The sequence below is a fragment of the Tenrec ecaudatus genome, chromosome 16 (assembly GCF_050624435.1).
Source record: "Tenrec ecaudatus isolate mTenEca1 chromosome 16, mTenEca1.hap1, whole genome shotgun sequence".
Taxonomy (NCBI): domain Eukaryota; kingdom Metazoa; phylum Chordata; class Mammalia; order Afrosoricida; family Tenrecidae; genus Tenrec; species Tenrec ecaudatus.
In genome coordinates, this window is record NC_134545.1 from 5,555,754 (window position 1) to 5,619,296 (window position 63,543).

General features: G+C 53.6%; 1 protein-coding gene and 1 pseudogene across 1 annotated transcript; both read left to right on the plus strand.

The window, feature by feature from the left end:
• Positions 1-10,526: 10,526 nt before the first annotated feature.
• On the plus strand, positions 10,527-44,285 carry ABCB9 (ATP binding cassette subfamily B member 9). The gene is made up of 12 exons (XM_075534374.1): positions 10,527-10,684; positions 16,500-17,161; positions 24,708-24,822; positions 25,253-25,383; positions 26,031-26,236; positions 28,739-28,936; positions 30,120-30,248; positions 33,900-34,088; positions 34,692-34,865; positions 40,140-40,299; positions 42,497-42,633; positions 43,059-44,285. The coding sequence occupies exons 2-12, from the start codon at positions 16,582-16,584 to the stop codon at positions 43,317-43,319; spliced, it is 2,280 nt and encodes a 759-aa protein (XP_075390489.1). The 5' UTR covers positions 10,527-10,684; positions 16,500-16,581; the 3' UTR covers positions 43,320-44,285.
• A 14,053-nt stretch (positions 44,286-58,338) lies between these two features.
• Positions 58,339-59,167, plus strand: LOC142429229 (SOSS complex subunit B1 pseudogene; annotated as a pseudogene).
• The last annotated feature ends 4,376 nt before the right edge of the window (positions 59,168-63,543 follow it).

A 63,543-nucleotide genomic window follows, 5' to 3' on the forward strand; every position in this document is an offset into this window, starting at 1 on the left:
CGTGCCCCACGCCACTCCCTGGAGACAGATGTCCTGGCCTCTGGCCTGCCTCAGCCTGCCCCAGCCTGGGCCGAGTCAACACAGGGAACCAAGTGAGAGGAAGACTGATAGTAATCGCCGCCGCACCCCTCCACCCCCCACCCCCCAGGTAGCCAGAGGCCTGGCTGATCTTTCCAGGTGTTCTTGTCATTGCCAGGTGCCATCACGGCAACTGTGACTCGCGGCGGTCCCATGTGTAACAGAATGAAGCACTGCTCTGTCCTACCCCACCCTCACAGTCCCTGTCACCACGGTGTCTTACCATCTCCTCAGGGGCTTCCTCTGTTCCACTGGCCCTCTGCTTTCCCAAGCACGATGGCCCTTCTCATGGCCGATCACACGTCCACATCGACGGGAGTCTTGCCACCCTCGATTCTGGCTGGACTGCATCCGAGACAGATGTGCTCATTCCCCGGGCGGACCTCGGGATCTGCAATATTCCCCACCGGCATCATAACTCGCACGCCCCGATTCCTCTGGTCTCCCTCCCCCGTCGTCCAAACTGCACTTGCACAAGAGACGACTGATGGCCAAGACCTTGGCTCCGGCCAGGCACACCTCAGTCCTCAAAGTGGACGGAGCTTGCCCCTCAGCCTCCCGCAGCAGATATGCCCAGTGTCCTCCGCTCGCGTGGCCTGTGGCCCGAGTAAGAGGAATCCCGGGAAACTGCTGTCCTTTCTCACCTCCTCGCCAGGCTTCTGAGTCCCCCTGTGTGGGTTCATCCATGCCGAAGGCCCTTGTCTTTTCTTGTTTGTTTCTCTTTAATTAAATGATCCTTTTATTGGGTGCTCTTACCGCTCTTATAACAATCCACACATCAGGGGTCTCAAGCACATCTGTATGTAGGTTGCCATCATGGTTTTCTAGACACTTACTTTCTGTTTGAATCCTTGGTATCAGCTCCTCATTTTCCCCTCCCTCCCCACCTGCCACCATCGTGACCCCTTGATAAATTATAAGTTATTATTAATTTCATATCTTACATCCCTCGTGATTTCTGACCCCCCACCCACCCACCCACACACACACACTGTTCCCTCAACCCTCCTGTTATCGATTCTCCCATTTCCTTTTCTGACGGGTTTGTCTGACCTGGATTCCAGGTGTCCTGAGTTCTTATCTCTTACTTCTGTGCACAGGCTCCGGTCTAGCCCACAGTGGAAGGCAGGACTGGGGTCATGATAGTGGGGGGTGAGGAAGCCTCGAGGAACCAGAGGAGTATTGTGTGTTTCATTGGTGCTACACGCACCCTGGTTGACTCATCCCTTCCTTGAGACCCTTCTGTGAGGTGATGTCCCATGGTCTACAGATGGGTTTGGGGGTCTCTGCTCGCACCTAAGGCTGTTTGTTGTCTTTGGTCTTCGTCAGTACCAACTTCAAGTCCCTCTGCTCTCAATAAGTAAGGCTGTGTCAGCAGCACCTCCCTCCACTCGCGATGCCACCTTCTTCATCTAGTCCAGCTGCTCAGCATACAGATTAAACAGGTCTGCTGAAGTGGGCAGAGGGGTAGCAGCCAGGCAGCCCAGCTTTGTGACAGCTCTCAGTGCACGGTCCCCAGGCAAGCGCCCTCCACACCGCCAAGATGCCCAGAAGGAAGCCAGCTCCAGGAAAGAGGGCCAAGAGGAGATTGGCAGCCAGATGAGACTGCAAAGGTGCAGACAAAGCCAAAGAAGGCAGCAGAAAAGGATGAATCTTCAGACCACAATAAAAAAGCGCAAGCAAAGGGGGCCAGGGAGGCAAAGGGAAGACAGGCCTACGTGGGTAACCGAGGAACCGAAGAGGAAAATGGATAAATGGAAAACGAGGGCAGCCCAGCCTCTAGGCAGTAGGAGAAGAAGCCCCCAAGTCTCAGTGACGTTTACCCACTGGCTTCCCAGTGGGCCCTGCGTCTCCCTTCTTCTACCATCCGGAGTATTACTGGTTTTTTTACTGTGTTGTAAATGCAAGTTTCTTCGTAGCTTTAGAAACATTTTTAAGAAGGAAGTAATCCATTTTTTAAAAGTATAAGTGCCTTTTTTAAAAGGTGTGAGATCGTTTACTAAGTGTTTACTTTTGTGTGTACCCAGAAGATCGTGGGGTGTTGACATGTGGCTGTCTGGGAGGTCCACGTGACGTCCCTTGGGATTGAGGGAGCTCTTATGTCCCTGGTTCAAAACACGCACTGTGCCAGTCTGCAGCCATCAGCACGCGTCTGTATGATTTATCATTTCAAACAGAACATGTATCCGTGTTGTGGTTGGAGTGGAATTGTGACTGAAAACAGCTCCGTCATCCATCCTCCGTGGAACACCCTCCGTCGTGGTCCTCCGGTTTCCGGATCACTTTGCATGAGTGTGCAGTGTGTGTGACACTGAACTGTAATTAAGGGGCTTATGATGCAATAGCTTATCAACATTTGAAGACCATGGTACTTGATAGCCTCTGAAGGAAAATTTGCAGCCAAATTTGAAACTGGCAAGTCCTTGGGATTTAGAATTATGATTACATGCCATTTTAGGATTTGGATGCATGCACTAAGAATAGTGTGCCGAAAATTTTTTTAAAGAATTGTGTACAGATTGTTCATAATGTCTCTGTACTGATCCCCAAACAACCCATAAAATACCAATTACCCAACCTAAAGAAGTATGGTAAAGAAGACAACCCTGATGCACACCTTTCCTGCCTTTGAACCATGCAGGGTCCCCAGTGTAGGTGCAGGTTCTGCAGGAGCGCAATGAAATGTCCTGGAATTCCCATTCTTCTCGACGTTCTCCGTAGTTTGTCATGATCCACACAGCCCAACGCCTCTGTGTAGTTGATGAAACACAGGTAAACATCTTTCTGGCTCCCTGCTTTCAGCCCAGGGCCGTCTGATGTCAACAGTACTACCCTCCAATGCACATCCTCTTCTGCATCGGGCTTGCATTCTCTGTCGATGTCCTGCTGCCACACTTTCAAAATGACCTTCAGTAAAACTTGCCTTGCTTACCATATTGATGACAGTGTTAGATAATGCCCCGTGCTGTTGGGTCATCTTTGGGGTTGGGGTGGGGAGATGGGCACACAGGTGAAGGTTCTCCAGTCAGGGAAGGGAAGCTGTCTTCCAAGTGTCTTGGCAGAGAGGAAGACGCCTTCCTCTCGACGTACCAAACCGAACCAAACTCACCATCATGAAGTCAATGCCAACTCATGGCCACCCTACAGGACAGGGGAGAACTGCCCCCGTGAGTTTCTGAGACTGCAATTCTGGAGTAGAAAGCCCGTCTTTGTGCCGTAGGCCACTCGCTGGTGGTTTCAAATGGCCGGCTGACCTTGCAGTTAGCAGCCCAAGGAGTAACCGCAATACCACGAGCGCTCCTTGTCTACCCCCCAGTGGGTTGCAATATTCCCACTGACATTTCTTCAGTCCCAGGGCAGCTTAGACTCTTTCCTTCAGAGCCATCGGTTCTGGAGCACATGTCCCCTCTTGAAATCGCTGGATGGCAACCACTTTTTGGCCTGGTGACTCCATGCCTTCTTTCTTCATTCTTAACATGCTTCCTGCATCGTTGGTTCAGTACGTACAGCGTCTTCCATCTGACAACTGGAGGCTAGGATTTTCCCTTTAGTGCTTTTGACACGAAAGATGCGGATGGTTTGCATTCCTCGTGGTTTTCCCACTCCGGGTCTCTGGACATTTTATTATGAACACGTCACTGTGCCTTCTGGAGCTGCCCTTTGGAGTTTTCTTTTACTCCATCATTTCTTCCAGTCACAGACGTCTCTGTGTCCAAGGGCGTGGGAGCCAGCGCACAGCCACATGGGCCCAACGGGAAGAAATGAAGAGACACGCAAACGTGCTGGGGTGCAGGTCCAAGGGAGAGAGAGAGAGAGAATATATTCGTTCACCAACATATAGTCTTCGGGCACGCCAGCCCCCCTAACCACAGACACCTTCCCCTGTAACAAGGTGGGCAGTGTCTTAACCCTGGAGCTCCCTGAGCTCCCTGGGGAAGGAACCTAACACCGGGGCTGGAGGCAGTAAGGGGAGTGACTGTCCCCTGAATGGGGAGGAGAATAGCGTCATGCTGCCCCTGTAGATAAAGCTGCCGGCCTTTATCCAGCCAGGTGCCTGTGGGAGATAACATGCAGGTAGCACTATGATGGGAGGATATTGTGGGGATGGTTTGTAATTAGGAGTATGTGACGGGGACTCCTCTCCAACTTACCGATGTGAAGGCCTCCCTCCACTCAGAACCTTGGTCCCAGGCTTCCTCAATCCTGGGAATAAAGAATTTGTCCACATACACTCCCTTCCCAGCCCTCAGTTTTCCACACAAGCGCAAGTTTCGGAAGCCCTTACTTAGGACAGTGGTTCTCAACCTGTGGGTGGTGACCCCCTTGGAAGTCACACGACACTTTCACAGGGGTCGCCCAATTCATCACAGTAGCAAAATGACTGATGAAGTAGCAACAAAAATAATTTGATGGTTGGGGGGGTCACCACCACATGAGGAACTGTATGACAGGGCCGCAGCGTGAGGAAGGTGGAGAACTGCCGCCTTAGCACATCCATCTTGGTCTTTTCTTTCTTTCCAATCTTTCCAATGAGCGTTTGCTTTTTCCGTAATGTTGTACTCGACGTCATCCCACAGCTCATCTGGTTTTGGGGCATTCATGTTAGAGGCCTCACATGCATTCTTTAACTGAAAATTTGGGTTTGTTATCATATACTGCACCTATCATACAATTCTGTTCGGGCCCGGTCCGGACTAGGCAGCCCCCATCTCCTCTCCGGCTCCTCAGGAAGATAGAACTTCAAGATCCCCATTTCCAGCCTCTCGGGAAGATAAATGACCTATCGAAGTCTGCATCTTCTGCCCCAACATTCCAAGGAGCTTATCTCTCCAGACTAACTTTGTGCAGCCCCTGTCCCAGCGCTCCAGGGAGCAGGTTGGCAAACAACAAAGGCCCTTCCCACGGATGGCATCCTGACTCAGGGTCCTGCAGCTGCAAGCAAAACATCTCCCTTGTTGTCAATGTACACCTCCCTAGCTCGAGCCCTATATAGCTCCCACCGCCTCCCCGGCAAGCTGCGAGTTCCCTGACCCAACTCGTTGGGTCTCGGAACCTCCCAGGAGCTCAAGATGCTCCTGTCCCTTTCTCTGCTCTCCTTCCCCTAATGAAGCCGCCCTTAGCCTCCCCTTCTTTGCCTCACTCCCACCTCCGTCTCAGTGCTGACCTCTCAAAGTCAACAGCCCGGCTACTAAGACGAGTCTTGCCGTCATCGCCACCATCCACTTCAGAGCAGTTTCCTCTTTCGCAGACTCTTGTTGTCAGCTCCCCATCTGCCCCCAACCTCCCCTGCCGTACCCCTAGGTAATTAGTAATCCAGTTACTACCTCTGTGGATTTACCCTTCCTGGATTCCATATCCAGAAAATCATGCCAAACAAAACCAAGAAACGACCCCCCCAAAAAAAAATACAACCAAAAACCAAAACATGGCAAAACAAAACAGAGGGGAAACCTCAAAAAGAGAACAGAAAAGAAGGCGAATGGAAACAACTCTGAAATGAGTCAGAAGGAAATGGTTACATTTTAACCGAGCTACATCTGCCGCAATCAACTTGACAGTGCTCTTGGTCTCATCACCAGGCTGTTCACATCCCTGGGCTTTCCTGGAGGCCTCCTCCACATGGGGACCCTGCAAATGGCTTTGGAGCGCCACTCATCCATAGCCTTCTGCAAACCAAGTGTTCAGAATTTACGCTCTGATACAGCGCCCTCCTTCCGATTTGGATTTTATTCTTTACAGTCCTTGGATCACGTGGTCTTGGTTGATGCCTCACTTGGATGACTGCTTGTTTTCAGACAGGCTTTAAGGCTCCAGGCACCTACTCTTCCTACTCGCCAGACCCTCAAACCTATTTTCTTGAGATGGTCTCTGAATTCAGGTGGGATACACTCCAAGGCCTGTTTTAATGTTCTTCAGAACATGAACAGTTCAACCAGAACTTGGTGGTCCGTTCCCTAGTTGGCTCCTGGCCTTGTGTATTTTGGCAAATGATACTGAGCTGCTCCACCTTCTCTTGTCACCGATGTAGTCAATTTGTATTCCATCTGGTGAGGTCCGTGTGTGCAGTGGTCATTGTGTCAGTGACAAAAGGTGATGGCAGTAAAGAAGGTGTTGGTCTTGCACAATTCTATCCAACTTTGTTTCGATCGCCAAGGCCATAGTTTCCAACTTCTGGTCCTTCCTCTGTGTTTCCAACTTTCACATTCTAATCACCGGTAATCATCAGTACATCTCGGCTGCATGCTTAATTGATTCCAGATTGCAGAAGCTGGTAGAAGTCTTTAATGTCTTTAGCTGTAGCTTTAATGGTTGGTGTGTAAATTTGAATAACAGCATTAACTGGTCTTCCTGTTAGGTAGAGTGATGTTATCCTATCCCTGACAGCAATGTCTTCTAAGCTAGATCTCGAAATATTTGCTATTTTGTTTTTTTTTTACAGTGGATGTAATGCCAATCCTCTTGAATTTGTAATTTTGGGGTTAGTGGACCATCTATATTTAATTCAAAATAGCCCATACCCATCTCACTAGTGCCCAGGACATCAGTTTCTATGGACTTGGTTCATTTTTGGAGTCTTCTGGTTTCTCTACATTCATGCTTCATGTGTGTTGATTACTGGTGGGTGTTTTCAGCTGCTCGTTCTCATTTGTGCCCCAGCAGCAAATGCAGGCCCCGGACGCCTTGCTGCAGCCACATCACGAAAGTCTACGCTGCTTTGAGGAGGCAGCTCTTCCTCAGTCATATTTTGAGTGCCTTTCAACCTGAGGGCCTTCCGACTTTATATCTGACATTGTTCCTCCGCTGTTCATCAGGTTTTCAGTGGCTGCTTTGTCCAAAGTGGTCTGCCTTTCCTCCCTCCTGGTCTGTCGGAGCTGGAAGCCCTGCTGGAACCTGCTGATATCTGAGAGGTGGGAGGAACAGTTTGCAGCATCACAGCCACACACCAACCATCACAGTGAGACACCCTGACAGACAGGTGGTGTCAGGTGGTCTTCTCTCCATTTCACAGCTGGGGAGACTGAGGCTCAGCAGCTGCAAGTGCCTGTTTAGGGTTACATGCCTGGTGAGAAGCAGAACTGGAATTAGAACACCATCTGTCTGACTCGTGAATGTGTGTGTGTGATAATCCAGAAGTGGGCATCACCCGCAGTGGCCATCCAACCATGCAGCTGCATGCAGGAGCCTTAAAAACCTGATTCAGAGTGAACGGGGCCAGTCACAGAAGGCCACCGCACATGTGATTCCATTTCGCAGCAATGTCCAGAATAGCCACACCCACAAAGACAGAAAGGTAGTCACGGGCGGGGAGGAAGGACAACTGGGGAGCCATCCCTACAGGCTACGAAGTTTCTGTCCAGGGTGATGAAAATGGCCTAGTTAGTGGTGGTGGTTGAGCAGTTTTGTGGATGTTTTGTTCACAGTGACGTAGGTTCTCAGCCTGGCAGGGGGCTCAGCCCAGACCAGCAGGCAGGCCCTGTTGCAGGCTGCCCTCCGGTTTCAAATGAGGACTGCCTGCAGCACGGGAAGGCTAAGTAGGTCTTTGACTTGCATGTCAGTCAGTCAGTCAGAACAAGTGCTGCTCAGCCTTCCTTTAGTGAGAGGGGAAGGTGGGGGGGGGGAGTGGGGGGGAGCATCTGCCCTGATGGTATGACGGTGTAGTGACTGCTGCATGGGGCAGTTCAGACCCGCCGTCCACTCCTAGGGAAAGGACGCCCCCTTAAAGATCGACAGTCTCGCATTGCAAAATGGATTGTTGAAGGTGCAGGTCGGTCAAAATTTATCACCCTTTCATTTGACCGCCCTTACGATCCACTCAATTTTGTTCTAGTTTTAAATATTTCCTGCTTACTTTTCGATTGAGGATTTTACGTGCTGTTTTGTTATCGTCACTCCTTTTTTGTTTGTTTCTTTCATGTTTTTTCTGTAAACCTATTGAGATAGTAACTCCTTGGGAGTATGGCAGGGGAAGCTGGGGGGGGGGGTGGGAAATGGGGAGCTAATAACGAGGACGAGAAGGGAAGAAGTTCTAAAACCGATTGAGGTGATGATTGTACAGCTCTTCTTGGTATGCTTGAACTATTGAATGGTGTGATGTAAATTATATGTCAATAAAACTTTTGGGAAAAAATGTTCATGATCAGAAACCCAAAGGGACATTCTACCCTGCGCTAGAGGGTGGCTGTGACTTGTTTGCAATCCAGATGGACTGCATCTGGCAGTGGCCTGGGTTTGGTTAGTGGAGAGAAAGAAACGAAAACCTTGGTGGTGGTGTGTGTTAAGCACTGATTGGACTGCTAGCCACATGGTTGGCAGTTCAAACCCACCCACGGGCTGTCCTATGGAAGATGAGACTGTTTTGTCCCTCAAAGATTATCTGCTCCTCAAACCCAATGGGGGCAGTTCTACTCTGCCCTATGGGGTTGCATGAGTCAATCAACTTCATGGAAATGGTTTTGTTTTGTTTTTAGTGCAAAGAAAGGGCTGAAAGCCCTTTGGAGTATTTAAAAAGGTGCAGCCAGCGTGAAGGTCTTTGTGATGAAGCACCTGTTTTGAGCAGGAGCTGGTTCCCTAGTTTCAAAGTGAGGGTCAGTCTAATTCGCATCCAAGGGCACAGATTTAGGAGCTGCTTCTAAACCAAAAATCCATCATCCTGGAAAATGTGTCGCTGCAAAGCACCATGGCCAGTGCTGGGTGGCCTCGGAAGCTGTGAAAGGACAAGGGGTCAACTGCCCCAATGTGGGAGGGCCTGGTGTGAGAACTTTCCCAGAACCACAGCCACCTGGCCAGAGTCAACCCACCCCTCCTACAGATCACCTGCGGTGGTTTTATTAACAACGAAAACAACTTTCAAATGGGTCAGAAGGGAGATCAAGCGGTAGTTACATTTTAACTTAACTGCATCTCTCACAAAAAAGTGTCTGATAAGGCTATATGCATACCTCTACTACGGCCAGAGGGGACCACCAGAGTGTTAATCCATGTGGGGATCCGCAAATGGATTTTGGGCTTCCACTGTCATCCACAGCCTTCTGGAAACAAGGTGTTTAGGATTAAGCTCTGATACCATTCCCTCCTTTAACTTTGGGTTTTATTATTTACAGTCCTTGGATCACACAGGCTGGTGGGCTTCGTCGATGTGGACTTAGTTGATCTCTCTCTGTCTCTCTGTCTCTGTCTCTGTCTCTCTCACTCACTTGATGCTTGTTTCAAGACAAGCCTTTAAGACCCAGACACTCGTTTTCCTGACAGCCAGGCACCATCTGGTCTCCTCACCACACTTAGGAATAGCACCCATGTCTTGAGCAATGAGGGTGAGCTTCGGGGAGGGCCCTGCCATAGGAACTAATTGTTCTTAGACTGAGGCCAGAATTAAGTGTGAGCACCCCCCAAACATCATGGCCACATAAGGTACAGCCCATCCCCACAGCTTCCTGAAGCTGTAGGTTTCTGTAATACCCTTAGGTCGAAAGCAGACTCAAAGGGCCAAAGCACTGGAGCCTGGGTGTGCTCCCAAGTCTGAGCGCCCCCAGGGGTTTGGATCCGCCATGACAGGTGCCTCTCAGAGTCACTGCTTCAGTGCACATGGTTAACAAGGCCTGCACGTGATCCCACCTGTGTTCCCACTCGCTCCGCTCCAGAGGTCACACGGAACCCTTTATATAACGACCGTGCCTCTTATACATCGGTTGTTTATTTTTAATCCACAGTCTTCCGTGGAATCCAGCCCTGTGACATGGGGGGGGGGGTGGCAGCCTGTAGGAGGGCAGTTCCGTTCTTTGCAGACTTTTCCTACCATCGTTCATTGTTTCAAACCAGCAGCCTTGCTCAAGTCTGTGTGTGACTGCAATACCTACTGGATCCAGAAATGAGCGCCCTTTGAATTTGGCCGCCAAAGTCCCCCTCCTCACGGGAGGCTGCGAACGAATGACAGGTTCACCTCTAAGAAGGCTTCTGGGGCTTCTGGTCAGCGGATGAGCCTGTATTGTAGGGTGTCACCCTGGTTCGTTCTCCCTGTAGCACATACAGTCTGCGTCTTAGGGTCTGTCCCCCTCGCTAGAACGCCGCCCCCACCCCCACCCCCGCCCCCCCAAAAGCAGGGATCCCAGTTTGCTGGGAGCTGCTTGCTTGGAACCATTGCCTGTCTGTTTCTCGCATGGGTTGGAGGCATCGTTGGCTGGCTGGGAATGCAAACGCCAGGGCTGGGTCCTGTACTTCCAGGGAAGGGCCGGGTTGTGGCAGGTGAGGCCCTTTGCGTGGGTCAGAGTCCTCCAGGTAGGACGCGCGGGCCTGTCTGGTCAGTAGGGCGCAGTTCGCAGGCGGCTACATTTGGCTCCGCCCCCACTAGACCCGCCTCTCACAGAAGCCCCGCCCCGGCAGGCACCGCCTTGCGCAGAAGCCCCGCCCCCACCGTCAGCTGCGTTCGGGCCCGCGCGTCCCGCTCCGACCTTGCAGCGGCGCAGCGCCGGCGGGAGGCGGGGAGGAAGGAACCGTGCGAGCGAGCGCGGCGTCCGGTGCGGTCTCCAATGAGCGGCGCGGAGCCTGCGACCCAGACAACCCCAGCCCGCTGCATCCCCCTTCCCGCGGCTCACCTGGGGACAGGTGACAGGTAAGGGCGCGCTGGCTCCCAGACCACGAATCCGAGGCACGGCACGGAGCTGGCACGGGCTGGAAGAACCGGGGCACCCCTGGGCCGGCGTGGGGAGCAGGCGCCTTCCCTGAAGATGGGAGCCGCCCTGAAGCCCTCTCGGTTCGCGCCCCCGCACCCCGGGTCTCAGCCCCCAACACCGCTGCTAGTCTTCCGAGCATTTTTTTAACTCCTCTGGCACCTGCGCCCCAGGGGAGGCTTGAAAGAGTTAAAGCGGGCCCTGCGGAGGCTGGCCCTCGTCTGACGGCTCTCAACCCCACAGCGGACATGCCCAGCGATGCCCACCACCTGGCTGTGGGAGGGGAAGAGAGGGGTCCCGGTCTGCCCCGTGGTCTGCCCTGCAACCCCCTGGCCCTCAGCCCCGCTGGCCCATCAGTGAGCCGGTACCGCACATCCAGTAGCAGTTAGGTCTGAGGGCATTCAGCCTTATTTTTGGATCTCTGTTTACACAGGGTCCCCCCTCCCAGGCCCAGCGTGGGTTACCCTACCTGTAAGCTGCCCTGCCGGCTTATCTTTCAGGGACAGGTGCCAGGCACCGAGAGAAGCATCTCACAGGGACCACTTTCCTGCTCATCAGCCCAGTTACCTGGAGCAGCTTGCCTTCATCTCAGTCCCAGAGTGGGGGCAAGGCCGGGGAAGCACCCCCTCAGGTGGAGCATGGAGTGCTCAATAAGAGTGGAGGTGGGTTTGTGCACAGCCAGGTCCCTGGCTCCAGAAACCCTGAGGCCCAGCCCCACACTGAACTGGCCCGGGGGTCTGCTGAGTAAGCATTCGGTGGGCTTTGTGACAGAGGCTATGGCGCCCATCCCTTGGAGAGAGAAAGCTCACCCCCAGGAAATGGGCCAGAGGGTCAACCGAGGTCACTTGAGACACCCAGGCCCTTGGAGTCCCTGGAGCCCCGGCCGCCAATAATTCATGGTGCTTAGCACCCACTCCCCAGCCTCAGGCTCTTCATTGGTGAAATGGGTGTGAGGACCTCCCAGGGCTCCTGGTGGCAAGATGAACCCAGCAAGTGTCCCAGGTACCCAGTACACTGACACCCCCCCACACCCCAACAGTAGCTGCTGTGGTTGTAGTAAGGATCTTGGGGGTGGTGCCAGACGGTCCTGTCCTGCAGTGACCCTACACAATACCCCCTTCAGCTGGAGGGGGGAAAGCCTTTATCAGGGCCTCCAGTTGAGATGGGGTCACCTGCTCATCCTCTGCTGTCCTTAGCATCCTGGGGACACACCCGGCCCTGGACTGGGCTGCTTTGGCTTCTGGCCACCACCTTGTCCCTGTCCCTTGGGTTACACACGTCACCCACATGGCCACGGTTTGCCCTCCAGCTCCACCTGGTCTAGCCTGCTACGTCCTCTGAGCTGGGGGGGTGGGGAGCCAGGACTTGCCACTAAGTAACCCTGCCCCACCAGGCTTGGGAGTGATCTCTTCCCTAACCTCTACTGGGAAATGTGAAAACTATGGGGGTGTCCTCCTCCTCCAGGAGTGTTACCAGTGTTGGCTTCTGCTCCCTCCCTGGAGTCTGACTGAGTGAGGAGCCCTGGACAAGCCTCTCCACTCTGCCTTTGTGAGCTCATTTCCCCATCTGGAAGCTTATGTGAGGCTGGGGTTTCAATTTTGTGGATTTGATTGAAGCTGAGCAGTTGGGGTGTCCAGGTGGGTGACTAACAAAGCAAGACCCCACCACTTGGGGTGGAGGGGTGTGGGTGAGACCACCCAGGGCCTTGGGTTAGGGGGTATGGGGGCCAGGGGGAGAGCCAGCCAACCCCCCCTTGAGCTGCCTCCTGACTCTAGCTCCCACTTCTGACCCTAGCACCGCTCCCAGGTACCCTCTGGGGTGTGGGCAACAGCCGCGGTAGCTGGCAGGACCTGGGGCAGCGGCATGGCACGGCAGTGGGTTGGCCAGAAGGTTGGATGGCACAGGGCCAGGAGTTTCCCTCCCGGCTCTGACTGAGTTCTCCCACTCAATCCCCAGGCCTCTGCATTGCAGCAGACAGCCGCGGGAGCAGCTCCGTGCCACCCTGGAACAGGAGGCCAGCCAAGGCTGTCCAGGGGACCCCTGCCCCCACATCCCCCCCCCCAAGGGATCAGTACTAACTAGCAACTGTCGGCTCTGGAACAGTCTGAGACTGCACCTCAGGAGAGGGGACACCTGGGGACAGCCAGCATACAAACTGGGGGATGCCCACATCCCACCCTCCCTGCATCTCAGGGACCCCTCCTCGGAGTTGTCAGGGGAAGCTGCTTACTCATGCAGAGGTTGTTTGGGAAGGTCGGGGCTGGTGCTACTTTCCCTCTGTGTGACCTGGGGCAGGTTCCAGGGCCACTCAGGGCCTCGGTCTCATCGACTGTAACATGGGACCTCGGGGTCTTGTGAGGGTTCGTACACCTGAGTCACTTAGAATGCCAGGCCCAAGGCGGCGCCGTCCTTTCTGCTGCTTGTCTGAGCCCTCTGATGGAGCACGCCGCCCGCCTCCCTGATGATGCCTGTTATAGTGGAAGATGTCCTCGCTCAGGGTCTGCCAGCAGGGCATGTGAGAGCCGGGGCACACCTGGGCAGGGTGACAGTGCAGTGTCCGGAAAGCCGTGGGGAGGGTGGAATAAGCCGTCTGGGTGCAGAGCGCTGGCCCGTGGATCCTTCCATCCTGAGTCTGGGCTTTTGTGGGCTGAATGATCTGGGGTGAGGAGGGACTTTGCTCCTCTGTCCCTCTGTTGCATAGTGGGCTATATTTCGGGTTGCTAACTGCAAGGTCAGCAGTTCAAAACCACCAGCTCCTCCATGGGAACAGCATTGAAGTTTGCTGCTCCCCTAAAGATTTGCAGTCCCGGAAAAGACTCCTAAAGACCTTCAACTATTTACAGCCTTTTCTTTTTTGTCATTTTGTTGTTTTCTTTTGTCGCTTTGTCTTTCTCTGTCTTGTTTTTTGTGTGCATATTATTATCTCTGCAGGTCTATCTAGATAAGATAGGCTGGATAAACAGTCTGGAGGAGAAAACATGACTGATGGCTCTGGGGGGACATGGGAGTGGGGGAGGCAGGGGAAAGGAAGTGGTGTTAACAAACCCAGGGACAAGGGAATAATAACTGATCCAAAATTGGTGGAGAGAAGGGTATAAGAGGCTGGTAGGGCTTAATCAAGGGCAATGTAACCAAGAGGAATTACTGAAACCCAAATGAAGGCTGAGCATGATAATGGGATAAGAAGAAAGTAAAAGGAAATAGAGGAAAGAACTAGGAGGCAAAGGGCATTTATAGAGGTCTAAATACAGGGGTGTACATATATGTGCATATATTTATAGGTTTAGTATTAAGGTAGCAGATGGGCATTGGGCCTCCACTCAAGTACTCCCTCAAGTACTTCCTTTGTTCTATTAAACTGGCATTCCATGAGTCTCACCTTCCTGACAAGATAGCTGAAGATAAAGCAGGTGCATAAGCAAATGTGGTGAAGAAAGCTGATGATGCCCAACTATCAAAAGATATAGTGTCTGGAGTCTTAAAGGCTTGAAGGTATAGCAATGATGAAACATGCAACTTTCCTCTAGTTCATAAATGCTTCCTCCCCCACCCACTATCATGATCTGAATTCTACCTTACAAGTCTGGCTAGACCAGAGGATGTACATGGTACAGATAGGAACTGTAAACACAGGGAATCCAGGGCAGATGATCCCTTCAGGATCAGTGGTGAGAGTGGCAATACTGGGAGGATGCAGTGAGGGTGGAGTGGAAAGGGGAAACCCATGACAAGGATCTACATATAGCCTCCTCCCTGGGGGACAGACAACAGAAAAGTGGGTGAAGGGAGATGGTGGACAGTGTAAGATATGACAAAATGACAATTTATAAATGATCAAAGGTTCACGAGGGAGAGGGGAGTGGGGAGGGAGGGGAAACAATGAGGAGCTGATACCATGGGCTCAAGTAGAAGGCAAATGTTTTGAGAATGATGATGGCAACAAATGTACAAATGTGCTTGACACAATGGAGGTATGTATGGATTGTGATAAGAGTTGTATGAGCCCCCAATAAAAGGATTAAAAAAAAAGATGTGCAGTCTCAGAATTCCACAGGGGCAGTTCCGCTCTGTCCTATAGAGCCACTATGAGGCAGAATGACTCCAGGGAGTGAGTTTGGGTACCTCAGTGCTCCCACCTGAAAAATGGGAGGGTTGTATAGGGTTTTGATCGGACCAGAGCTGTGGGGTGGGGTTCTCCGAGGGCCCCCTTCACCACCATGTTACCCCTCCCAAGGCCCCTCCCCACCACTTGGTGGCTCTAGAGCTTTGCCTGTTGGGAGGGGGCACTCGGGCACACCCATCCCAGCTCCCAGACAAGCCTTGTTCCCGACTGCCTGGAGTGCCCCTCCAGGTTCCAGGGTCTCCCAGCCTCAGCCTGAACCCTGAAGAGCAGTGGGTTGGGGTGGGGGTGAGGGGTGGCAGGGCCACAGTGGCTTTGGACAAGCAGACCTCAAGCCCCAGGGCTGGCCTAGGCTGGGGAAGAAAGATTCTGGAAATTTCCAAGCAGGTCCAAACACCTTTAGAGTAGGCGTGTCAAACTGGTGGCCCTCGGGACATGTACAGCACCCCCCCAAATTTAATTTTTTGTGGTCTACAATGCTCTGAAATAAAATGAAAATAGAAAGATGTTATGAAGAAAATAGCGCTTAGGGGAGATCAAGGCAATACCGTGCACACAATTCCCTCGTTACATTTTATTTCAGAGCATCGTGAGACACAAACAGGTACCCTGGGGGCCCCTGCTTTAGAGGATCACTTTACATCATGGGCAACTTTGGGCTGGATGGACTGAAGGCCCTGTTTGAGGAGGAGGGAAGCAGATAGGCATCAACTGAGCATTGAGTATATAGGTGGCACCTCCCCTGCCCTAGATGCTGTGCCCAGACCCTCACATCTGACAGAGAAGACACAGCTTCAGAGTCCGTGACTGGCCACCATTTACCCAGCTCCTCTGCTTATCTCAGAGCCCGAGTGGTCAGGGGTTCAAATCCACCAGCCACTCCAAGGGAGAAAAATGAGGCTGTCTGTACTGCCGTGGAAATCCCAGGGTGCTGTGCTCAGTCCCCCAGGGTGGCTCTGGGTCGGAACCAACTCCATGGCACAGAGTGTGGTTTGTGCCTTGCTGTGACTGCCAGACCCTGCACACCTGCCCCTTCCCTCTGGGGACCTCCTCCCCTTCTTCACACATGTGCGGCTCACCCCTGCCTCAGGGATCTGGCATGGTCTGCTCCCCCTTTGGCAGTGCTTTCCGCCCAGATGACCCATGCACTGCCTGGCTGATCTGCTCACTCAGGTGTTACTTTTCCCGGTGAGCTCCTGCTGGCCCATCCCCCTAGAATCCCATTCACCCACATCTCCTGCATCATACTCCGATGGCACCTATAACCCTTACCTCTGAACAGAGGACCCCCCACTGCCTGCAGGTTGATCCCAGCTCCTCTCCACCCTGCTGGACAGAGCAGAGCTTCTCCTCAGGGTTTCCATGCCTGTCCAGCTTCACCATGGTTGACTGGCTCCACTGTCTCCCGCAGATTGGTGCGTGGGGTTGAACCACCGAGCCTGCAGTTAGCAGCCCAGTGCTTAACCCATGGTGCCACCGGGGCTCCTGACAGACGTTGTGGTTCCCAATGTCTGTGTTAATTCTCCCCCAGGAACACGGTCTTGTTGGCCCACACAGGCCCAGGGTCCCTGTTCAGTCCCCAACCTACATCAGTGGTATCTGACGTCCTCTGACCCTCGTTCCTGCCTCCCCTACAGGTCTGGCCCTGCTCGGAGGATGATGGCCCAGCCACCTCAGTGGAACTAGAATCACCCCCCTCCCCCCACGCCAGTTGGCAGGATGCGGCTGTGGAAGGCGGTGGCAGCGACGCTGGCCTTCATGAGCATGGACGTGAGCGTGACCACGGCCATCTACGCCCTCAGCCACCGGCACCGCAGCCTACTGGAGGACATCCGTGACTTCAACGTCTTCGATTCCGTGCTAGACCTGTGGGCGGCCTGTCTCTACCGTGGCTGCCTGCTGCTGGGAGCCGCCATCGGCGTGGCCAAGAACAGCTCGCTGGGCCCCCAGCGGCTGCGGGCCTCCTGGCCGGTCATCACCCTCGTGTGCCTGGGCGTGGGCATCTTCGCCATGGTCAAGCTGCTGCTCTTCTCCGAGGTGCGCCGGCCCATCCAGGACCCGTGCTTCTGGGCCCTCTTCGTGTGGACCTATGTCTCGCTGGCGGCCTCCTTCCTGCTCTGGTGGCTGCTGTCCACGGTGCGGCCCGACGCCGAGTCCCTGGAGCCGGGGGTGGGCCCTGAGGCCGAGGGCTTCGGCGAGCAGGCGTCGGGAGCCACCATGCAGAAGCTGCTGTCCTACACCAGACCAGACATGGCCTTCCTGGTAGCTGCCTCCTTCTTCCTCATCGTGGCCGCGCTGGGTAAGTCTGCTCCCCTTTTGAGTGTTTCAATCCCCTTGTTCCTGTGGGATATAGAAAGATGTTTCCCCAGCCTTGTCTCCCCCAAAGATAGGTCACACATTAGAGGCTCTTAGCCAGCACGTGGTGGGAGGTCAGATGCATTCAGCCTTCAGACTACTGTGGGGGGAGGCCCACTCCCTGCATTAAGGACAATGGATTACTTCATCCTGAAGGCATTCAGAAGTCAGTCTGGTCCCTGTGGGTGGGTTTACACCCTACAGATAATGGTTTCTATGGAGAGCCAGAGAACAGGTCAAACCTGCTCAGTGACACCCAAAGTAAGGCTGCCATCCTGAATCTAGAATCCGCCCTTCTTGTCACATGTGTGCCCCCAATCCCTCTTCTTCCTATTGCGTGTATGCCCCTAGATCATCCCCCTCTCATTACTGTATAACCTATAGTGCATCCCCTTCCTGTGACATGGGTCCTTACCTGTAACTAGGGGGCTTGCACACCCCCAAAAGAGATATAAGCCCCAGTAATAAACCTCGCTCACTAGCTCCGGCAATTCCCACCTTCCACATTCTCACGTGGATCACTGAGCGGGGCTGAGGGGAGCATGCTACCGTGAAATGTGTCTGACTCTGTTATTTCAATCTCTCTTCTATCTCTCATGCTCGCTATGACTTCTCTATAATCTTTACTTATTATCGCCGTACACTTGCGCCTACTGGACCTGTGAGGATGTGTTAGGGGTGGGCTACCCGGACGCGTTCCCAAGTCAAATGGGTGGAAAAGGTCAACCATGGTACCATTCCCTCCTAATTCTGTACCCATTGGTGCCCGCTCCCTCCCTGCCCAGGGCCTTGGTGGTGGTCCCTGCTGTCGGGTCGATTCCAACCCGCAGAGACTCCAGGTAATAACAGGGTAGAACTGCCCCGGTGGGTTTCCCTGGCTGTCGTCTTTACTGAAGGGGCCCTGGTGGTGCTGGGAGTTAGGTGGGTGCCTTCGCCAGGACCTCCTCGACTAGCTGGAGACAAAGGTTCTAGAAACCTCTGAGCAGGCAGGAAGCCACTTTCATTCTTCTCTGGGTGCCTCGCTCCATGCAGTGATGGGCAAATAAGGGTGCCCGAGTCGCCCTCTCCTCCACAGGCTGTGGAACCCTGCTTTCTCTCTCACCCAGCACCATCTGGGGTGTATCCCCACCGATTGCACCTCACCTGTCACACAGCTGCGTCTGGGTAACCGTATTTGCTTTTGTCGGTCTCCTGTTGGGGACTCTGAAGTGGTTCCCCGTCTTTTTAATCTGACCACAAATAACCTCGTCTGGACACAGTTCAGAAGGAGCACCACATTGAAACACCCAGTTGCCGACCCCGTGGTACCCCCACCCCAGCGGCTCCAAGGAAAAAAGGCCCAGTGATCTGTTTCCCAAAGGATTTCAACCCAGGGAACATTGCGATCAAAGATTCTGCAGCAGCATCCTGATCAAAAGGGGGGACACGCGGAACAAGAATTTCAACCGTTTTTGGAATCCAGACTTCCTGGAGCCGTGGAAGATGGATGACATCCCCCTCCCCCCACCACCACCACCAAACTATTGCCCCTGAACTGGAGACCATTTTTAAACCTTAAAAAACAAATCTCCTGAAACCTTCATGAAGCCAAACCCAAGTTTAGCTCAACAGGTAGAGCACTGTGCTCCTTGAAGATCCATCCTGGGGCAGTGGGGTCAGCCTGGCCGTGGCAACCTGGAAGTTTAGGTGGGAATCGTGAGGGCCAAGTGAGTTTATGTTGATGACAACGAAGACAGGCACGAGCAGCTCGGGCAAGGAGAGCGGAAAGTGCGGCCCAACTTACACCCTTCCATCGGTGCCACTGAAGCTACCTGGGCCAAACCTGGGCGGTGTGGCATTTTGTGTGTCTTCTGCAGCAAGCTCATTATTAAAGAATGGTGGCCATCTAGAGTCCTGCGGGGCAGCTCCATGTTGTCCCCTGGAGTCACACCAGGACCGCACCCAGCAACGGGCACAGATGTCGAGGTGAGACAAAGTTTTTGTAGTAAGTTGTCTAAGTCTAGTCTGAAATAGAAAGTCCCAGAGCCTCTTGCCAATGGTTAGACTCAGTATTGTCTGACCAAACTGTGATTTTCGTCACGTACGCACAGGTGCCAGTGTGTTCGGGCTTGCGTAAGATGTATAAATTTTTTTTTTGAATAAGGTGTATTCTTTTGGTACACCTGGTCTGAACGCTTTGAAAAGCCCACTCCAGAAATATGAGCAGGGAAACTCCATGGGTCCCTGGGTCATTGAGGCCTGGGTCCAAGTCCAGGTCCAGTTCCTCCCCAGCTGACTGACGCTGCATCTTCCCAATCCTGTTTCCCCTTCTGTGAAAGGGGCGCAATCACTAGAGCTCTAAGCGTGAATGAGCCCAACAGTAGAAGTATTGGGCTGTTGACCTCAAGGCTGGCGGTTCAAATCCACCAGCTTCTCTGCAGAAGCAAGATGAGGCTATCTGTTCCTGTGGACATTTACAGCCTCAGACTCCTAAGGAGCAGTTCTCCTCTGTCCAGTAGGGTCGCGATGGGTCAGAATAGACTCGTTGGCCATGGATAGAGTTTACAGAGTGTGTTAGACCGGGTTGACTAGAGAAACAAATCCAGAGACACTCATATCTATATGTAAGAAAGAACTTTATATCAAGAAGTAATTATAAATCAATAAAACATCCCAGTCCAGTCCAGATCAAATCTGTAAGTTCAATATTAGTCCATGAGCCCTATATTATCTCATGAATTCCTCTTCTGACTCACGCAGCACATGCAGCGATGCTGAATGCAGGAAGATCATAGGCCGGTGGGTAGAAAATCCTGTGGGTCCAGTGGCGGTGGACATATCCCCAGGGCTCTGGCTGCCATCAGTGTGGTTTATCCAACAGGAATGTGTAGCAGAGAGTGTCCCACCTCCAGGGAGGAAGAGAAGTCCCAGCATCCTCATGAGAAGACCATGCCCGAGACTCCACCCCTGCATTCTTAATTTACCAAGTTGACCTGAAATTGCATAGCTACCACAAATAGAACCAGGAGTGTAGCCCTTGGCCCACAGCACTGAGTGCTCAGGAACACCAGCTGTTAGGTCTTGTGAGTCCTTCATCCCCAGGACCAGCGGCCAGGGCTGGTTACAAACCCAGAAAGTCCTCAAAGAGCTGGGGTCAACTGAAGGCTGGCTGGTCCCATAGCCCCTCCTCCGGCTTATTGCCCTCCCTCCACCCCCTCGGTCCCGGCCCCTAAATGGTTGTATGACTTGGAACAAGTTGCTCTAAGCCTCAGCCTCCTTTAACCTAAAGTGGGCACATTAACAGCACCCCTTGCAGTGTGTGACTGTGAGGGTGAATGTGTCCACAGGAAAGTGGCTCCTTGGATGGCTCCCGGCGCACAGGAAGTGCCCAGGGAAACTTCCCGACTGCAGGCCTTGGAAAGAGCCCAGAGACACTGTGGTCAGGTGGGTAGTTCAAACCCATCAGTTGCTCTGCAGAAGAAAGACGAGGCTCACTGCACTCAGAAAGCTGTAGCACCCTGGAAACCCCAGGGGGGCAGTTCCGCTCAGCCCTCTGGGGTCCCTGTGAGTCAGAATGGGCACAGCTCTGGGTGTGGTGTGGGCTTGGGAGGAGTGTTGGGATAACTTCTTCCCATCCCATTCCGCTAGATGCTCCTGTTCTGCTTCAAAGCCCCAGGGCCCTGGGGAGCCTTCTCTGATACACCTCTGTGGCCATTTGCCCTGGATCGTCATCCAGATGCTATGAAAAGCACCCAGATGGCCTCCAGCTTACCCCACCAAGCCAGGAACCAGGCCTGACTCAGGCCAAGTCCAGTACCCAACCCAGAGCTGGACTTGCCAGTGGAATGTGAGGGCTTGGGTCGTCTCCCGTGTCCCATAAGCCATTCCTTCCTGGTCTACAAGCTTCCTCCCAGTGGTAGCCAGCTGTCTCTGGTGACCCAGTCTCCCCCAGTCACCAGGGGGAGAAACGGTCTCCATTTGTCTCGCGCCTTTGAGTTGCCCTCAGATCCGCTCTGACTCTTGGCGACAGCGTGGACAGCCGAGCAGGGCGTTGCTCTGTCCTGCACCATGGCCACCATCGTCAGTGCCTGTGCCCGCTCTACCCAACGGCCCTCACCGTTGGATTTGCATGTCCCAGCCCTGCTGCATTCTGTTGGCTCGCCCCACTTCAGAATGAACACAGAGAAGGATGTCCTCTAGCCCCTGGCCAGGTAGTTTGGCGTGGACTAGGGAGTGCTTCCAGCTCTGCAGAGGTCCTCTTAGAACATTCCACCGGAATTCCGTCAATTCCTGGAGCCTTGCTCTTCACCAGTCGCCTTCAGTGCAGCTTGGACATCTTCCTTCAGTACCACAGGCTCTGGATGCTATGTTGCTCTTGAGATCACTGGGCGTCCACAGTTCTTGCTGACGGGGTTGCGTTCTTTCCCCCCATGACCGGGTGTGTTTTTCCCCCATGATCTGACAGACAGCGGTCTGCATGGCGTGCTCAGTGCCCAGCCAAGGGCTCAAAAACTGCTTCTTCTCACCCTCAGTCCTTGCTGGAAACCGACTGGTGTCCTTTCTTCCCTTTGTGTAAACTGAGGCAGTGTCAGGAAAAGCCAGCCCCTAACACATCACTACGGGTCCGGTAGGCACAATTGTACAGTGATAAGTAAAGATCATAGTAAAGTTATAGAGAGCATGAGAGATAGAAGTGAAATATTGAAATAAATGGAGTCAGACACGATTCATAGTAGCATGCTCACCTCAGCCCCGCTTGGTGGTCTACGTGGAGGGGGAGCGAGATATTTAATGCAAGCCCAGGCTTTTATCTTCTCTGGGGACATGCAAGCTCCCTAATTACAGGTGAGGACATACGTCACAGGAAGGGGCTGTCCTATGGGTAATACAGTAATGAGAGGGCGTGGTCTAGGGATATACACGCAATAGGAAGGGGAGGGATTGGGGGTATACATGTGACAAGATGGGCAGATCCTAGATTCATGAAGGCAGCCTAGCCTTGGTCATCCTTGGACGGGTTTGACCCCTCTGGGGTCTCCAACAAGGAAAAAGACAACTACTATCCTTATCAGAAGGGAGTGGGCCCTATTTGTTGTGGGATAAACAGTGGTGACTCCTTGCTCTAGATGGTTGATAGCTCTCAGGGAGAATAACCCCTGACTACTTCTGATGACCTCCAAGTATAGTCATTCATAAGCAGCTGTTTGGCATATATTTGGGGAAGACAGATTGGGAGAAATCCTTCTGTATCCCACAAGGCAGGACTTCAGCCAGACGGAACTGAACAGCGGGGCTAGAGAGCCCCTTTGGGCCAAGTACTCCCATGGCCTCAGATGCTCCACTGTGCTACCTGGTGGCCTTCATGTTAAGCACCAGCAGAGGACACTAGTGCCCCACGAAAGATCTTGCTACCAGGCAGCAGAGCCAGGGTTCCCGAGCACTGCCATTCACTCAGTTATGACTCACAAGGGCCCCAGCTGTGTGCGGGATTGCACATTGGGGTGCTGACTGCCAACTTGTCAGGGGAAGCCAGCCCCTAACACATCATTATGGGTCCGGTAGGCGCGATTGTACAGTGATAATAAGTAAAGATCATAGTAAAGTTACAGAGAGCATGAGAGATAGAAGAGAAATATTGAAATAAATGGAGTCAGACAATCCATGGTAGCATGCTCACCTCAGCCACGCTTGGAGGTCCACGTGGAGAGAGAGAGGGAATCTTTAATGCAAGCCCAGGCCTTTTATCTTCTCTGGGGACATGCAAGCCCCCTAATTACAGGTGAAGACATACACGTCACAGGAAGGTGATCTAAGAGTATCCACACAATAGGAAGAGGAGGGATTGGGGGTATACATGTGGCAAGATGGGTGGATCCTAAATACAGGATGGCAGCCTAACTTTGGATGTCACAGAGCCAGCTTGGCCTGTTCCCTGACTCAGCTGATAGAGACCATTATCAGTGAGGTGTGAACTCCACCTACAGGAACCAAGCTAATGGGCGCAGGCCCCCACCCCTGTGGTGTGGGGAGACAGCAGTCTGGCAGGGACTGCCTTCAGGGAAGATGCCTGTGAGCATCTGACCTCCCCCCACACCATGCCAGTTACCCACTCTGTGAGTGAAAGGTGAGATTTTCTGCTCCCATAAAGATCTAAAGCCTAAGAAACTTAGGGGCAACCCCCTTCAGTCCTGTAAGGTGGCTCCCCACCATGCGTTGAGATTCTCTCACTGATCTGTAGTGAGCACCTGCTGGACCCCCGAGACCTAGTGGTTACCCATTGGTTTGAGATTTGCATGGTCGGCAAAGCCACCAGTCACTCCTCTGGAGGAAGACTGCACTTTCTACTCCTGTAAACAGTTACAGTCTCGGAAACCCACAGAGGATGCTGTGAGTCACACCAGCTCCACGGGGAGCAGACCACAGGGGCATCGTGAGTCACACTGGCTCCATAGGGAGCAGACCACAGGGGCCCGTGAGTGAGTCACACCGGCTCCACAGGGAGCAGACCACAGGGGCCTGTGAGTCAGTCTACTGTATACCTCACCCCAGGGACTAAACTCCAATTGTTGGAAGTTTCTTTGCTAAAACCACAGACCAGGAGACTGCTCGGTTCAACATCGTCCTCACAACCACTCCTACAGTGCATCCACTGTGGCAGCGACTGCCCGTTGATCTCTCTCACAAGGGCCTGCCCCGCCTCGTTCTCCTCATCTGTAACTTAGGGGTGGCCGGGGACCCAGCAAAGTGCCTCCTCATCCATCGGCGTCGAGAAATTGAGGGTGGGGGGGTGGCTCGGGGAAGGAACCCAACTCACCGCCCCTGAGTCCCTTCTGATTCACAGTGACCCTGTGGGACAGAGCAGAACTGCCCCCCTAGACACTCCAAGGTCATCATCTTTATAGAGAGGCACTGTCACCTGTTCCAGCCACAGAACTAGCTGTTAGGTGCACCCTCCTGACCACCCGCAGCCGAGTGCTTAGCCCGCGTACCACCAGGGCTCCTTCATAGCCTGCCCACCCAAACCCGAGATGGCCACGCCCACTATCAGGGGAGTCTTGTCTGCCTCACAGAGACCCTGTAGGACAGAGCTGAGCTGCCCCTCCGGCTTTCGGAGGCCGTGATTGTGTCATGGGAGTGGGGATATCCGTATCTCTCCTGTGGAGCAGCTGGTGGATTTGAACGATGACCTTGGATCAGCAGCTCCTTCTTTCCTTCCGACTGGATGGGTGGGAAATGCCCAGGGTGGGGACCCCACCTCACACGGATGTTGGCTGTGCCACTCCACTGCCAAGCCTCCTGGAGATGCCTCCCAGAGGGGCAACCTTCGGACGGAAGTAGTGCTGCAACACACACACACACACACACACAGCTGGGTGGGAAACCATCCCTGGGACACTTGTTAGGGCCCAAACAAAAGCCCCACCCCGAAAACAGCGCAGGGCTGGAGTGTGGCTCCCTGTGCCCTGGGAGATGGGCTGATGCCCCCAGCCCCAGCGTGCGTGTCCCCCCAGGCGAGACCTTCCTCCCATACTACACGGGCCGGGCCATCGACAGCATCGTCATCCAGAAGAGCATGGACCAGTTCAGCACGGCTGTCGTCGTCATGTGTCTGCTGGCCATCGGCAGGTAGCCACTCTCAGCCCCCGTCTGGCCTCAGCCCCATGCCCCAGGTCCCAGTGGGGTGGGGGACTAGCCTGAGACCTGGGAAATGGCCCCTGTGGCCTGTCCCTTCACCCATTACTGTGGCAACCAGCTCCCAAGCGTCCTGAGGACCCAGTGCATGTTGCGGGCCCCCAGAGGGCCTGTCCTCCCTCCCCTGCCCCTGGTGTCTAGACGTTGGGGTTGCTGGCTAGGTCACTCATCCCTTCACCCTCCCTGGGTGGGTTGGGGGAACTCTGCCTAGGGCTGGAGGGACACTCTGAGGCGGCAGCTGGTCTGGAGGGGGGCCATAGGCCAGAAGGCCCCCGCTGGCGGCACAGGGGGTGGGGGAACACCGGGTTGTGTTGGCCGGTTGCCGGAAAGACGTGCTGCTATAACATCTCTTATCTGCAATTAGCTCGTTTGCCGCAGGTATTCGGGGCGGCATTTTCAGCCTCATATTTGCCAGACTGAACGTTCGCCTCCGGAACTGCCTCTTCCGCTCGCTGGTGTCCCAGGAGACCAGCTTCTTTGATGAGAATCGCACAGGTGGGTCCCTGGGCGGACCTGGGGACGGGGGACAAGTCCACAGCAATCCTTCAGACTGGGCCGACCCCCCTGAGCCCTGAGAGCTGGCCTGTGGGCTGAGGTTCCAGCTGAGCTGGAGCCATTGCAGGACCCCAGCCAGGCCGCCCAGAGATCCCTGTGAGGTCCAAGGCACCCCCGCCCACCCCCGACCCTCAGGGAACCACAAGGGCCAAGACTTCCATCTTGTGGCTTCAGAGGTCCAGCTGCCCCCGGTAAGGCCAGACCAGGCTGCAGACAGATCGTATCCTGGCTCTGGGAACGGTGGGCCAGCTGGGCCTGGAGCGCACTAAGGTGCTTCCCTGAGCCCCTCCTTTCTCCTCTGTAAAACTGGAGAGGCAGAAGCAGTGCTTCCAGTGTGGTCTGTGAGCGCTCAGCGCAGGGGCTGGCCCTGGGCGTATGGTGACATTGAGAGACCAGGGGCTTCTAGGGACCAGGACCAGACCCAGCCGCCTTCTCCTCCTTGCGTCAAACAGGGCGGGATGCAGTTTTGGAGAGACACTGGCCCCACGTGATAATCACCCCCCAACCCCATCACTTTTGACATCTGTTCTTTTCCCCTCTGGAAGGAGGGGGAAGGCTGAGTCCCCCGGTGGGTGTCTCTGTTCCAGGGGACCTCATCTCCCGCCTCACCTCGGACACCACCATGGTCAGCGACCTGGTCTCCCAGAACATCAACATCTTCCTGCGCAACACAGTCAAGGTCACAGGTGTGGTGGCCTTCATGTTCAGCCTCTCCTGGCAGCTCTCACTGGTCACCTTCATGGGTTTCCCCATCATCATGATGGTATCCGACATCTACGGCAAGTACTACAAGGTAGGCCTGAGGGGCTCCCCCTTCTCCCCAAGGGAAGTAGGGGCTCTGAGGGAAGAGGGGCGGGGCTCAGGAGGACTTGCCGGGGGCTCTCACTCACGTGCTGACTGCTGCCTGAGTAGCTGCTCAGTCCCAAAGGAGTCCCGGGTGCACTGTGGGTCATGTTGGGCTGCTGACCTTCAGGTCGGCAGTTCAAACCCACCAGCCGCTCTGTGGGAGACAAATGAGGCTCTCTGCTCTTGTAAAAAGTTCCCGATCTGGAAGCCCCCAGCGGGGCTGTTGTGAGTCTGATTTGGCTCAGCAGAAGTGCGTTTGGTGCGGGGTTCTGTCCCAGACACTGGGTCTGTCCGTGAGACAGACAAGGACCCTGTCCTCATCCTGGCTGGGGTCAAGGACACCAAATAGCAGCAGCCAGGACATGACAGCTGGGCCTGGTGGCTGCAGTCCACACCTTCCCACCAACACTGAATTCATGCGAGCCCTTGAACAACCAAACCAAACCAAACCAAACCCGGCCTTTGAGTCTCACTCCTGGCGACCCAGTTGGACAGAACAGAACAGAACTGCTCCCTGAGGGTTCTAAGACTGTGGATCTCTTGGGAACAGGCAGGCTCCTCTTTCTCCCTCAGAGCATCTCTTAGGTCTGAACCCCCAGCCTCATGTGAGCAACCCCAGGCCTGCCTTACTGCAGCATGAGGGCCCTTTGGTGAGGCCATTAGGACTGATATTTAGATGTTGTGTCATGTGGGAAGAAAACAGTGGTTGGACTTTAATCCGCCCCCATGCCTGAGAGCTAGGCCTCCTTTTCACCCCTTTGCCTCCCAGGTAGGCGGGTGCCCTAAGCCTGAGGGAACCAGGCGGGTCTAGACAGGCAGGTTGGTGGCCCTTTGGCAGAGACCCAGCCCTCCGGGGCGGGCAGGTGGAGGCCTGGTAAGCAGGAGGCCATGGCAGGAGATTTGTTCTTGGTGGGGGCAGCAGTATGTCAGTGTTCCGGCTCCTCCTGGTTCCTGGGACTGTCACCTGCCCTTGTCCCAGGAGGAATCAACTCCCGTATCCACTGCCATTCCGGAGCGCCTTCTCCGCAGCCCTCCAGCGCTGTGGTTTTCCTCATGGAGTGAGAAACAAGTCAATACATACCTGGGAGTCAGAGCCAATTTCCGGTCTTCTCCCCTGCCCTACCCTTCCTGCCAAGCCCCAGGCTGAGGACAGAGAGCCAGGTCTCACCCACCTCAGATCTTACTTCCCGTCTCCAGCAGGTGGGGTCCTGAGGAAGTCCTGTGGGTGTCCTCCCGCCTGCGCCCCGAGGGACGGAGCCGCACGCACTGTCCACGTGAAACGTGACTCAGGGCACAGCCACGGCACTGCCGGATGCCTGATGCGGGCCTCTCAGGGCCTGCATGAGACACGGGGTCCCAGGGCATGCCTGGGTGAGCCCCATCTGTCTGCAGGTGGCCCTCCTGGATGACACAGCCCGAGTGTACTGACCATCCTGGCTCTGCCCAGGGCCCCGGCAGCCTGGTGGGGTATATACACCCTGGGGCTCATTTCCCATCCTAGTTCCTCGCCCATTGCACACCCTGACTTTAGTCACCATGTCTGGAATCTCCTCCAGGCCAGCCCTCGGGGACTCTCCTATAGTGTAGGTAGTCTGGTGGTAGGAGCGGTTCTCAACCTGTGGGGCACGACCCCATTGGGGGTCAAATGACCCTTTCATAGGGGTCACCTAACATCATTGGAAAACACATATTTACGATGGTCTTAGGAACTGAAACACCGCTCCTTTATCCGTCTTCAGGCAGGTCTGCCCACACCCAGCTACACCCACATACAAGTACCCGGCGTGAAGACTGTTACCTGTGCTGCACCATACTTCAAGACAACATGTCATTGAGTTGTCATTAGAAATAAATATTTCACAATATAGAATTACATATTGTTTTTGTGATGAATCACTGTGCTTTCATGATGTTCAATTTGTAACAATGAAAATACTTCCTGCCTATCAGATATTTACACGACGATCCATAACAGTATCAAAATGGCAGTGATGAAGTAGCAGTGAACATAATTTTATGGTTGGGGGTTCACCACCACATGCGGAATGGTATGAAAGGGTTGCGGCATTAGGGAGGTAGAGAACCCTTGCCCTAGAATGTGGGACTCCTCACACTGGGTGCATCCTGGACCCCGCACAGGGCCTGCCTGCTGTGAACGAGCACAGGCTCGTATGGAGACTCCTCTTTGGAGAGGATGGCTCTGAGCACCAGCGGTGGCCGTCACCCCCGCCAGGGCCCCCCACCTCGGGAAGCAGTGTCTGAGTCTACAAAATCTGCTAGAGGAAATGGGGTGACAAAGGCAGCGGGGTCTCATCGTTCAGTCCCTGGGACCCTGCTTGTGCTGCTGGTGCTGATGACGTGGCCAGGAGCCCGGAGAGGCCTGGGAACTCGTGACACTGGCAAGGCTGCCTGTCCTGAAGTCCCCCCCACCCCCACCCCTCGCCCCTAGAGGCTGTCCAAAGAGGTCCAGAGCGCCCTGGCGCGGGCCAGCAGCACGGCCGAGGAGACCATCAGTGCCATGAAGACCGTGCGCAGCTTCGCCAACGAGGAGGAGGAGGCGGAGGTGTACTCGCGGAAGCTGCAGCAGGTGTACAAGCTCAACCGGAAGGAAGCAGCTGCCTACACCTACTACGTCTGGGGCAGCGGGGTATGTGCCCCAGCCTGGGCAGGACATCATGAAGGGGGACCCCTAAGTCGGGGACATGGGCCCGGGTTCCAGTGTGGGGACCTTGAATGGGGGGCAGGGGCTGGGACCTTGCGTGGTTTTGCTGAGCTGTCTGTCCTGACCCACAGTGGGCCCAGCTCCCTGTTCATTCGCATGTACTCTTCCCTGATGAGAACGAATGCCCACGTGGGAGGAGCTTTCTCCCAGCCAAGCAGGCAAGGTGGGGGGTCAGCTTTACCCCATGTCACAGCCACACACACCACCTACCCCCTCCCCCGGTACCACACATGTACCATACACCACACCATGCGTGTCCCAAACACACCACACACATACACACACACACACACAGGCTGACTCCTGGCAGTGAGTCTCGGCCCCTCATTGACAGCAGAAGGTCCCCCAAGTGTCGCAGTCTTGAGGGGGGATGCTGGACAAGCTGGGGCAGGGGTAGGAGTAGGAATAGGTATGGAGTTTAGGGGAGAGAGTTCTGCATGGGACCCAGGGCCCTGTGATCTCTGGGTGCCCCCCGGGGCAGGCTACCTGTGCCCCCTGCCCAGCCAAGGAGGAGAATGGCTGGACGCCTCACAGCCTGTCCCGGAAGCCAGTGCCCAGGGAGGCTACTAGAGTCTGGTTCTGATCCCAGCATTAGAGTCTGGTTCTGATCCCTGCATCGGCAGGGATTGTGGGGGTGGGAGTGTGCTAGGAGCAGAGGGGCCCACGGGGGCCCCAGGCAAGCCACCATGGGTCCCGGGACTCTGTGCCTCTCCCAGGTGCACTGCCACTTGAGGGGGTGGGGGACACGTAAGCCCAAGACAGCCCCTCCCTCATCATCCCACTCTGCTGTGTGGGCTTAGAGGGACCTCACGACCTCTCTGAGCCTTGCATTCTGCCCAGCCCTGGGAAAGGGATTACCAGCTCCTGCTTGGCTGAGGGAGGGAGCTGGGGGTGGCGGGGCGTGGGCCAGAGACTAACAAGGGACACCTTGTTCTCCAGCCAGGTCCTCAGCCTGTTCCAGCTGGTCGCCCCCCGCCCCCCCTCAGGAAGATGCTCCTGGGGTGGGGGAGGGGCAGCGAGTGGCTGACAGTTGCCCGGAGGGCATCCCCGCTGCGTTTCGACAGGGGGTTTGAGTTCGTGACCCTACTGCCCTTTCCTTCTGCCCCAGTTGACGCTGCTGGTGGTACAGGTCAGCATTCTCTACTACGGGGGCCACCTGGTCATCTCGGGGCAGATGACCAGCGGAAACCTCATCTCCTTCATCATCTACGAATTCGTCCTGGGGGACTGCATGGAGGTGAGGGGGCCGGGGGGGCGGGGAGGCCGGGAGGTGGGGTGTTTCTCTCTCAAGCCGGGAGGGAAAGGAGCAGCCCTCACCCTGAGACAGACCCATTGCCTTCTAGTGGGTGCCCGCTCCTCGTGACCCCTGGGGCATGGCAGGACTGATCCCACAGGGTTTACATCCAAGGCTGTACTTGCTTTTTAATTTTTTCATTAAAAGATCCTTTTACTGGGGACTCTTACAACTCATTACAATCCATACATCGATTGCATCGGGCATGTTTGTACATATGTTGCCTTCATTCATTCTCTTTTAGACATTTACTTCCTATTGAGCCCTTGGGATCAGTTCCTCTCCTGCCTCCCTCTTGTCATAACCCCTCATCATAATAAGTGATAGATTATATATTATTATTTTCATATCTCACACTGACTGCTGTCTCCCTTCCCCCATGTTTTCTGTTGTTCCTCCCACGGCAGAGGGCTATATGGTTAAGTGTCAATCATTGCAATTGGTTCCCCCTTTCTCCATTCCTCTCCCCCACTAATTTTTTTTTAACTGAAGTTGACTGTCCCATCTTTCTCCCCAGGAGTGGCTGGTAGCTCTAAACCTCCAACCTGCCACCAGGCACTCTACCCCTGGCCCACAGGGGTCACAAGCACACATCCCCACCCCACCCCCAGCTGCAAGGTGGATTCCTCCTCGTGCAGGGGCGATCTGATACTGAGGCTTCCCAGGCGGGGGGGGGGGGGCCTTACTGAAGCAGACGGAGGGCTCCCTCAGGAGGCACCCCTGAGCTCTGGAGGGGGCTGCGTGCCGGTCACATTCCCGTGTCTCAGAAAAGAAGCCCAGAGGCTCAGGGTGGCCCGACTGGCCGATGATATCCCGTAGGGGGCACGGGCCCCCGGCAGACGTGCCCAACTATCGACTTCCAGTGACCGTGAGGCAGGGTTTTTCGGGGTGGAAAGCTTTCTGGGAGCAGGTTGCCAGCAGTGTCCCCCCCCCCGAGATGCTGCTGGGGGGTGGGTTCAAACCAACACCCTTGCCGGTCAGGTTGAGGACTGTGCAGCTGTGCCACCACACTCCTGTGCGGAACAAGTAGCCCATGGGCAGGAACAACGGGGCGGGGGCGGGGGCGGGCTGTAGTTTTCAACGCTGCTGCCCTTCTCTCCCTCAAAACCAAGCTGGTGGCCACCGAGTGGCTTCCTGTCCCCCGACCCTGCAGGACACAGGAGACCTGCCCCTGTGGGCTTCCAGGGCGCCGCAGTCTGGACGGGAGCAGATACCACGTCTCTCTCCTAGTGTTTGCCTTGGGGACCCCTCTCCTGAAAGCAGAGGCTGAGGTGGAAGTTGGGGTTGGGTGCATATGGTTGGTTGAGAGGTGACCCCAGTCCACGTGGGTAGGGGAGTGAGGATGAGATAAGACGGGGTCAACAGGGGTGTGCTGCGGAGCCTGCCCCCTCTGTGAGTAACTCAAACTCAGGCCCACCCCACCTGCCTGCCATGCTCCCCGCCCCCCCCCCCAAGGAAAGCCCCTCAGACAGGAACACTGCCCCAAGGGTTTCTTTCCTCTAAAAAATGTCTTCTTGCAACTTGGGTAAAGGCTTACAGGGCGGGTTTCAGCAACTTCATACACTCGGATTGGGCTCATCCCGGCAGCCCCTCAGGGCACCTCCGTTTCCACTCCGCTTTCTCCCACCACGGTTTCCTGTCTTTGCTCCCGACCTCTGAACTGTGACGCTGGGTGGCTACTGTCCTTTTGATCTCCCACGGTTGATTTTCTGGGGAGGTTGTGGGTTTTTTTTTCAAGAGTGGGTTCAGTTCCAGACCTGCAGGTATCGTTTGTCTTGTAACCCCCAGAGGGTTTCCGAGGTTGCCACCCCCACAGAGGGCATCTCAGGTTGCTTATTAGGTTGCTGACCACCAGGCCGGCACTTGGACCCCACCAGCCGGCCCTCCCCAGAAAGAGGAGGCTTTCTGCTCCCATAAAGACTTCCAGCCCCGGGAACCCACAGGGCCAGCTGGTCTGTGCCATGTGAGGTCACTGTGAGCCGGAATCCACTTGATGGCCTTCCCGTGTGAGAGATGGGCACAGTGGGCAAGCCTGCTCTCAGCCACTAACTGGAAAGGATGGCAGTTCAAATCCACCGGCCGCTTGCAGGGAGGAAGGGGAGGCTGCCCACTTCCGTAAGTTTGCAGCCTCACAAAGCCCCGGGCAGTTCCAGTCTGTCCGGTGAGGCCGCCGTGAAGAGTCACAGTCAACAGCAGTCAATGTGTCTCAAAGCGTGTACTGACTCTGTCCCCAGGTCACCAGTACAGGCCTCGGTGCCACCAGGGCCTGGGTGCAAATCCTGCCTTGGCTGCTGTCCAGCTGTACGGGGCAGGTCACTTGAGCTTTCCGTACCTCCGTGTCCTCGTCAGTCACGAGACAGTGATGATGACGAGACCCCTCTCTCCTAGCACACAAACCAGGTGCCATCATGTCGCCAGCGGCTGTCAGGCGGTGCTGGTGTCTTGGAGCTGTTCTGGAACCTGTGAGGCCCCTGTGAGTCGGGAGCCACTGAATGGCCGTGCCATGAGAGATGGGCTACAAGGTGCAAGCATTCTGCCGGTGTCTTGGAAGCTGCCCTTCCTCCCGGGGCAGCTCTGGGTAGCCTCAAACCTCCAGCCCTCTGCTTGGCAGCCGGGCGCCAGCCAGGGTCCCCTCACAGCATGTATCAAGCCAGCCAGTGTCCTATTTCAACAGGCTGTATTTTTAACACAAGGAGGTCACATTTCTTTATGGATGACATCAGTTTAGACTTGACCTTAAGATTGGGCTTAAAAAGTGCCGGGGCAGCTGAAAGGCCGGAGCTCCAGCACTGCTCTCTGCTCCCAGTGCCTCCGTGGAGCCTGGTGCCTCCCTTGCTGGGTGGACACAGAGTTAGCACCCTGGACCCTGGACACCCGGGTTCGCAGGCTGCCCTGACAAAGGTCAGTACTTGTGACTGCGTGCACGTAGCACAATCAAACCACACTCGCGTAGAACTGCCCCTGCGCGTTTCCATGGCTGCATATCTTTACCGGAAGAGAAAGCCTCTCCTTTCTCCCGAGGAGTGGCTGATGGGTTTGAATCGCCGACCTCACAGCTAGCAGCACAAGACACAACCCACTGGGGCTCCAGGGCTTGTGTACAAAGCATCCACCCATTCAGCGCGTCTACCTGTACGGGTCAGGGGCATGGAATACATTCTCACTCCCCCTTTCAAAGTTGTTCCTCCCTCATTAACATGAGCTCACTGCCCCCCCCCCCAATCCCCACAGCCTCTCATCAATTTCATTACACCGGACAGATTGTACAAAGACAGCATGTTCAAGGCTGACCTAGTTGAACTAAACTTCTTCAGGAATGTTGAGTTTTAAGAAGCCCTTTGGGGCCCCCTTTTGATTTGAGGGGTAGAGAGGATCTTGGGGTGACCAGTCTGCAGGCTCATCTAGAAAGTCTGGCTTCTCTTTTGGAAGGGGCATGTCAGCAGACCCCCCGTAGCCAGGCCTCCCCCAGAACCGCTGCTCCTACCTTGCTCTCTCTACTCCCCGCAAGGCTGCCACCATCTCTCCAGCCCCATGGGTGGGCCCTAGCACAGGGGTGCCCTTGGGACAGGGCATTTGTCTCCCTCCCACCCGCAGTCGGTGGGCTCTGTCTACAGTGGCCTGATGCAAGGCGTGGGCGCCGCCGAGAAGGTGTTCGAGTTCATTGACCGGCAGCCGACCATGGTGCATGATGGGAAGCTGGCCCCTGACCACCTGGAGGGCCGGGTGGACTTTGAGAACGTGACCTTCACCTACCGCACTCGACCCCACACCCAGGTCCTGCAGGTAAGAGGGCAACCTGGGGCTGGCCTTAGCTATCTTGGGATCTGTAAGTTCTGACTCCCCCCCCCACTCCTCGAGTTGGGGAAAACGGGAAAACCAAACCGACTGCCAGCAAAGTCCATTCCGACTCCCGGCTGCCCTGAGGATGGCATAGGGGCACCCCATCAGGTTCCTGGGACGGAATCTGGAAGGAAGCCTCATCTTTCTCCTGGGGAGTGACTGAGAGGTTAGATCCCCCGACCCTGCAGTTAGCCGGCGTTTAACCCACTGCACCCTGTTGGATTGTTAACAGAGTGGCTTCAGATCTTAAGCAATAGAAATAAAATGGACCGAGGGGGTGGGAGTGTTAGCAGTTCCAGAGGGCTTCTTGGAGGAGGTGACTTTTAAGCTGGGTGCCGAAAGAGAAGAGGGGCCCAGGAGGGGCTCTGCAAAAAGAATGCCCCATTCAGGGGCAACAAGCACGAAGGGACTGCTGTATTCCAGGGTGCTCACAAAAGGGACCATGTGGGGGAGCAGGGGACGGGCTGGGCAGAGGTCATAACCTCCTGTCCAGGGGACCCGAGCCCTTGACCCTCACCCCTTACATGCGCCTGTGTGTTCTTGCAGAATGTCTCCTTCAGCCTGACCCCAGGCAAGGTGACGGCCCTGGTGGGACCCTCGGGAAGCGGGAAGAGCTCCTGTGTCAACATCTTAGAGAATTTCTACCCGCTGGACGGGGGCCGCGTGCTGCTGGACGGGAAGCCCATCAGTGCTTATGACCACAAGTACCTGCACAGGGTGGTAGGTAGCCGGCCGGCCGCCCTGCTCCACAGACAAGCACTCCAGAGTCAGGGACACCCCCGAGAACGGGCACCGACGTCACACTGCCTAGGTCACACCCCCAGCCCACCCACCTGTGGCTAGTCTCTTTCCACGGAGGCACCGTCTCACCTCTTTTTGTACAGACTGTGTGTGTGGTAAAATACTCATAACACACTCACCGTATGGTGTGGCCATCCCCACTATCTCGTTCCAGAACTTTCTCCTCACCTAGAAGAAAACCTCAGTAGCCATCCCTCTTCCCCTCGACCCCTGATAACCTTGGATCTAGCCTCACTCCCTGCATTTGCCGCCAGAGGGCTGTCCACACAGGTTGCTGACCCCACCCTAACAAGTTCTCATTCAGCAGGTCTGGGGGTAGCGGGGCGGAGGGAGTGGCAAGACTAACCAGCCCACGGGGGTGCTCGGTTTTTAAGGAACCCCTACCCCGTCCTCCCCAGGCCCTCTAACACCACACACACACACACACACCACACCACCCCCACCACCCCCCTTTCTGGTATTCTCTGCTGAGCATGTTCTAGAAAAGAAAAACCAAACCCACCACTGAAGCACCTGCCGTCAATTCTGGCCCCTAAGAAAAGGAATGGAGTTTCCCCGACTTTTTCCCGGAGCAGAGAAGTCTAGAAAGTAGTGGATGGTGTAGAAGTGTTTGCAATATCATACTACCTTTTATAAAGATTTAGATTTGCGCTTTACCGAATGATCTTAACCCTGTACATATTTTTAAGACTCTGAATGGTTCACTAGTTGTTGGAACGTAGAGGTTCATAGAGGCTTTAAAGGGGACTGTTTTTAATGAATGCCTTTCACATATGTTAGTGTTTTTTTGTTTTCCGTCCTCATACTGAACTCTGTAGAGTTCAATATCTCTTCTTCTTTCCTTTGGGCCCTCCCTTGCTTTTCCCCCTCCCTCCTCTCCTCCCTCCCTCCCTCCCTCCCTCCTTCCTTCCTTCCCCTTGACCCAAGTAAGCCCTCTAGTGAGCGGCTTCCCCGCCCACCCCTGGTAGCCGTCAGAGAAGGTTTCTTTTCGTGTGAAAACCTTTTCTCGCAGTCCCATAATGCAGCGGTCCTCTCGTGAGTGACTTCTTTCACTCAGCATCACGTGCTCCGGGGTCACCCACAGCACGAGGTCTTTCAGACTCCTCACTGTTCCTGAAAGTTGCGCTGGATTTCACTGGGTGTTTGGGCAAAGGGCTCTCATCTTCTCGCTCTCGTGAGCAGCACTGTGATGGCCAGGGGTGAGTGGTTGTGGCTTTGGTCTCTCTGGCTGGCAGAATCATCCTCCATTGGGCGGCTCTACCACCGTTTGCTTAGCCAGCCGTTTGTCCGCTGGTGGACGAGGGGGTTGTTTGGCTTTTAGGGCTTTGTGATCACTGGCACTGTGAGTCCAGGTTGACTAGAGAAACACATCCAGGGAGAGTCATATGTCTGTAAGAGAGAGCTTCATATAAAGAGTAGTTGTATATTAGGAAAACATCCAGCCCCATCCAGATCAAGTCCATAAGTCTGATATGAACCCACATGTTTGGATACCAGTCTGTAAATTCCTCTTCTGACCCACGCAATACATGCAATGACGCCAAGCGCAGGAGGATCACAGGCTAGTGGGTGGAAAGTCTTGTGGATCCAGTGGTGGTGGTGGTGGAAGCACCTTAGCACTGGTGTGGGTCTCCACGTGGCTTCTCCAGCTCCCAGGTTCTGACTGCCATCCATAGAGCCCCATGTAGCTTGTCCACAGGAATATCTCACAGGGAGAGGAAGCAGAGAGAGAGAGTGTGTCCTGCCTCCCATGAGGAAGACAGGCGTTCCCTGAATCCTCAGGAGAAGGCCACTCCCACACAGAGGCCTCATTGGCTATGACCTGATTGACAGGCTAGACTCCACCCCTTTGCTGAGGCTGACAGGAGATGGTGTCTCTGCCACAGGCACGCAAGTGTTTGTCTGAGCTCCCACTTTACCTCGCTTTTACCTTCATGCTCGTTTCCTTTAGCTTGGCCACCGCTGTGTGCACCTCCAAACTGTACCTCCATGTGTGACCTGCTTTGGGGTTGTGTGGGGCGGGAAGAGAAAGGGTCTTTTGTCTTCCACTCAGCTTTCTTCGTGAGAGTGGCCAGGCTCACGCTGTGCATATCATTCACGCATCTTCACTGCCAGATGGCCTCCTGCCACGCAGACGCCTCCCCATCAGCCTGCTTTTGATGGAGCCGACTTGGTTCCTGCTTCAGCCATTACTGACATAGCTGCTGTGGAAATTCTTCCTTTTTTAAAGAGGATAGCATAGTGGTTTATATTATGTGGTGTTTAAAAGATTTTTTCCAACTAGAAAACAAACAAAAATTTTCCCAACTATTACTGATTAAAAATATGTACACACCTACTTTTAAGCCCACTTAAAAGCACTCTTATTTGTATGATTCTAAAAGTTATCGCACAAGATCTTTACATTAAGGATGGGGTGTGTGTGGGACCTTTCCATTCAAATCAAAGCCTGATATGTTACATACATGTTTTCCTTTGTGCTTTATTTTAAATACATTCATTTCTTAAACAATGCTCTTTCTTGTTTTCCCAATCTGGTGGCAAAATACCAGCACAAACTTCCCATTGAACAAAGTGTACCACAGACGTACACGCACTTTCCCATCTGAAGTGGCGCTTCAGCTGCCGTTGCTTTAGACGTCTCAACCTACCTTCAGTGACCAAGAATTGGTGGTTCCCCCTTATGAGCAGAGACACAAGCTCCTGGAGCATCATCGACATCACTCCTTCTGCTGCGGCGGTTCCTGTCTGCGTCTCTTGGCGTGTGCGCACAGGGACAGCCCCCCCCCCACGCACCCCGACCCCCTAGGTTCCTCCTTCGAGAAGGGCAGCTCAGGAACAGGGGCTGTGTGACCGCCGCCACAGCCTTTGTCCAGGGTGCTGGCTCCACACCAGTCACGGGCCAGCACCCCCACTGTCCCACCTTGTCAACACTTACTCTTGTCCCGTCTGGAATCCTCATAAATTGGCCAGTGTGGAGCGTAGCCCAGTAGGGCTTTAAGTGACATTTCTCTCATGGCTGAAGATATTAATCCCCGCAGATGCCAATACATTCTCAAAGTCGCCACAGTTACTTGTCAGGTTGTCTGAAGACTTGGGCGCCAGCGTCTCATGGACCAATGTAGTCCACTGGCCTGTTGTTGGGCTTCAAGCTTACGTCTTGATACCTTGTTTGGCGGGTACCCTTGGGCCTTACAAGCTTCCCTTCATCCAAGATACAAGTATCGATGTCTTCTGTCTGGACCAACAGAGATCAAAGGAAACCCCCCAAATCAGACAAAGGACCATTTGTCTCCAGGAGCCTCCTGAGATCAGAAGAAGTAGATGGTGCCCAGCTACCTCTTGCGACTGTTCTGATGGGGGACACACTAGCTGGACCCTGACAGAAACAGTGGAAAGTGTGGAAAGCCATGAAAAGACTTGACATTCTTTTTTTAAAAAATCTAGTCTCATTGAATCCATGAGCCTGGAGGAATCCTCAAAACTCTTGATACTCTTTAGACCCCGAGATACTTTCAACCTGAAAGTAAAACGATCCCTCGAAGTCGCCTTTAAACAAAATAGCTGGTGCACTCCAGAGTCAAGAATGCCACCCTTGAAGTACTGCCTCCTTCCGTGGTCACTTCCATGGGACCAGTCTCACACCTGGGTGAGGAGGGCAAGAGGCAGGGAGATAAAAGGAGGGCAGGTGCACGAGAGCAGAGTGTGTAGATCAGTAAATATGACGGACACAATGCAAAGATTGGAACCAGCACCGCAAGCACCGCGTTACCGAGGGGGAGTTAGCGTTGTTTTGTCTGGTGGCTATCCGTCTTTCTGTCATGAGGAGCCCTGGAAGTGCTGCAAGCTCAGCACTGCACTGCCAACCTCAGCACCAGCAGTTCAAACCCACGAGGAGCTCCAGGGGAGAAAGACGAGGCCGCCAGCCCTGGGAAGATTTAGCATCTTAGCAACCTCAGGGGGAGTCTGACTTTGCACCCGGCCCCGGCAAGTCAGAGTCCACAGATGGCAGCGGGCATTCCCCCCTCAGGGGAGCAGGTGTTTGCTGTGTGTGTTTTCACCACAAATACAGTGAAAGAAAAGATGGAGAGCCCTGTTTCAGGTACATCAGGCCATTGACAGATAACCTTTATGGATGATGTCCTTTATTTCTCCTTCATGTAAATCAATACTTCTTATCTCCAAAGAGTAAAACATCACAATCTGACTGTGCTCCCATTCTGAGGGGTGGATTTTATTATCCGGCAGTCCACCTTCCCTCTGCCTTGCCCTGCACATGTCACCCCACGGAGCTAGCGGCGTGAGCAGCTGATTCAATATCCCTCCCCACTCCTGGTCCACCTAGAAATATACTGGTGACGTGAAGGCAGCCACATGGAGACGTGTTTTAAACCCAAACAGAACCCTGCCACCGTGTGTGTATGCACACCCCTCCATACCTCGATCTCATGAACTTCAGTGCAGTTATTTCACCCACCCCCAAGTTATGGGCAGCTAGCTTATTTCTGAAAACAAAATACTTGGTGGTGTTCAATTATTTATTTATGCTATGTACAGAGCCCATTGACATCCTCCATGCATTTTTCCTTTCTTGCGGTCAAGCCCCGTTTCTAGAAGGGGGTTCCGGGCCTGCAGGACCTGTGAGCCTTCACAGGAGTGCAGGCAGGCGCTGCGTGGGGGCGGGGGTGGGTGGAGGCCGGCTGTGGCCACAGGGCCGGGAGCCAACTTCCTGGTCTGCAGAGGCAGAGGCTCCGGCTCACAGCCAGGCCTTTGTTGTTGGAGGGAGGCCAGCCAGGAACTTAGCAGCTGGGCAGGCTGGCCTCCCAGGCCCTGATCAGACCCACCCCGGGGAGGCAGCCTGACTGGCGCTAACGGAGGGTCCTGGTGACAGCCAGCTGGCCGCTGATCCCCACCCCACCTGTGTCCACCCTCCTCCCCACAGATCTCAAAGTGCCCCACCCCCTCATACCCACCTCCTTCCCACAGATTTCCTGGGTGCCCTCCCCCTCCTCACTGATGCCCTGAGTCATCCCCTCATGCCCACCTGCCTCTCCATCCTCCCCATGGACCTCCTCAATGCCTCCCCTCATGCCTCCCTTCCCCCTCACAGGTCCGAGCTCAGAGTGCCCCCCCTGCCCCCTCCTCCCCTATGGATGACCCTCCCACCCCTCACGCCCCCCCTCCTCCCCACAGATCTCCCTGGTGAGCCAGGAGCCTGTGCTCTTTGCCCGCTCCATCACCGACAACATCGCCTACGGGCTGCCCGCAGTGCCCTTCGAGATGGTGGTGGAGGCAGCGCAGAAGGCCAACGCCCACGGCTTCATCCTGGAGCTGCACGACGGCTACGGCACAGGTGCGCCGGGACCCCCCACCCCCCCACCGCGGAGCATATCGTTTCCGTTTCTTTAATGCCGGATCCGTTAAGAAAAAGGTGGACTCAGAGCAGAAGAGACCAGGAAAGTGTCAGGCCGACTACAAAGACATCCTGAAGTTTGACTCCGGGCAGCCTGGGCTCTTCCTCTAACTAACTAACTCACTCACTCACTCACACACACACCACCCCCACCCCACAGTCAGTAAGCCGGCAAACACACAGTTTGGGGTCCCCGGCCCTGGTAAGGTGACATTGGCCCTCGACTGTAGTCCGTGAGGTGTGCGATGCGTGATGGAAAAGTTGGAAGTCTCTTGAGAAGAATCGGAATGGGACATGAGACAGGCAGTGTGCTCTTGCTGTTAGGAAAATGGTGCCCCCAGGCCAGAGCGCCCTTCCTGAGCTCGCAGTAACCTGACCCGCTAGGCTGAGGCGTGCCTGGGAGGACCTGGGAATATTTACAAAAAAAAAAAAAAAAAGATCATTACTGTGTGCTCTGATACATTCTCTGACCTTGTTAGCTCAAAAGTCCCAAACCCCCCAACAAACCCACTGCCATCAGATCCATTCTGGCTCCGAGCGACGCCCGCAGGAGAGAGGAGCGCTGCCCTGTTGGGTCCCCGAGGCTGTACATCTAGGAAGCAGTCGGCCACGTCCTTCTGCTGAGTGCAACCCACTGGCCTCATACTGGCCTCGTGGTCAGCAGTGAAGTGCTTTGAGCCCTACGCCACCACAGAGAAAAAGCCAGCCCAACTCACAGCCAGAGTCGACCCTGTAGGACAGAAGCAGACAACCATATCTTTCTCTCTCGGAGTGGCGAGTGGCTTCAAACCACTGATCACCTGTTTAGCAGCTGAGTGCTTCACGCACTGTGCCACCAGAGTTCCAGAGTAGAAAGTCAGGCTCTTGAAACAAGCGCTGCTCAGTGGCCCCCAAAGAAAAAAAATGTCATCCTTTCCCTGGCTCTCACTGAAACCTCTTCCATCTGTGGTTTACGTATCCTCCTGCAGTCCCTTCACGCAGCTATGTGCACATGTTCACCCCCTGCCGCCCCTCCCCTTGACCGGAGCCCCGGTGGTGGAGTGCTTACACTCCGGGCTGCTAACCCCAGGGTCAGTCGTTCGAACCCACCAGCCTCTTCAAAGGAGCAAACTCCCTTAAAGAGCTTCAGTCTTGGAAACCCCCAGGGGCAGCTCTGTCCCTGTACCAGAGGGCTGCCGTCCGTCAGAACTGACTCCACATGGGGAGCTTGGTTTCTGAGTTTTGCCCTTTTACGGGAGGAGCAAGGAGCCCCTCGTTTACACGGTGCAATACTGGTCTTTATAAAAGCCAACCTAACTCAGGAAGCTGGTGGTCTTGGTCTATTCAGACATGGGTTGCATCCCTGATCCTTGGCATCTGGGTTCTGTGAGCATGTATCTCATTGATGGCCCCACCCCACCCCCCGGCTCCCTAGCTCTGGGTTCTGGTAACAGACTAGGAGCCCCCGGGGAGGGCCGTGGTTCACCGACTGGCTTGGCTGTTCACCAAATGGATGGACACTGGAGTCCACCCTGAGGGGCCTTGGAAGAGAGGCCTGGCCATCAATTCCAAACACTCGGCCTTTGGAAAGCACAGGGTGGACCCACCTGAGGTCAGCAGGGGTCAGAGTTCCCTTGGAGGCAAAGGTGTTGAGTTTGAATGGGTACCAGCCACCAGGTGAGGGTTTAGCCAAACAGCCAGGCACCAGGAGCAGGTGGCCAGGAGAAGCAGCCATCACAGTGCTCAGTCCAGGTGGATGTGCACGCAGGCTCTGCAAGCCTTGGGCATTTCCGCCTCCACCTGTGACAGCAGCAAAGGTGCAAGCCGCACCCTATCCCCCCACCCACCCCCACCTCCTGCCTCCCCAGCTTCGGCTGTGGCCACAGGAATGGGTGGGAAATGGTGTCTTGGTAAGTCTTCATCTGCCTGCCTCTTTCTGGTGGGTCCGGGGCCGCTCCGAGTCGGAATCCACTTGACAGCGGTGTGTTTGGTGTGGGTTGGGGTCCCTGGTAAGGGAGAGAGGCTGTCATTTTGTACCTTTGAGACTGGAAACCTAGTACCTTCCCCTGGTGCGGAGTGGCCGGGCGGTGGAGTCAGTGGTCTCCTAACTCCTGCCCTTCGGCTCCTGCCGACCTTGCCCCTCTGCCTCACCTGGCAGAGACTGGGGAGAAGGGCGCCCAGCTGTCTGGTGGCCAGAAGCAGCGGGTGGCCCTGGCCCGGGCTCTGGTGCGGAACCCGCCCATCCTCATCCTGGATGAAGCCACCAGCGCATTGGACTCGGAGAGCGAGTACCTGGTGAGTGTGTTTGTGTGAGGGGGGAGCCGAAGCCTGGGGACCAGAGCCCCACCCACCATATCTAGATGGGTACTGGAAGGGGCTTAGAGAGATCCAGAGGCCTCAGCCCACCCATCTGCTGGGGGTCTTCCTGGGCATGCTGGTGGGGTGGATAGAGGCACCGGTATTGCTGGGAATGAAAGGGCATAGCAGAGAGACATGGGCCTCTCAAGCCCTAAGGGGACACCCCTCTCTCCCCACCGAGGGTGGCTAAGTGAGGCTGGCTGGGTGACGCCTGTTGGTCCAGCTGTGTGTGTGGATTGATCAGTTCGTTGCGAGGTCTTGCCCGAGCCCCCGACTCCACAGAGGCCCACTGAGTCTGAGAGGTGCTAGAGTGTGTGTGGCGTGGGGTGGTCAGCGTGTGAGGCCTGGACATGTCCCCGCAGATCCAGCAGGCCATCCATGGCAACCTGCAGAAGCACACGGTGCTGGTCATCGCACACCGGCTGAGCACGGTGGAGCAGGCGCACCTCATCGTGGTGCTGGACAAGGGCCGCGTGGTACAGCAGGGCACCCACCACCAACTGCTGGCCCAGGGCGGCCTCTACGCCAAGCTGGTGCAGCGGCAGATGCTCGGGCTCGAGGCCGCCTCGGACTACATGCCAAGTCACAAGGAGCCGCCCGCCAACGGCAGCCACAAGGCCTGACCAGCCCACGGGGTGCCCGCCTGGCAGACGTGTCCTTGGCAGCCCCAGCTGCCCTCCAAACCCAGGCCTGGCCAGAGGGCCACCTGCCATATCCTGTGTATCACTGCTTCTTGCATTGTGCCCCGGTCCCCTTCCTGGTCCCAGGCCCACCAGCCCTGCTGCCATGTGTTGCCCCCTCCAGTCGGGGCACTGCAGACAGACACCGCTGCCCCCTCGGAGGACCAGCTACCTTTTTCAGCCCAGACCCGACCAGGTTTTTCTGCTTTTGCTCCACGGCCTCAGCTGGCTCGTGGGTCTCAGAAACATTTTGTTATTGGCCAGTCAACGGTGGGCAAGCTTGCTGAGATATTCAAGAAGCTTCTAGGTCAGGAGGAAATGGTACCCCGCTAATAGCCTGGGGGAATATCAGGGGAAAACCAGGCCTCTGTCATTTTCCCTTCCAGGGGGTGAGGGGAGGGACATTTGGCTTCACTGGACCCCAGCTAGGTGAGACAGACTGGCGGGCTAGGGCGCATGGGCAGGCGCCTCTCTACCAAATCGGAAGGCAGTGTCACTGTGAACCACTACAACCTTAATCTCGGGGACCCCAGCCCATACCCAGCACTGTACCCCTTGGCCCTGCCTCCCTTCCCCCGCTCCCCCGGCTGGCGGCTGCCCTCCCTGCCCGCCTGCCCACCTGCTCTGCTGTATGAGGCCCTGCGGATGATCAGGAGCCACGTCTTCTTCTGTCTGCCAATGGATGACAGAAACGCCCCCCGGGGTTGGCTTTGGGGGGGATCAAGAGCTGTCGGGAGAACCCGGTCAATAAAGTGTACTACCTCTGATTTCTGACCCCTGACCTCTGCCTGGGCTGCTACCATGCTTCCTGTCTCTTGGTTAGCCCCCCGAACGCTCCTGGTGGAGCTGAGAGAGACCCCGAGTGGCCCAGGGCCCCTCCCCAGCCTGGGAGCCCCCTGTGTGGGTCTCATGTGCCCAGGGGTCCAGTGGAGGCATTCACAAGCCTGTCACATCTGTTCGTTTGTCTGCTTCAAGCCCCAGAGCCCCTGAGCCTCCTGGGAAAACTGAGGCTGGGCAGTGGGCAGCTGGAGTTTGCCAAACTTCCTCCTCACTCCCTGCAGCCTCCTCGGCCCTGAGAAATGCCAGCCAGCAGACGCAGTCTCAGGAATGCTTGTCTGTCCTGGGTTGGGTGCCTTTTCCGCTGGGCCAGGGGCGGGCAGAGGGGGGAGCCCAGCAGCTATGGAAACGGTTGTTTTTTGGGGGGGATTCCACAGGCATCATCTTGATACATTTTCTCTGAAGGATTCAGATTCAGTGTGAAGAAACTGGAAGATGACATTGGTCAGAAAAAGGCCGGGTCAAGAAGCCACCTCGAGGAATAATTGCCTGTCGTCGCAGCAACACATCTGCGCTTTCTTCCAGGCTAGGCCCGGCTGGCCTAAGAGGATTTCCCGGGGAAACCTCGCCCCATCCATCACAGAGCCCTGATCTTGCCCTTCCCAGCTTCCTTCTGTTCCCCTCGGAAGCCCTGTGAGGTGCTTCCACCCTGTCACGTGGGGTTGGCATCAGTGTGACCGTGCCTCACAACAATGCACTGGAAACAGAAAACAAAGGAGGCCGGATGTTGACAATGGTCATTTCTGGGTGGCAGGCGCATGCGGTGGAGGTATTGTTCTGGGAGAGGAAGCACTGGACGCAGAGAAAGCAAAGCTCACCCTCCCGTGACATGTCCTCGGAGACTTCCTGGGAGAGGACAGAAGCAGCTGCCGTGGCTCCTGTTGACGGAGAACAAGCCCCACTCAACGGGGAACAGGCCAAGTCACCCAGTCAAGAACCCCGCCCCGACCGGAACGGCACTGCAGCCACCTCCACTGCTTCCTCCTCAAAACCTCCACTGGCATTCTGGAAAATTCCACAGGGAACCCGTCACCGAAACAGCCACTACTACTGAGGTAACTTATTTCTGGTCTGGTAGAAGAGCTATTATGATTTTGAAAAGTCGTACAAAAAATTGTTTAACTTTTTCATTTTGGGCTCCATGTTTAAAAAATTAAGTTGAAATCCAAATAACAAAATGAAGTCTGTTAATCATTAAAAAGAAATTAGGTATGTTTTTGGGTTTTAAAAAAAATCATTTTATTGGGGACTCGTACAACAATTCTTACTACTATCTGTACATCCATCCATTGTGTTAAGCACATATGTACATTTGTTGCCATCATCATTCTCAAAACATTTGCCTTCCACTTGAGTCCTTAATATCAGCTGCTTGCTTTCCCCCTTCCCTCCCCACTCCCCCTACCTCATGAACCCTTCATCATTCATAAATTATTATTATTTTGTCATATGTCACGCTGTCCAACATCTCCCTCTGCCCTCTTCTCTGCTGTCCATCCCCCAGGGAGGAGGCTATACATAGATTCTTGTAATCAGTTCCCCAAAGTAAGTATGATTCAGGGATATCTCACACATTCACGGTTTGGGCAACCATCACTTCTAATTCCAGAACATTTTCATCACCTCCTGTGGTAATGACGTTGGTATCACTTTGGCTGGGCCCTGGTTCTCCGTGGTTTGGTAGTTAAGGCCTAGTGATCCCCTGAGACATTACCTAACACGGTGTCATCAACTCAGCAGCCAATAAATCGTAAGAAGACAAGGGTGGAATGCAAGCCCCTTACTCAGGTCAGAGCATTGATGGAGTTCCTTGGGAGTGTGGGAGATTTCCTATCCAAGTAGACACTGTGGGGCGCTTGTTTGCTTCTTAGCGACTCTGGATGGTGCACCTGACTCGGATCTGTTTCTCTGACCTGAGCCCATGGCCCACCATATTGCCTGCTACCCCTAGGAGCCATCAGTAGCCACCCACTAATGTGTTACCCTTGTATGCCTAGACTCTACAGCCACAGGGCTGGGTGCCTGCTGAACGTGGATTCATCTGCCTCTGCCCTCACCACCCACTGATCTTCCTGCTTCCTGGCTGGCCTTCCTGGTTCATCAGTTCCTGAAGCTGCACCAGTTAGGAGCCACCTCCAGCTTCACATCTGACCCACAGACTTCAACGGGACTGGACTCCCCCAAGTTTCCATTGACGTGAGCCATTTCCTTTTTTTAAAAAAAATCATTTTATTGGGGACTCATACAACTCTTATCACAATCCACACATACAGCCATTGAGTCAAGCACATCTGTACATCTGTTGCCATCATCATTCTCAAAACATTTGCTTTCTGCTTGAGCCCATGGTATCAGCTCCTCATTTTCCCCCTCCCTCCCTGCTCCCCCTCCCTCATGAACCCTTGATCATTTATAAGTTATTATTATTTTGTCATATCTTATACTGTGTGACATCTCCCTTCACCCACTTTTCTGTTGTCTGTCCCCCAGGGAGGAGGTCACACGTAGATCCTTGTAATCGGTTCACCCTTTCTCCCTCACCTTCCCTCTACCCTCCTGGTATCGCCACTCTCACCACTGGTCCTGAAGGGATCATCTGCCCTGGATTCCCTGTGTTTCCAGTTCCCATCTGTACCAGTGTACATCCTCTGGTCTAGCTAGATTTGTAAGGTAGAATTGGGATCATGATAGTGGGTGGGGAGGAAGCATTTGAAAGTTGTACATTTCATCATTGCTACAGTGTACCCTGACTGCCTTGTCTCCTCCCTGCGACATGAGCCATTTTCTTGATAGAAATTTCTCTCTCTCATCGATTTGCCTATACATATGTACATGCACATATGTCGCTGATTTGGCTTCTCTAGAGAAACCAGCCCAAGCCCTGCTCCCCATCAAACTTGGGGCTCACTGAGCAGTCACTTTGTTCCGCCTTCCTCCCGCAGCCCCAACCTGGGCAGTCACTCAACTGCTTTCTGTCCCCATGGATCAGCCTTCGGACCGTCTCCCAGACTCGTGTTGCTGCAAGATGTGGTTTTTCTCTTTTGTGGGAATGTCTTGTAAGTCTTTGCTGGTTTTGTTTTGTTTTTCCCCTTTGGATGTTAGATGCTGGCTGTGTGAGCACCCCAGCAGCACCCCTGGGCCCGTGTCTAAGCGCAGTCCCACAACAGTGGTCTTTCTGTGATTGCCTTGTCTTTTGCAGCACGGTGTACCACCCCACCCCGCGCCCCCTATGCCGTGTGACGTGAATTTCAACTCCGTTTCAAAAAGAACGGGGAGAGTGAGGGGTGTTCAGGTGTAGACAGTGATGGCGGGAGGAGGAGGGATGTGATGACACAATTCCCTTTCAAAGTGATTGAATCTTGGGGTGGGGGGAGAGACCATGTTCTGAAATCGATTGTGATAATGATTGTACAATCCTTCTTGACATGACTGGAAGACAGGATTATAGAATGTGGATGACATGCCAATAAACCTAGGGGGGACGGGGACCAATCAGGCAAAGGAAGGGCAGAGAGCAAGAACGGGAGGCAGGAACAGGTCAGCAAGGGGGTGAGGGTGGAGAAGAAGAGGAAGCAGGCAAAGCTAGCTGGAGGGTTTGAGGGAGTGTCACCCTGCTCCCCCCCCCCCCCCCCCCCCCCCCCCCCCGCAGAGTCCATCAGCTCAAGTCCTCACAAGCCTTGCTGGGATTCCTAAGCTCTGAGAGTAGAGAGCACTCAGGGAAACAAAGGGAGGATTTTCAGCAAGGGCTGGGGGCAGTAAGCCAGGCCCCCAAGTAGACAGCCTTTTCAACCCTGTCCCTCCTCTGGCACCCTCTCCCTCCCCCAGGGGCTGCAGCAGCCTCTGAGACCCTGGGGGACTGACACAGGCCTGTGGCTGTTCTGTCGAGCCTCTCCAGGAGGGGAGCTCCCTGGCCTTTGGCCTTCCTGGATCCGCCTTCTCTGGGCCCTGGCCAGGACCAGGGAGGGGAGGGCTCCTTCAAAGCCTGAAACCCTCGGAAGGGCCTTGAGATGGAGTGCGCTGACTCCAGGCAAGGACAAACTTTTCCGGAACAGGAAGGAGGTGAGTTGGGACTTGTCCAGGCTGAACAGTTATCTAGCCTTTGTCCACACTGCCTCCAGGCTGGACAGTCACCTAGCTTTTGTCCACACCGCCTCCAGGAAGCTTCCCCCATTTCCTGATGTTCCAACCGGCCACCTCCACCCCTGTGGGTTTGGCAGGTCTAGGCGGTTTGCATGTAGCTGGCTCTTGGGTGGTCCTGGAAGCTTGTTTCTTTGTAACTGGTTTGATTGTTGTCATTGGTAATAGACACACAGAACATGCACCCAGCAGCAGGGTCTACAGGTCCAAGTCAGTGACCTTGAGAACGTTCTTGGAGTTGTCCAAGCATCTTCACGCCCCTTTCTGGGTTGCTCCTCCCTCGAGGAGCTTGGACTCCCACCTCTCTCTCCCTCCCTGTCTTTCTGGGTTGTTGTCCAGCTGCTCCCATCTGGAAAGATCTTAAAGAGCCCACGGCTCCAGGCAGACTTTCTTTACTAGTTCAGCCTCCTCCTGTTTGGTTTGAAGAAGACTTCAAGAGATACTACTTTAGGTTTCAGACAGCCGTTCTCAACCTGTGGGGGTCGGACGACCCTTTCACGGAGGTCGCCCAATTCATCACAGTAGCAAGATGACAGTGATGAAGTAACAATGAAGATAATATTATGGGTTGGGGTCACCACCACATGAGGAACTGTATGAAAGGGTCGCGGCATGAGGAAGGTTGAGAACCGCTGGTCTAAGGTTTAAGGGGCATCTCAGGGCAGTGGTTCAGGGACTCCTCCAGCCTCCCTAGCGGCAGAAAGTGTGGAGAGAGCGTGAGAATTTGCCGCATGTTCCCCCTTTTGGCCAGGATTCTTCTGTAGACTCTTTGTTCCAAATGGTCCACTCTGGAAACGCCTTCAAGGCTGGACCTGTACCTTTCTGCACACAGTAGGTAGACTTGCCCATAGTAGCTCCTCTCACCCTGACCTCCAGACACATTAACACATCTCCTGGTGAGTCGGGCACTGATGTCTCCCCCTGCCCCCCACATTCTAGCCTCCTCACACCCTACCCCCCAGCTGTGTCATTCAGGGTCTTTCTCTTTTTTGCCGGCCCACGTTCAGGTGATTACGCAGGAAGTGGCAGCGTTACAAATCAGGACCTGCCCTTGCCTCCCAGAGCTGAGGCTGCTAAACGTTTACCTGGGCACCCCCTCCCCCTTCCCAGAATGCCAGGGCACACAGGAGACCTTTGTCTTCGTGCAGAGCAGAGCAGAGGAAGAAAAAGGAAATGGGGGAGAAAAATCATCCCTAAACAGGCATTCTCCTGCCGTCAAGAGTGACAGTCTGGGAACCCACGGGAGCGACCCCGCTGCCCTGCAGGATCACCGGGAGTCGGCATCACCCCGGTGGTAGCCACAGACCAGCCTGGTAGCCACAGACCAGCCTGTCCAGCCCCTGGGGTGGACAAGGGAAGTCAAAGGAGTGAAAGCAAGAACCGAACTCCCTGCAGCACTGCTGATGTACTGGCAGCACCGCACTCAGCCTGCTGCCTCAGTAGGGCCCCTCAGAAGCACATTCAGAGCCACCGAGTCGATTCCAACTCCAGACCTCCCTCCAGAGCAGGTCCAAGGCTGTCAGTCATCACAGGAGCCGACAGCCTCGTCTCTCTTTGTGGCACTGGCTGGTGGATTTGAACCATCGCCCAACGCTTGCCCAGCATGCCACCAGAGCTCCTTTACAGGGCATCTCAGCAATGTACTGCTATCAAGCTGACTCTCGGAGCGACCCGAGGACAGGACAGGGTAGAACAGTCCCCGGGGCTTTCCGAGGCAGGCAGTCTTGACTAGAGCAGAATGCTTCCCCTTGCCCTCGAAGGACGGTGGGTAGGTTTGAATTCCGACCTTGCGGTTAGCCAACCAACATGCAACACACTACCCCTCCCCCAGGGCTCTTTCTGTGGGAGAAAGATCGCCTAACTGATATGACAAAGAACAAAACCGAAGTCCCAGGAAATTGAAACAAACAAGAAAAAATTATGATTACCCAAACGAGTCACGTTCGGTCTCATGTTCGGATTTGTGAAGGGACATCAAAGAAACATGAGTGATGGCGTAGAAGAAGAGGCCCAGCACGCACCGGCAGGACCAGCTGCCCTGGGGAGCACGCCAGCTGGTGGCAGCCACACGTGTCGCTGTGGAGCTGTGGTCTGTGGCATTGTCAATAGCCGATCCTTCCGAGGGAGCTCGCTAGGATTTTCTTCCGAGGTGCCTCTGGGTAGACTTGACCCACCAACCCTTTCACACAGAACCTGAGCTCCTGACCCATGGGTACCGCCCATTGCCATCAAGTCCCGGCCGGCTCATGGAGACCCTATAGGACAGGATAGAACTGCTCTTGGCAGGCTTCTGAGACTCTTTATTTTTGTTTTTTTATGGTCTTAAAAAAAATCATTTTATTGGGGGCTCTTATAACGATCGGTGGTATCGAGCATATTTGGACAAAGGTTGCCATCATCATTTTCTAAACATTTACTTTCTATTTGAGCCCTTAGTATCAGATCCTCTTTTTCCTTCCCTCCTCCCTCCCACTCTTATGACCTCGATAAATGATAAATTATTGTTTTCATATCTTACACCGACCACAGCCTTCCTTTACCCACATTTCTGTTGCTCATCCTCCCAGGGGAGGGGGGGGGATATACCATACATAGGTCATTGCCTTCGCTTGAGACTGAAACTCTTTTTTTTTTTTCCTTTTTTAAACATTTTATTAGGGGCTCATACAACTCTTATCACAATCCATGCATATACATACATCAATTGTATAAAGCACATTTGTACATTCTTTGCCCTAATCATTTTCTTTTTTTACATTTTATTAGGGGCTCATACAACTCTTATCACAATCCACTCATATACATACATCAATTGTATAAAGCACATTCCTTGCCCTAACCACTCTCAAAGCATTTGCTCTCCACTCAAGCCCTCTGCATTCAGGTCCTCTTTTTTTTCCCCTCCCCCATGAGCCCCGATAATCCACAGATTGTTATTTTGTCATATCTTGCCCTATCCGGAGTCTCCCTTCCCCCTCTTCTCTGCCGTCCATCTCCCAAGGAGGAGGTCACATGTGGATCCTTTTAATCAGTTCCCCCTTTCCAACCCACTCACCCTCCACTCTCCCAGCCTCGCCCCTCACACCCCTGGTCTGAGACTGAAACTCTTTACAGGTGTGGAAAGTTGCCTCTTTCTCCCACAGAGCAGTTGGTGGTTTTTCGAACGGCTGACCTTGCAGTTAGTGGTCTAGCACGTAACCACTGTGCCACCAGGGCTCCTGAAGGCCACACACAGTGACCCGAAGAGAAACTGCTCGCACCGAGAGAAAGGGTGCGTCAGGAGGGCCCTTCGGGAATGCTCTGTGCAATTCCGCTCGGCTCTTCCGACAGGCCAGGGGTGAGGAGCAGAAGCCGTGGTCAAGAGACAGCGGCTGAGAACGGACAGGAGATGTCAGAGCGCGGATGTTCTCTGCATGCCTGCGTTCACCACAGAGCCCTTGATCAGTGTGCCTGCTTCCCTGAGGTGGAAGCCGCCAGCCTGCTGCCAGCCTTGGTGCCAGATGCCCCTCACCCACGGCTCAGCTTCTGTCATCCTGCCTATGCCCCGCCCCTCCCCCCCAGTAGGACTCTGCCCAGTTCCTGCTCGGGGGGCCCAGCCCAGCCTGAGGCTCTGAAGCTCGCTTTCCCCCCCACAGCTTCCCTCCGGACTGTCTGGGCCACCGTTTGGAAGTAGCCGAAGCTTTGGTCTGTCTCCCTGGAACAAAGAGGAAAGCCACATGAGTGCCCTGCAGCAGAGAAGGGGCAGCAGGAGGAGGAAGGGCGGGTGCCCAGCACAGGGACCCCTCTCAGACGCAGGACACCACGCGGCCTCACCAGGGTTTCTGCACGTATCGCTGACCTTCATGCGGACTGGAAGCACTGCTGTCAGCAAGCTACTTGCCGGGCCAGCAGTTCCCAGGAGGCAGGGTGAGGCTGGCTGCTCCCATGAAGAATGGCAGTCTTGAAGCCCAAAGCCAGTTACACTGAGCCAGCCGCCTCTGGGGCAGCGGTTCTCCACCTGTGGGTCACGACCCCTTTGGGGGTCGATTGACCCTTCACAGGGGTCGCCCGATTCATCATAGTAGCAAACTGACCGTGATGAAGTAGCCACGAAAACAATGTTACGGTTGGGGGTCACCACCACATGAGGGACTGTATGACAGGGTTGCAGCGTGAGGAAGGCGGAGAACCGCTGTTCTGCACGGTGTCCTGGGCGTCTTTGGTCTCTAGGGAGTAGACAGCCTCACGGTCCTCCTGCACAGGAGCTGGGGGTTGAACTGCTCACCTTGAGCCCACCCCACCACCCCCTGCCTCCAGGCCGACCTGACAGAACTTCGGCCAGTTCTCAGAGACAGAAAGCAGACTGGAGATTCCCAGGGGGTCACTGCATAACAAACCCTGAGTTTCTGTCTGGAGTGGGAAAAGGGGCTTGGGACTTGACGGTGCTGGTGGGGTAGCCTTGGGAACGCCATTCTTCCGTGCCACTGAATAGCAGGCTTCAATCTGGCTCCAGTGAGGAGCTTTCTGTGAGACCTAATTTACTGAACCGAAACCCTGCTCCTCAGAGGACAAGCAAAGCTCTATCGCTCCCAGGATCCCCCAACACCACGAGCTCTGGGGTTCCAAGTTCCCTGCCTTGTTTTACTTTGTCTTCTAAGACGGGTCGGTTTTCCCCAAGAACTAGGACCGGGGCACAAATCCGAGGGTATTCCAAAACCCACTGACGGACGACCTGTTTCCAGTGTGTGCAAACTGCAGCTCAATGAAGTTGTTACTGGGAAGCAAGGGGTATCAGTTTACACGTCCTGTGCGGATTAGCAGCAGGGGCAAGATGAAGCCCTCTGCTCCAAGATTCACAGCCTGGGGGTCACTGTGTGTGGGATCACTGGGAGTCAGAATCGACTCGATGGCAGTGGGGTTCGCTTCTGGATTCAGAGTTGGAGTTCAAAGCAGAGCAAGAAGCACGTTGAGGAATATCGTACTCTGTGTGTGTGTGCCCCCCCCCCCAATCCATTGGAAACAACACTAAATCCCTTTGATGGGTTTTCCCAGCTGTGTATCTGAAAGAATAGAATTGGCCTAGAAAAAGACAAACCAAAGAGACTGACCGAGCGAAATCTAGCACAAAGAGAAATACAGACCAAAGAGACCAGCCCTGGGGGGCCACGGGTGTGTGTGTTCATTCTTGGTTTCTCTTGTTCTAGCCCTTCTGTAAAAATATATATATACATCCTCACCCATACAGTTTAGGGACATCATGTTCATCAGGTTGCTCCCCCATCACCATGAACTGCTCCCCAAGATTGCCACCACCCTTAACACGTGTTCAACCCTTCTAGGAGCATGGATATGGTCCTATTCCCACGGAGCCCCTGGGACACAGTGGGTAAGTGCTCAGCTGCTGGCGGCCAGGTCAGCAGTCCAAACCCGCCAGCCTTCTTTGGGAGAAAGATACGGCTGGGAGACGCGGCCCAGGGGCCGTTCTGCTCCATCCTGCAGGGTTGCTGGGAGCCTGAACCGACTTACTGGTGACAAATACGACTGTATCCTGTGTGGCTTGTGCCTCTGTTGTCATTCTGCTTATATATGTCACCAGTGAAGAATTCCCAAGGTTTGATAAAAGGAAGAGTCGAGGTTTGGGAAGGGGGCGGTATCCTGATTCGAGCAGATGAGGCAGCCCATCCTGGGTGAGGAGTGCGAAGGTGGGTGGGCCTCTGGGAACACTGCAGTGGGGCGCGTGGGCTGCAGGGTGGGAGATGACATAGACAGCCGGCAGGTGCAGCCTCACCTCCAGATGAACGGCGAGGTGAATGCACAGCCACCTCCTCCTCCTCGCACTTTTTCTGCCGAAGATGAGACAGGCGACATCTCGCCGTGATTGGAATGCTCCAGATTTAGCGCTTGATTTAACACCTTCTGGTGTGAAGACTCTTCCATTTAAAAAAAATTTATTTTTAAATGGGAATGAGAGAAAAACAACCCCTAAACTTGGACAAGCAGAGGGAAAGTGAGCTGAGCAAGTGCCGGGAGGTCCCGGTGGTGGCCGTCCGAGCGACTTCAACAGCTATGACCTTTCAAAATGACAGATGCCATGACCTTCGAGGATGAGCTTGCTGGCTTAAAAAGAACTCCCCCACCCCTTAGAAAATGTGTATGAACGGCAATTTGCTCTGTCCACTTCTGCCCAAAGCACAATAAAAAGTTTAAAAAAATAAAAAGATGGGAAGCGTGGCTCTCACCCTGCTTGTTATCCGTGGCGCTGGGGACCACTCATCCGCTGTGGCTGCGGGGATGGTGGTCAGGGTTCACCAAGTCGGTTTTGACTCATCTCCACAAGCCACGAGCACAGAAGAAAGCCTGCCCGGGCCCACACCACCCTCACCGTGGTTCCGACCAAGCCAGGGCCGGGCCTGCACCATGTGCCATGCTCACTTGGGCCTGCCCCATCCCACAGGGAGAGTGGAGGCCCTGTGTGACGTCAGAAAGGAGCTGGAGTGCCAGGTGGGCCAAGCAAAGGGAGGGAAACCCCCAGTGAGGGAGTGGTGTAGGCTATGGGGCAGTTCAGAATGTTGGCAAAGAAACCCTGGGCAAGGATGTCCTCGAGGAATATTTCAAATGCAGAACATAAAAAGGTATGTGACTACAGCCTGAATCCTTATTCCTTCAGTATGAGGTGTACATTGTTGGCTTGCTTACAGAGAGCCAAGGATGCCATGGGGTGGGGTGGGGTGCACGACTTTCCATTCCAGAAACCTGACCAGCAGGACCTCAGCCAGGCGTCAGCATCCTAAGTCATGCTAACAGCATGTACCCTTGAGGTGATGTCATCCCCTCGCCTGGGTCTGAGCAGGAGAAGATGAACACAGGCCAATCCCAGCGAGGGGCCTTCTCTCCTAACACCGGCCCGGTCCTCTCCAGGACTTGCAAGGCCATCAAAGATGAGGAGAGCCTTGGGAGACCTGTGGGGTCCGGGACCGCATCCTGGGTCAGAAAAGGGAGATCAGGTGCAAACTGGGATCATCTGAATAGAATGTGGGCTTTAGTTAGTGATTACGTCAGTATTGGTTCTTTCATTTGACGAATATTGGGAAACTGGGTGCTTATGGGAACTTAGAGGTTGGTGGCTGGAATCCCCCAAGAGCTCTTCTGAAGAAAAGGCCAGGTGATGGGTTTCCATTAAGATTCTAGTCGAGCAAAGTAACCAAGTCCCCAAGGAATCCTAAAAATAGACTTCTGACTTGAGGGGCACAGGGCTTGGCACCTCATCACACTCGATCGGAAAACATACATAAGGGTCGGCAGACAGACCTGGAACCATGTATTTTGTTTTGTTTGTTGATTTGTTTGATTGTTTTGTTATTTGGTTTTCCTTTCTTTCACCCAATGTCTGTCTACATAAAATAGGCAGGACAAACAATCCTGAGGAGAAAATAACAGGACTGGCGGTTCCAGGGGGACATGGGAGAGGAGAGGAGGGGACTGGGAGGGGGAATGAGGAGCCAACAAATGGCAATGGAACAAGAGATCTGAAATTGATGGTGAGGAGGGCTTATAATGTCCAGTGAAGTTTGATTAAGAGCAATGTATCTGAGAGCTGAATGGAGGGTGAACATGCTAGTGGGACAGGAGGAAGGTGAAAAGAAATAAAGGAAAGAACTAGGAGGCAAAAGCTATTTATAGAGGTATAGCTACAGGCATTATATATGTAAATATATTACTTTATAATGAAAGGGATAGAGTCCAATGTACATATATTTATATGTTAAGTATTAAGATAGCGACAGGCTTTGGGCCTCTACTCAAGGCCTCCCTCAACACAAGAACAGTTTGTTCTGATACCCCGGGACAATTTGATACTCACCTTCCTGAAGGGATCACTGAAGACAAAATGGGTGCATAAGCAAATGTGGTGAAGAAAGCTGAGGGTGCCCGGCTATCAAAAGATACAGTCCCTGGGGTCTTAAAGGCTTGAAGATAAACAAGTGGCCATCTAGCAGGGAAGCAAAGAAGCCCACATGGAAGAAGCACACCAGCCTCTGTGATCATGAGGTATTGATGGGATCAAGTATCAGGTCTCAAAAGATCCAAAACAAACAACTATAAAGAAGTGAATGAGGGGGGTTGGAGGGGAGACCCAAAGCCCATCTGCAGACAATTGGACATCCCCCCACAGAAGGGTTATAAGGAAGGGGTGATTCAACCATGGTGCGGTATACCACCAACGAATCACACATCATTCCTCTAGTTCCTGAATGCTTCCTCCTCCACCACAACCATGATCCAGTTCTACCTTACAAATCTGGCTAGACTGGAGAACACACATTGGTACAAATAAGAGCTCTCTGGACACATGGAATTCAGGACAGATAACCCCCTCAGGAACAGTCTGGAGGGGAGGGGGATTGTTGGAGAGGGGGGAGGGGGAGAAAGGGGGAGCCCACCACAAGACTGAATATATAACCCCCTCCCCAAAGGGGCTGAATAACAGAAATATGGGTGAAGGGAGACAAAGGCCAGTGTAAGATACAAAATAATAATAGATAATTGATGAAGGATTAATGAGGGTAGGAGAATAGAGGAGGGAGGGGTAAAAAGAGAAGCTCATACCAAGGGCTCAAGTAGAAAATGTTTGGGAAATAATGATGGCAACATACATACAAATATGCTTGATACAACTGATGTATGGAAGCCCCAATAAAATGACTTTAAAAAAGTATAGCCAAGAAACGAAGACTAGGACGTCCATAAGTCCATAAGACCCAGCAGTTCCACTCCTAGGTACATAGCCCAAAGACTTGGGAGCGGAACAGCCGTCTACACACAGACCTCTGTTCATTGCAGCACTAGCCACAGTGGCCAGAAGGTAAACACGCCCTCAATGCCCATGCACAGATGACTGGACAGACGCACGGCACACAGACACACAATGGACTACCATTCGGCCACATGCTCCTAGGAGGAGACTGTGGGAGCAGTTTTTACAGTAGACAAGTTAACAGTCCTTTGTGTTTGGATGTGGATTTTCATCTTTTATAATGGACTAGTTCAGATACGCCCAAAGGGGTAGAGAATCTCTTCGCAAACCCAGCACCCGGTCGAATGCCAGATGCAAACAAATGACCTTTTGACACAAACAAGCAAACCACAGCTACAGAGATTCATTTTACAAACACTACCCAAGGGAGTCCACGTCTCTCAAGGGAGTTTGCAAACCCAGTGCATGCCTAGAAATACACGTCATGAACTCCCTCAGGTGTGACAGCTACCGCGCTGGTGCTTACAGGTGGTTGGAGGGTTTCTAAGCATGAGAGAACCGAAAGCAATACATGGGGTTCAAGACAGTTCTGGGGACCGGAATCTAATGGTCTTGGAATCAACGCCACATAGACTCACCTGGAACGATGGCTTCCTGGGTTGCCTGTTGTGACGAAACAAAGGAGACAAAGGCGTCTCAGGTCGTGGTGGAAAGGCTATTTTGGTGCAGGAAACAATTTGATCAGTATGACAGCCGTTGGGCTGACCAGAGACATCTCTCTCATGGAACGCAGAAGCCTTCTCTGTGCAGATGGGCGTTGTCTAGGGGCCCAGCCGGAGGAACAGTGATGATTTTTTTTACAGTTTTATTGGCATATAATCCACACGTCCTACAATCCAATAGTTCAGTGATATCCAGAATTGTACAATCATTCCCACAATCAATTTTAGAACAGTTTGTTTTTCTTCTTTTTGTCCTGGTTAAATCGCCTTTAAAATGAGTTGTATAATCACAATCAGTCCTAGTGCTCCCTCCCTCCTCCCACATTCACTGTTTCCCCCCCTAAATCCCCTCCCCTCCCTCTCTCCCACCCCCTGCCCCTAGATCAGCCATTATTAAAAGCCAAAATCTATTTATAGAACAAAACCCTATACAGTTGTGAGAAAAATGAGTGTTTCAACCTGTGTGAGCTAACAAAGACAAATCTCAGAAACTGAATGTGGGTTAAAAAATAAAACTACCGGTCAGGCCGACTGGCTAGTGAGGTGCCGCGGCCCGGGCAGCATGACGACCGAGGCCTTTGTGAAGGATATCAAGCCAGGGCTCAAGAATCTGAACCTCATCTTCATTGTTCTGGAGACAGGCCGAGTGACCAAGACCAAGGACAGACACGAGGTGCGGACCTGCAAAGTGGCAGACAAAACAGGCAGCATCAACATCTCCGTGTGGGATGATGTGGGCAACTTGATCCAGCTGGGGGACATTATCTGCCTCACTAAGGGGTACGCTTCAGTGTTTAAAGGTTGTCTGACGCTATACACTGGGCGTGGAGGGGACGTGCAGAAAATCGGAGCGTTCTGTATGGTTTATTCTGAGGTGCCTAACTTCAGTGAGCCGAACCCAGAATACAGTGCCCAGCAGCCACCCAACAAGGTGATGCTGAACAACACCGACAGCAGCCTCCCACCGGACCCCCTGCTGCTTCTCCAGCCACTGAGAACCAGAATGGGAATGGACTGAGCGCCCTGCCAGGTCCCCGCAGTGGCCCGCATCCACCTCACACTCCCTCCCACCCACCGAGCACCCGAATCACCCGCAGCCAGCCCAACCATATGTCTGCTGCCCCTCCTGGCCCCACCAGCAACCCTGTCAGCAATGGCAAAGAAACCCGAAGGAGCAGCAAGAGATAGCAAAGACACTCTTCCTCCTTTCCTGCCTCCAGACACAACCCAAGCGTCTGCGGGGAAACAAGACAACCGGACACTGGGCTGCTGGCTTGCTGGGGGGAGGGAGCGGTACTTTTTTGCCACTAAGCTGCCTTGGTGGGGCAATGAGCAGTGGCCTTATCCACCCTTAGCCCAAGGTCCCCCCTGATCAGCTGAAGCTGCCTGTCCCCTCCAATTCCGGGCATCCTGCCTGGCCGTCCCCCTCTTTAGAAGCGGCAGTCACGGGTCTGCTTCTCGTGCGCGCGCGCGCGCGCTTGGGGAGCCTCACTGAAATCCCTTCCCTAATAAATGTTATCATTCCGAAAAAAAAAATAAATAAAACTACCTTCAGGACCAGGGGTGTGAGGAGCCGATGCTGGGAGAGTGGAGGGTGAGTGCGTTGGAGGAGGGGAACCAATTACAAGGATCTACATGTGACCTCTTCCCTGGGGGTGGGACAACAGAAAAGGGGATGAAGGGAGACACCGGCTAGGACAAGATGTGACAAAATAATAATTTATAAATTATCAAGGGCTCATGAGGGAGGGGGAAGCAAGGAGGGAGAGGAAAAAAAGAGGACCTGATGTAAAGGGCTTAAGTGGAGAGCAAATGCTTCGAAAATGATTAGGGCAAAGAATGTACAGATGTGCTTTATACAATTGATGTATGTATATGTATGGATTGTGATAAGAGTTGTATGAGCCCCTAATAAAAAGTTTTAAAAAAATAAATAAAACTAGCGAGAAGACATGTACTCACATGAAATGTTAGTGGTTAATTGTGCATACTTGGGGGGTTACGCCCCCCCAAAACAGAATTGTACAGGGTGGAGGGAGGTTTTGTAGTACGGATTTTTCCTGCTAGGTGAACATTGAGCAACTCGCTCTGAGTTAGTGCACCCAGTGGCATTGCCTGGGAATGTTCTCTCTGGTCACAGTGAATTTTTCTTAAAAGCAGTTTTGTTTGAATCTTGTTTTTTTTGTGATGGCCGATTTAAGAGAACGCATGCGGCTGTGAAAGGCTGTGAAATTCTGTTTCCTGCTTGGGAAAAATGCCACAGAAACTGTTGTAATGTTGAACACAACTTACAGGCACAGTGCTACGGGAAAAACTCAAGTGTATGAGTACTTTCCTCATTTCAAAAAAGGCGTGATGTCGATTGAGGAAAATCCTTGTGCTGGACATCCGTCAACTTCCCCAAAATGTTGACTGACTCCTAGTGCATTTGGAGTTCGTTCCACCAGGTCAGACTGTTAATCAAGCTTTCTATTTAGAGATTCTGAAGAGATTGTGCAACAGTGTGCCACAAAAAAGGACTGATTTGAGGCAGATGGGAGCTGGTTTTGCCACTATGACAATGTACCTGCTCACGTGGCTATCACAGTGCACCAGTTTTGGGCAAAAAACAGCATGTTTCTCTTGCCCCACATACCTGACCTCACTGTGCGACTTCTGTTGGTTTCCAGGAATTCAGAGGGACATGAGAAAACAGCGACTTGAGGATGTAGAAGTGGTGAAGGCAAAAACACGGATGGCTGCCAGCCATCCATACAGATGAGTTTGAAAAATGTTTCCAAGCGATGGAATTGCGGCAGATTTGACAAAGATATCGAGTGTCACGGAGAGCACGTTGAAGGTGATAAGGTTGTTTTGTAAAAAAATGTAAATACGTAGCTTTGGAAAAAAATCCTTTTTTTTTTTTTGGCGTGGGGGTAACCCCTCATTCTATGCAAGAGGGCTTCAAAACGGTGGAAAAAATGGAATTGAAAGATAATAAGTCTTTCTGTGAAAAACTTTTTGAAACCCCCTTGTACATAGAAGGTCAAAGAATTAAAATAGCTAACCTCTGGCAAGTAAGAGAGGAAACTGATTGAGGAGGAAGGATAAAGTATATACATAGAGCATATGATTATTTGTTAAACTCTTTTTTTTGGGGGGGGTACCTGAAATAGTTCATTACACAAACTCCCCTAGCAAAAGCAAAACTAAAAAACCCTATAAACCTGGGGCTTCAACATTAACCCATATGTCCAACACCGATCCACAAAGTCCTCCTCCATCTCACAAAACACACACTAATGACGCCGACTGCAGGAGGAAAGCCCAGTCAGTGAGTGAACGTGTAAGCATCTCAGCGCTGGCAGGGTTCTCCACATGGCTGCTCCAGCACCCAGGGCTGCATCGGGGTAGGTCCATGTGGCTTCTCCTCGGAGATGTCTTGCCAGCTGAAGCAGGGAACTGGATAAGGCAATTGCACCCTGGTCTGACCATCACAAAGCAAGAGACCCAAGGAATAAAAAAGCGAGGCTCACTGAGCCATTTATCTTTCCGCCCTTCAATTAACCCCACATGTGTTTATTGGCCTGGTTGGCACAATAAACTTTAACTAACTCAGTTTACCTCACAGAAAAAATAACCAGTCTTTCGACATTCTATACTGTTTAAACATTGCCCTCCTAAACAAAGCCCACCTCCCCACCAAAAAAAAAAAAAAAAAAAAAGAACGTAAAGAATCAACCTTCGCTGTAGTTTAAAAATACCGTTCTCAAGAAAAGACATAAGAAAAAAAATTTTTTTAAATACTCTTCTCCATTGCTGTGCCTTCTCTCACGCTCTACCACCGGAACTGCCTGAAAAATGACCTTTTTCCATCTTGATGAGCAGTGGCTGGGTCATTCCAGGCACTCAGCTATCAGTGCGTGATAATGACAAGGGTGGTGACATCAGGTTGTGAAGTCCCAAGGTGGGGGGAGGGTGGCTCCACCTGGTGCCTGGAGAGTGAGGTTCTCTCCTGCTCACATTTGAACTGTCTTGTGAAGGACACCTTTTGGTAAGGTCAACACGGGTTCTCCCAGCTCCTCAGACCAGAAAACATTACGAGTAATTCTACGAACTGCCATGGGAGAGAAGGAATTTTAATCCTAAGGCTAGATGATTTGAAGGCTCAACTATGGGAAGGCTATACTTTGCTGAAATACCCGTTCAGAGAACAAATCCTCTGGTTGCGCAACTGGAGACGGGTGGCCCAGGCAGCAACAATGTTTCCATTGAGAGAGAAGTCTTGGCATGTACACCGCCTGCCTTTGATGTGCCAGGCCAATGTCATAGTTCACTCACAAATAGTACAGGCAAGGCGTAGGTGCACAGTTCACACACACACACACACACACACACACGCCCCTCCAAATGTCAGCCAGCCAGAAAGGAGGGACTGAAATAGACAAGTGTGATGGCCCACTTTAAGACAGAAGAAGTCTTGACACTGATTTTCTTTTTCTCTCTCGTCTTGCAATCACTTTTAAGAGTGATGAGAAGTTTCTGGAGCAGCCGCAAAGAAGATGAGTCTGTGGTTGATTCTGTTTAACAGAGGGAAGTGGGATGTAACACAAATAGGTTGGTGACAGAAAACAGGCTTGAGAAGAGTTATAAAAAGAGACCTCTTTTTATAACTGGGGGTGAACCGCAGGTAAATGTGGTGCTTTTAGTCCTCAGTGGGGAGGGGCGTGTGCCATTCAGCACAAGGCTTGCCCCTGGGGTGTGTTCGCAGCTGCATGGCTTTATGCCTTTACATTCTGCTGAGCTCAGACCCTTCACTTTATTCCCACCTTCAGTGGGAGTGCGAGGTGTTTCTGGACAAGCTGGGCAGCCTCATGGGTGAATGTTTCCTGGAAATCAAGCTACTGCTCTTAATTAGGCAGGTCTAGTCTTTCCCTGGAGGAGCAAAAAAAAAAAAAAAGATATTATCCCGAGGGTAATTTTATTGTTGTTTTTATTGTCCCTTTTCCACACCAAAACTGCTTTTCTTGATGAAGTCTAAGAAGTTCAAAGACAGAGTACCACATGAGTGCCCTGTTGCCTGCCGAGAATATAAAACACCGCCCTTGATTGATTTATTTTTTCCGGCCATTGTGTGCCCTTCTTGGAAAGCAGCAGGCGGACAGAGAGAGCGAGAATGGATCAGCCAATGCAGCATAACTCATGGGCAGAGCGCTCAGACCTTCTGGCCTGTTGATGAGGAAGCAGAAGCCTCAACTGTCTACACAAACCCCATCAGTCCGCCAGCAAGTGTTTCCTGAATGTCTCGACTGTGCGCAGTGCTGAGTTAGGCGGTGGTCAGTGTGGTGTAATGCCAGCGTGGTGGACACCAGACTGTGAACCAGGAGCCTTGCCAACTACTTGATCTGAAACACACACACACTTCCTCCTCGCCCACGAGTACCTCAGTTTGTCTCAGCATAACATCAGGGGCCGTGGTGGTTAGCTCAGCATTCGGTGTCTACTGCCAGCTACTACCGTGGCAGATTCCACAGCAGGATAACCTGTCTAGGCACTTCCGCTGAGGCTGCCAGGGCCCTTACCCAGGTAGCTCTAGGCCTGCTTTTGTGTCCTTTGCTGAACAGACCAAGCTAGTCCAGCCTCAGGCTTTCAGACGTCAGTCTCACTCCCGTGGGCTTCCCATAGGAATGGTGGCCACTTCTGTCCTTCCCAATCTTTTACTCACTCACTGCCAAGGAGTTGATGCTGACTCATCCTG

What these genes read in the sequence shown, in the direction of transcription:
- ABCB9 (XM_075534374.1), top strand. Translation starts at nt 16,582, where the DNA reads ATGCGGCTGTGGAAGGCGGTGGCAGCGACGCTGGCCTTCATGAGCATG. An exon ending in CCTCATCGTGGCCGCGCTGG is followed by an intron (nt 17,162 to 24,707) that starts GTAAGTCTGCTC and finishes GTGTCCCCCCAG; the next exon opens with GCGAGACCTTCCTCCCATAC. An exon ending in ACAAGTACCTGCACAGGGTG is followed by an intron (nt 34,866 to 40,139) that starts GTAGGTAGCCGG and finishes TCCTCCCCACAG; the next exon opens with ATCTCCCTGGTGAGCCAGGA.